The following is a 72,089-nucleotide window of genomic DNA, read 5'->3' as shown; positions in this document are numbered from 1 at the left end:
GAGGGACTGTCTGATGTTGACAGCTACCAGGTTGGGCGCTGTGGCAAGTGTAGGGTAAGATCTGGGTATTTTGGAAGTCGAGGCAGGGGCTGTGGTAGGCAGAGTCGTGGTGAACTGGGATGGGCTGGATACGGAGAAGCCCGAGGCAGTGGGCAGTGCTTTGTGAGATAAGCTGGGTGCAAGGAAGTAGCCGGAGCTTGAGCTCCGGAGGCAAGGGGCGGTGCCACGTGGGAGTGGGACGGCAGAGGACTGAGTTCCCTTTGCTTAGTCCCCTCCCTATATGCAACGTCATCCCCAGACTCCTCTTGTGACCTTCCTGACTTCCTGGGTCCCTTTGTGCAGCACTGACCCAGACCCCTCCTCCCAGTGTCTGAGTCTGACTTCCTAGGTCATGTACTCTTGTCTATGCGCCAATCCCAGATGCCTCCTCCCTGTATCCGGTCCTAGCCTCCTACGTCACTCCCTCCCCCTTGGTGTGCTAAACTCAGACAGCCCCTTCCGGTATCTGACCCTACAATCATTGGCTAGTAAGCGGGCTGGGGAGGAGGGGCTAAGTAGGTGCTTAGGAACGAGCGTGGTCAGAACACACGTGCTCTCTCCTGGCTCCTGCCCTGTTGCTCTGGCCTTGCTGCTTGGGCTTGCTATGATGGCTTGCTATGATGGCCTCTGAATAAAGCTCTGGTGTTGGCACCTCCTGATGGCTAGTCTCTGTGTGGTTATCCGGCAGAGTACCGAAGACTCGAGTGTGAGTATGACTCTGGTAGTGTGCTCCTTATAGGAGGAGTGGGTACCGGCGTACGGCCGGCAGAAGGTCGGCATGCGGCCAGTATAGTAACCCATTGAAGTTTGACATGCAAAAACACCAACAAGTTGCAATCAATGTTTTGGATGCAAAGGCATTAATAGAGGGTATACATGATTCATAAAAACTTCTGCCAACGTTCCTAAAGGCCAAATAAGATTCTTCCCTATCATTCAACCAATTAACCAATCATCAACAACCATTTTATTATTTATCTATCCATCTATCCATTCACTTATTTCTTTATTCATTTTTTACTTATTTGTCTATTTGTTTATTAATTGATTGATTTACTGTGTGCCAAGCACTGTACTACATGCTGGGGATGCAACTGCAAAAGATGAGATAGTCTCTGACCTCGAGTAACTTACGTTCTACTGAATATAATGGATGTAACATGTGTGCATGTATATGTGTATATGTATCTACACACATATATGTATGTGTGTATATACACACACTTATATGCATACATCTGTGTATATACATGTTACATGGATGTATTTGTAATGTAAATACAAAATAATTGAAAAGTAATGGGAAGCATTTAAAACATGGAGGAATCAAGAAAGACCTTTGGAAGCAGGTGGCGTGTGAGCAGAGACTCAAATATGGAAGTTGTGGTTTCAAGAGGAGGGAAAACATCTTGGACATGGGGGACAGATCGTACAAAGCATGGAGGTGAGAGATAAAATGTTATTTACAAAGAACAACAAATAGAGGGAGAGTAATGTATACCCATCTTAGAAAGGTAGGTTGGAAACAGATTGTTAAGGCCTTTACAAGCCAAAAAGAAAAATTTGTATTTTATCTTAGAGGTGATAGGAAGCCATTGAAATTATTTAAACAGATGGGAGAAGGTTTGCTGATGTAGTTACAACTATACTTTAGGAATAGTCATTTGGCAGATGTGTAGGGCATAGACTGCAGAGGGGCAAGAGCGGGTGAGGCAAAGCACTACGGAATACTGGAAAGAGGCCTGGTTTTATTCAGATGACAGAAGTTTGAATCCAACTTCTGATATTTACTACGCGACCTTGGGCAAGTCACACAACCTCTCTGGGTCTTAATTGTTCCATTTGTATGTGGTATCTCTGGGCTACATCCCCAAATTGTACTTACACTGAAAAGTTGGGTCCCCCAGAGGGTAGCTACTATTCTCAGGGCTCCAAGGAAGTTCTCTGTGGGCAGAGAGATATTAGAATGACAGGTTAGAAGTAGGTGGCTACTTCTAATTCTCATGAGCGAGTTCATCAGCACCTACAAGTATGATTCTCATTAAAAGTTTATTTAATTAATTCCTAGCAAAGGCATTTACTGAATAAATAGTAAAAAACAGTATGTATACCCCCCATAAGCCTTAGCCTCGGGGTACATACTCCTATAAATCTACATTTCATCCATAGGAAGATTTGGCTCATATTTCATGCACGATAGAAATATGATGCACTGTAGGATACCTGTGTGACAAAGGCAACTCAAAATTGCTAGTAATACAGGGCCTAGAAGTTGTTTTTCTTTGTTGAGTTCTCAGTCAGCTCCTGTTAGGTGCAGAATCTTTGCTTGGCAAGTGATTTAGCTAGGTTCCCAGGCACTGATTATCTTCATAATCTGTTTCTTTAGGATATCGTCTAAATGCAGCTTGAGCCTTCAGTTGAAAAAGTCTTGAAAAGTACGTTAATCAGTCTTTGAAAGGTGGCTAGGATGTTACAGAATGCAAAAAGGCATGGTAGCATGTTTCTATTGGCTAAAGCCAACCTACAATATGATTTTCCATCTGTCTTCCTCTTGTATACCTTTCAGATTGTTTTTCTATCCTTCTCCAGATCCAACCCCTCCAATAGATTTAACTTTGAGAATATCACAGATTGATCCAATTAGTAGTCTAGGAGGTCTGACATTGAAGACCCTGTCATTGTGGTACAGGTCCCACACAGTGATCAGAGCTCCTACCTAGGTACTTTTCTAGATGGCTAAATTTTCTGAAAGACTGAACTTTGGATAAATAGGATGAGATAGGATGTCATTTTAGCATGTTAATGATGATGGAGGGTGAGGAGGAGGATTAGGAGGAGGAAGAGGAGAAAGAGGTGAAGGAAGAAGGAGGAGGAGAAGAGGGAGGAGAAGAAGGAGAAAAAGGAGAAGAAAATGATGATCATAATGGTGATGATAACCTCTAGATGAAACTAAGGACTACACAGTGGTGCTAATATCTAACCTTCTCCATAAAAATAAAACTTGGACCTGCTCATCAATGTCACATCTGTTTCTTTGAACATCACCTACAGGTCATACTAAGTAGCAAGTCACGATGCTTAATTATAAGGTTCTGGAATGCAGCCAACCTGTCCACATTTAAATGGTTCTTTTTACAGTGTAGCTCCACTGGGTTGGACATGTGCACACAGATGATAGAAGGAAGCAGGATGCCTGAGCAGCTGCTGCCTCGTGAGTTGAAATAAGGGTAATCACAAGATGGATAGAGAGATATTAGAATGACACATTGAATTATGACTCCATGTAATGTGACATAGCTGTGAAGTGTAAGGAAGTGACGGCTACTGATCAGTCTGAATCTGGTATGCATTATGAAGCAGTGACTGGTTCATTTGGGGAAAAAGCTTTGAGGGAACTGGGAGGAGAATGGACAGGAATTCAAACAGAGAGGAGAAAGGCAAATAGCAATGGGACCTGTATTCAGCAATCATCACAGTTTGCAGCTGCAAACCAAAGGTCCTTCTTTAGTGTGCACATTGCAGGAAGAACAACTGGCTTCACCATTTACCCTTGCTATTTCGCCCACATGTGGATAATGATAACATCAGCGGAAATGCCTTTTCTATTGCCAGAGGCTCATAAGGCTGCCATCCATAGTAAGCAGATCATGTGAAAGTCCTTACATCACAATGATTGGATCATTTCATAAGATTATCAGTATGGTACAGGTGAAAAGAGGAATCTATGATCCCTGGGCCACCCAGACCCCATTTGGGCTGGAAGAACCTCTAGTGGGGATGTTCTTCCTTATGGACTTCCTATAAACCACTCTCAACCAAGGATGCCAGATCCCATAGAGTAGCTCTGTGGGGAGATTTCCATGGCTTTTCATACCATGTAGAAGAGCTGGAATTCACAGACTGTAAGCCTTCCAATGAGATGAAGGACTACTAGTCTCTTACCATTTGCATCGTCGGGTATTCCAGGCCTTACCATCTGCCTTGCTGCTATGCTCTTCAGATCCATGGGCATTGGTACGTGACCTATTGATTTATTCTAAGAACCCCTGGGCTTTGCCATCTACCCTCTCCCCAGCAAACCCTTGGGACTTCTTGGCTTTTCCATCTGTCCTTGCAGCTGAACTTTTTAATATATGTTATTTCCCCCAGAAAGAGTTGTGAGCTCCTTGAGAGCAGGAGATGTCTCATCCCCCGCATTTGTATCCCCATCACTTAACATAGTGCTTGCACATAGTAACCACTTAATAAATGTTTTCATTCATTCATCAATTCATAGAATATATCTGAGAGTTACACAATTTGTGTTCTAGCAATGTTAATGAAATCCCTTCACATCGCTGAGTCTCAGTTTCCTCACATGTAAAAGGAGGGTATTACTCCAAGATCCCTCACAGTCTAAAATCATCAAACTCAAAGGACAACTACATTCTATACACATTCTTGTATGGTGACATGCAATAGTGTGGTTGCCCAATGAACATGTTAAGTCATGGTTACAGTGTCAAATATTTATTGTGCCATATTATTTACATAGTATTAATGCATTTTTAAAATCTTATCAGAAACATCTAGGCTTGTTTTTTAAAAAAATGACAGTAACCAACTATTCTCCTCTCTTCATCCCATTTCTTCTTTGCCTTTGGTAAATTACAGTTATGAGATTTAAATTGAACACTTTGGGATCCTAGAGTCTCGAATAATTTATGTGTTAAGCTGTGGAATTCTCCACTGTAGGTTTTTCTAATTCTTCTAGAGTAGAATAGCAAGTCATTTCTGGGAATAGCTTGGGTTTAGTTTATCTGGCTTGTAGGCAGGGGAAGGGATAAGATGATCCTATGAGTTCCTTTTAGCCCTAGGGTTCTACTATTATTTTCCATTCGTTCACACACTCATTCAATAACAATGTATTAAGTGTTTACTATGTGCAAAGTACTGTACACAGATACTGAGAAAGATGTAAAGAAAAGACATGGGTGCTGCCCTCATGGAATTTATGATCTTCCCTCACTGCCAGCTGTCCTCTTGGCACGTGAGGATCTTGTTTGGCAGATCCTCCATCCTCCATCCTCCTAATCATCTCGAGATTAATCTTCATCAGCCAAACATGAGACTGAATCCACAAGCCTACATGGAATTTCAGCTTACTACTTTTGAATCAAAGTCTGAGTTACATGGTAACCACATTCCTGAAATGCACCATGCACCTTGAAACTGTGTTAACAGGATGCATTGTCTATGGAGAATGGAAGGGAAAAGAGCAGTATAATGTCCATGTTTTACTTAGTCTTTGGTTTTTAGAGTTGAGAACAAACTTAGAATTGCCTATCCTTGATGACAGCAACAGATTAATCTAAGGTTGCCTTTAGGCAGATTAGGAAGGCCAGTATGCCTCTGGGTTGGTGTGTTCTAAAATGCTTCCAATATTGCAGAGTTAACTGTACTGACAATAGAGAGAACCAGAAGGAATCTTACTGTGGTGAGTGGTACAGTTCTGGGGAATGTAGTTACCTTGGAGACTTTCTCTGTGAGTCTGAACTTGTATTCCCCTCTGTTACATTTATCCCTGGGAGAGAGGCTTATGCTTTGGGCTGTACTCTAAACTGCTTGAAGTCTTAGGTACCAGAGTACACCAAAGGACTGTGTAGAGATGATAAGGTCAATGATAGCTGTGGCCTTGACAACAGCTCTTGAGTCCTTTCCTATTCATTCCTGCTTTCATATGTTAGAAGTCACAGGGCCTTGGCAGTCAGTGGTTCACGAGACTTGGACACCAGCCACGAAAAAGCTTGTTTAAGAAATATACCAGGCCATTCTCCAGTAGCACTGCTGATTAAATAAGCTTTTTTTTGAAGCCCATGTGGGCAGAAACTCTAAAGGCAACGTTGTGTGCTCTGCCTGTGTTACTCCCCACCCTTGTACCTGTTATTCTGTGTGAATGCTCATCTTTCTCTCAATTACCACTCTAACTATAACTGGGTCTCAGCCAAAGAGTCGTATTTAAGATAATGTTTGTTTATACATCTACCCATAGAAATCATTGAATTTAAAAAAAAATTTGTAGACTCACTCAAGGGTCTACAAAGAGAAATGCTTATGAACTACAAGGATAATAATAAATTCCTGGTCACATTGGATTTTAGGAATTAAGAAATGAATAAAGCAGGTGATATTTTTATTTGTTTGAATCTGGGCCTCAGTTTCTTCATCTGTAAAATGATCTCTAAGGCCACTTCCAACTCTAAATCTATGATCTTATGATAATTGACAAATATTTACCTGGTACCTACTAAGAACCAAACACTGTAGGAATATAAATATGAATTGAATTTAATTCCTGTCCAGGAAGAACTCAAAATAGAGTTGTAATAGAGACAAGACACCAAATTTTATGACTGTCATGGACGTCAACCCCAATCTCAGCCTGTTGAAATCTCTTCCTTCTTTCAAGACCAAAATCATGTCCATTTGTTTATGAAGCTTTTCTTGACACTCCATTGCCCCAACATTATCCCTTTCCCCATCCCCATCAGGTAAAATCAGCTTCTTTGCCTCAAATTTCTCTGATCCTTTTCATAGTGCTTATCTCACTGTCCCTTTGCTATGGTTATTTGCTTGTATCTTTCCTGCATGTTTGCTTGTAAGCTCTGAGAGCAAGGTTTTTGGAGGCTATGCTTTTTGCCACTCCTCAACTGCTTAACAAAGAACTTTGCACACAACAGTTGCTTACAAACTTCTTAGTCTGACATTTAAAACCCTCTCAAATCTCTTCTGAACCAACTTTTCTAATCTTATTTTGCATTGTTTATACATGCTGCTGCAGCCAAATCAGACCATTGGCTGGCTGTACTCTTGAATCTACCCATAGTCTTACATTTCTTTGCACATAAACAAACCACTCTCCATGCATAGAATCAACTCTCTTTTTATCTTTACCATTTAGAGTCTCTTCTTTCAAAGTTTAAAGTTCTTTCCTCTATGAAACCTTCTCTGAGCAATTTGTCTAGATCTTTGGATTATGCTTGTCTCTTTACATATTTGTATCTAATAGAATATAAGTTCCTTGAACATAGGGATTGTAACTATTTCTGTTTTGTATACAAGCATGCATATGACAAATATCCTTCACATGTTTGCTGAAATGAACTGAATTAATAAATATTTGTTGAATATATTATATTTATCTTTGTTTATGCTCTGTCACTACAGCAGAATGTAAGCTCCTTGAGGATAGGGATTTTTTTTTCCTTTTTGACTTTGTATCATTAGTACCTAGCATAGTACCTCACACATAGTAGGTGCTTAATACATGTTTCTGGAAATGGCGTGGAATGAATAAATGAGAGAGGGATGTGCAAATTAGATTAAAGAAGACAGTGACCTACCTGAATGGAGCAGATAACCCTTAGTTTAGTGAAAAGAACACTGTATTTGGAGTCAGAGAATTTGGGCTCCAATTATAATTGTGTCTACTTTACTACCAGTAAACTTTTAACCTCTCTAGGCCACAAAATGCAAAGGTTGGGCTAGGTGATATTTAAGGATCTTTTTAGCTCTGAATCTATGATCCTGTAGGTAATAGGCTATTAGGCTGGGGTCTGGTTGTACAGGACCTTGAATACCAGGCCAAGGAGATTGACCTCTTTTCTGTAGAAAATGGGGAGCCATTGAAGGTTTCTGAGTAGGAAACAATCTAATTTCTACTACATGCCTACCCATTTTATATTTAGACTACATTAACCTATCCCCAAGGGTCAGAAGTTCTGAAGAAGATATGTAAAATAGTAGTGTTTCATTTTCTTTATTATAATATGAAAAAGGAAAGTTCAAGATGAAATTTTCATCTGTAAGTATTACATTATTAACAATTAATATGAACATTACTTAGTAAATTCTGTAAAGGGCTTTGAAGATGAGAAGTGCTATACCAAGAGATAGGATTATTATGATGATTGTTATTGATGATAATAATATTAACTTGCTATCACCCAATGGGGATGTGGTAGTTGTAGACCATTTTTTTCCTGTGAAAAGCAACAAAGAGTTCTTTTCTCACTATTGAAGATGCATATCCCTACTTTAAGACTGCACATTAAGAAATTACTCCCATGATTCCCAACCTTTTTAGAATTTGTTTAATTTTGCAACACTTCCTTTTTTTAAACATTCTACTGTTTGTTTAATTTTGTATCACATCCTCTTCCTTCTGAAAGAGAAGAGACCTGAATGGATATATTGAAAGAAATTATTTTTGATGCATCTGTAGTACTATGAGCCTAACCAGTCGTCAATAAATACAGGGTGTTCCAAAAGTCTTAGTACAGGTTTAAGCTTTCCAATTGGCCTGCTTTATTATGTGTGAAACCTTCAACCTCTCTGGGCCTGTTTTCTTAAGTACAAATGTGAGAGTTGGATGAGGTGAGCTTTAAGGGCCTTTTTTAGCTCCAAATTCATGATCCTGTGGGTGAAGGGGGCATTAGATTGGGGCCTGATTGTGGAGGATCTTAAATACCAGACCAAGAAGATTAAATTGTATTCTGTAGATTAATTGGGAATCACTGAAACTTAAAACTACATTGAGATTTTTGGAATACCCTGTATTTGTTGAATTAAAGACTCTTGAGGTTGATCTCTTGTTTGTTCTGTAGAGAGAGATCCACACTAACATCCTGTTTATCCTGAGAAAATGCAGGCAGAAGAAAGGTTTTACTGATAGGTAAGCTGGGTAGTACAGTGGACAGGGCAGTAGACTTAGAGTCAGGAAGACCTGAGTTTGAATTCTGCATTATATACTTACTCACTGTGTGACCCTGGGTAGGTCATTTGATCTCTCTCAGCCTCAGTTTCCCTGTTTGTAAAATGATCATAATAATAGCACCTACCTTGTAGGGTTGTTGTGAGGATCAAATGAGGTAACATATATAAAGCGCTTTGCAAGCCTTAAAGTGCTATATAAATGCCATTGCCACGTGACTAGCTCATCTCCTTTTTTGGTCATGTATTCCTCTGAAGATCCTGCTTCCCAGGCATAATTCTTAGCTCATAATGTGATAAAGTCTGCTTATCCCCACCATGGACCTCTCCATTTTCCCTTTGAGTGAGCCTTAACTTCATTTCATCAGAAAATATGGTAGTCCAGGACTCTCTGCCATATGAAATCACTAGACATGAAAAGATGGGCTTTTGAAAAGATGGAGAAAGCTCTTTATGGTAAAAAATGAGAAATGGATACAGGGATGGATTTTGAGATTGATTACAACAGTTTTTATAGAAGTTTTACCGAAAATTCCAGAATGAGGATACCAAGAGTCCAGAAGCAGATTCAATCAACAAATGCTTAATCTTCTCACCAAGTGGCATAATCTTTCACCATCCTTCTCTGTGAGAATTTAAAAATGAGTTTTGATTCTAAACCAATGCCACCCTTGACTTTTGTATCTTTTCACTTGACAAGAAGACAGAATTAGAGTTTTTCATTTATTTTCTTCCTTCCAAGGTCATCTCATCAAGCTTTCTTTAATCTTTTTATTTTTAATTTCCCAGTTTCTCTCTGTTTTATAAAACAGAGCAGGTGAAAAATGGAAAAGATATTTAAAGATTTTTATAACAAACTCAATTGACCATTAAGACAGTGGAGCTGCCATGTTTGAACTCTAATGCTACAGTCTTAGATGCTCTGTCTGAGGAAGTGTAGGAGGATCCCATTTAATAGCATTATAGAGTCCATTCATGTCATGACCACATTAATCCTACTAATGACTTAGAACACTACATAACTTAAATATTAACCAGTCCCAAAAACTGAGCAAGGAAAGGTACAAGAAATCCTTTTCCAACATAGTTTCAAACTATCTTTCTAGCTTTATGATACAGCCTGTCCTCCCTTTCATACACTCTATGTTCTGGCCCAACTTGACTACCAACTGTTTTAGAATTTGCCTTGCTACTTCCCCCGCCCCTGGGAATTTTTGGAAGTTGTTCCTTCTTCTTGCATTCTCTCCTTTCCACCTCTTCACCTCCACCACCTTCTCTTCCTTCAATGCTTAGCTCAGGAATCATCTCCACCATGAAGCTTTCCCTGATTAACCCAGTTGAAAGCGCTCAAAATTTCTTAGAGCCCTTTGAGTGTAACTCATCTTTGCCCTTTATGACACCTTATCTTGTATTATACTGAACTACGTATTTATCTATCTTCCTAATAGACTATCAGCTCCTTGAGGTTAGGAGTCATGAATTTTTTCATCTTTATATCCCTAATAGGGACTTTTGCACATAGTTGACACATAATTTTAGAATTAAATTTGACTACACAAGCCAAAGTAACAGGACTTGAAATATGAACATGGCAAGGGACATCAAGGAACCCTCCCCCCAATCTGTTGATTAGGACATTTTGAACTAGGCATGCCTGCTTTGGCCCTACATGGAGGGGCACATGCTCTGGCTTCTTGCTTAAGAGTATATGCAACCAGTGGATCCTGTTTGTTCCTCACAAGACCCTATGATTGAGGGTAGTTCCAAAGAGTAGTGGTGTCAGATATGTCCCAATAAAAAGGCAAACTTGAAAGAGGCCAGCAGCTATCTCTCCTCTCTCCTTAAAACCCACAGAATGGAAAGCTCTTTCTGGCTCCGTTGCCAACCCTTTTTGGCATAGTTCTCCAGTAATGGAGTCTTGTGAGTAATAACCAGGAGCATCTGGTCAGATATATCCTTTAGCAAAGGGACAGAGCACATGTCCCTTCTCACGTAGCCAAAACACACATGCCCAGTTTCATGGGAGGTGTTACAATCTAACTGATCAGGGATTCTCCTAAATATCCCTGTTCCACAAGGAATCACATTTTACTGTAAACATCAACAGGTCCCATCTTCCACCTCTAGTGACTAAAATGCAAAGAGAGGCTGCTTGTGTTAGTCCAAGCTCTGGTGACTGTTAGCGAGTGTCTCTGTGATAGGAGACCAGGCAACCAAACCAAAGAAAGAAGGCTAGAAATGAAAGTGTCTGCAAAGATCCCATAGAAGGTGGAAGAGAATCTCCTCCTGTCCAGCACATATTGGTTCTGTGGAGCCAGCAGGGAGGATGTATAGCAAAAGGAGCAGTGTTCAAGGCCAGCAAAATATGAGATTAGAGACTGGGGCCTCGTTAAAGAGTCACCTCTAGGTAAGTGATGTTTTGCCAGAAGATGGAGCTTTTGTTTCTCCTTAAATTCATATGTGTTAGTTGGGAGTCTCTGGGCTTCTTGAAATTCCTATTATAAATTCCTGATAGCCTGGTAATCATTTTCAAGCACCACAGCAATAATTTCCACTAATATTAAGTTATGTGTGACTTATTTTATTGTTCTAATACAGTCTAAGTTCAGCAAAGATGGGGCCTTCCTCAGCCAGGGAACAGATATGTGTGAAATGCTTCATAGTTAGGAGGCAGTATGGATGGTGCAAAGAAGAGAATGCTTCTTGAGGGTCAGAAAAACCTAGATTCATCACCTGGCTTTGTCATTCTGTGACCTTGGGCTAGTCACAGTTTCTCTGAGCCTCAGCTCTGTATCTGTAAAAGGAGGAAATAAATAGATGGTCTCTGAGGTCCACTTTGGTTCTCTGGTTATGCAGCCTCCAAAACTAGCCTTTACTAGTTTTTTCTTTACTAAAACCTAGAGGAGAATGATACTGAACCTGTCTTGGAAACTGGATAAATTGTATCCTTTTGGTTGGAATGTTAGACCTGGGCAATCAAGAATTCACAGATGCTTTGTATTTCCATTTCAGAAATGGAAATATTCTCAGGTAAGAATAAATTCAGCTTGAAATAGTAGAGAACTGCTCTTGAAGTCAGAGACCTATGTTCAAATCTGAACTCTGACAGTTTTGAAACTTTTGAGACCCTAGATCGATTGCCTGATCTCCCTAGAGCTCTGTTTCCTCAATTGAAAATAAGGTTAAACCGTTTATACTACCTACTTTCAGGGGTGTTATAGGGAAAACTTTGCTAAACCACAAAGTGCTATATAGATGAGAATTTTCATTTTTCTTTTTTAGCTTGAATACACATATGATACATATGCATATGTATAGACATGTATTATACATATGTATATATTTCTATGTTAAGCCATACGTGTATATGTACATATGTATATCTGGTCTCAGGGCAGCCATACTTTACTCCCCTCCCCACTCAGCTTCTGTCTCTCAAGATCTTAAGGACAGGAATTGTTTTTTCTTTTTGCTTGTACGTATTCCTAGCACTTAACCCAATACCTGGCACGTAATAAAGGCTTAACAATCTCTTGTTACTATATGTCCATCTATCCATCCATCCATCCATCCATCCATCCATCCATCCATCCATCTACCTGCCTATCTACCTACATCTACCTATTTATCTACATCTATTTATTTGCCTACCCCCCCATAAGAGAGCTATATAGGTTTGCCTGCACAAGATATTCAAAATGAGGAAAACTATCTAAATCTAAAATGGACAGAGAATATGATTAATGCCTCCCCGAATGCTTTGCTTCTTAACAACCAGGTCTGCAGCAGTGGAAACCTTGAACTGCTTCAGGGTCAAGTGTAGAAAGGATTCTGGTGCTCTCCCTGGGCACCAGAGGCCCCAGTGATCAAGAACAATGACCGAATACTGTTGTGGGCTGTCTAATTCCCCATTCATCCAGCACACTGCAGGACTGTAGTCTCTAAACAGCTTCGCTTTATGTCGTTGTGAATGGAGAACACGAAAATGTTAAGGTGAGGGCGCCACCTTGTGCCCAACTAGGAACCATCCTTGTGGTAGCCGGTCCTGCAACATGCAAGAAATAGGGCAAGGCAGCGAATCCATCCAAACGCCTCACTAAGGCAGGCAGGCAGGGAGGCAGGCAGGGGAGGATGCGCGCTGCAAGCATTTTGGACTTGCGATGCTTCTTAGTGCCAGGGAACGTAATCCTTGCCAGATGGTTCTTTCTCCGTGCTCAAAAGGCAGCCGGGCTAGTCACTAAACCAAGGGAGGTGACGCAGGTCACTAAGTTTGTGATGTACTTGGTGGCTGGTCCTCATTTTTCTCTGCGTCCTGGCAGCAGGAGACGGGCAGCTTGTTTTAACTTCGAGGGGGCTCCTGGAAAGCCCCCTCGCTGGGTGTATTTCTGTAGGCGTGGGCTCTCTGGGAATATTATTACCTCATGGAGTCACGAATTTAATGGTATTTCTTCCACTCCATTCAGCACAGCACTAAGTTGCAGCGAGCCCGGCTTCAGCACATTACAAACTCACATTGTTCCCCCTGGCACCGTGGCTTTATGGTCCCATGTGAGACAGCCCTAGCTAGACTGAATGCACTTGTGCAGCAGTCACGCACACACACACACACACACACACACACGCACACACACTCACAGTGCACACATGCTTCATATGTGCACACACATACACATACGCTTTCAGGTCAGAGCTTTCTTTGCCTGTCCTCCCTTTGTCTCCAGCTCACTGGTTCTCTCTGATTTTCTTGGTTTCCCTGAGTCTCTTTCTTTGTCTCTCTACCTCTCCCCTTGTTTTTCTGTCTGTCTCTGTTTCGGCTTTCTCCGTTTCTATTTCTCTGCTGCTCTCTCTTTGTCTTCCTGTCTCTCTGTTTCTCTCTCTCCTGGTTTATCTGACTCTCTCTCTCTCTCTGTCTCTCTCTCTCTCTCTCTCTCTCTCTCTGTCTCTCTCTCTCCTCTCTCTCTCTCTGTCTCTCTCTCTGTCTGTCTCTCTGTCTGTCTCTCTCTCTGTCCCTGTCTCTCTCTTCCCTTCTTTCAGTCTCTGCCTCTTTGCCTATCCCTCTCTGCTTCTCTGTCTCTGTCTTCTCTCAGGTTCTCTGCCTTTCTCTGTTTGTCTCTTTGTCTCCCTGCTCCATCCTTGCCTTTGTCTCTATAATTTCCACTTTTCCTTCACTTCCCTGTCTGAACGGGAAGACTGTATTTATGCATAGCTGTGACTGAAGGCATGGATTGATAGCCTCTCTGTTCTTTCTTCTCTTTCCCTTTGAGATAGTTCATCACAATTAAACATGGAACACTGGTCTGGAATATGGGCCAGCACTACAAATTATTCTGGCTAAAATGGCTTTTTTTGTGGGGGGGGGGGTAATAGGGTGAGGGAGTGAGGCGTTATTAGCACTTGACTCAACCCAGAGTTTTAACCTGATGCCATTAGGAGTTGGTATTAATCTTCGTGGGAGAAAGTCCCCTTTGGATTAAATTAATGCTGGCATTCCCATGAATATAGAAAGCGACTACCCATTGTAGAAGAACCCATTAGAAATTCTAATGACACATCACTTTCTCTACAATTAGGAGATTCTCCTTTTGTTTGCAATTGTATATCTTTGGGCCTGGGGCAGCCAAAACCCAGGAGGAAGAGGGCAGAAGAAAACAAGATGTGCCTCATAAGCAAGTTTGTTTGGGTATTCCTGCTTGTTAGTGTTGCTGCCTTGATCTACCTGGACCTTGTCGCATTGACCTTTTAGACTTGTCCATTTCCGTAACTTCTGCCAAAGTCCCTGGACTCTTGACTCTTTATGTGTTCTGACCCTGAATATCTGCTGGATCCTAAAAGCCTCAATCCCTGGATTTCTGGCTCTTGCTATGCTCAATGACCCCTGCCCTACTTCTCCCTAGCTCCAACCCCAGTATTACTGTCTGACTTACTCTTCTCCAGAGACAGGTTGGGTTCCGTTTAGAGCACTTGCGTTTGAGTTAGTGATAGAATAAGTTTCCTGGGAGGAAGGTTCACTGCTTTCAGTCAAGTTTACAAGGACCTTAAACCAGCTCTGAGTCCTCACCCAGTTGCAAGGATCCTGTGAAGATGAGGTTCTCAACTTCCCCAGGAAGCTATGTCATTCTCCTGTGGGCCTTGGGTTTTAACTGAGGCAGCATTTGATAAACCACATGCCTGGGACTACTGACTAGGTGCAAGTGCTGGAATTGACTTTTGGGATCCCTTGGACTGGAGATTTTTTGGAAATGGAGACCCCAAGGCTGTTCCCTAGGAAGAAGTCCAAGTCTTTCTTGGAATCTGAGATTTTCTGCTCTAAGTAGATAGGTCCCAGAAATGTAAAAAGTTCCTAATTCCTACTTAGGGCAGCTAGATGGCACAGTGGATAGAGTGCTAGGCCTAGAGTCAGGAAGACTCATCTTCCTGAGTTCAAATCTAGCCTCAGACCTTACTTCTTGTGTGACCCTGGGCAAGTCACTTAACCTTGTTTGCCTCAGTTTCCTCATCTGTAAAATGAGCTGGAGAAGGAAATGGCAAACCACTCCAGTATCTTTGCCAAGAAAACCCCAAATGGGGTCACAAAGAGTCAGACGTGACTGAAAAAATGAATGAACAACAATTTCTACTTAATGTCTGTTATCAGTAATTTTTTTTATCCATTGTCTCTACTTGTACCTCCCCCCTTCCCATTCTGAAATAGAATTATGGGTATTCCTATCCTGACTTTTAAGGCCTTTAAGGAAGAAAGATGTGAATAAGAGAAAAATAAGAAACAAACTGAGTCCTTCCAATTTATCACTTGCAGCCTTGTCCTTCATCTGATCATCTAGTTTAGAAGATTTAATCATGAGAAGTTTCTTTATCATTTTTTGGCTGCTGTTTTCTCTGCATAGTGTTGCGTTCTCTAAAAATCACAGACTCACAGATCTAGGGCAAGAAGTCATCTAATTTAACCCCTTCATTTTAAAATGGGGGAAACTGAGAGTCAAAGAAATTAAATGACTGGCCCATGGTCACTCGGGTTGTATGTGGCAGATCCAGGATTAGAACCCTGGATCTATGGTTCTTTCCATTGTACCAGGTATTCCAATTTAATTGATTGAACTTAGTAAGCTTTAGCAACACTAAGTGGTAATATGTTCCTTCTATGCATGGCCTACCATGACCTTTCATTCTCCACATTCCCCACAGGACTACCCAGGACATGAGATATCGCTGAAGCCATACCCCTACCCATACCCTCACGAATGGAAGGAAGTTTAGTGTGTTAGTCTTGGAACTGGAAAAGCTGGATTTGTGACCTTGCTCTGTCACTTACGGTCTATGTGATGTTGGAAAGTCATTTTTGCCTTCCTGGGCCTCATCTTCCTTCTCTGTAAAATAAGAGATTTTGATAAGAGAATATGCAGATTGAGTATTCTCATCCATATACGCATATGGACCCCTTCCACCCTAGTACTGCCCTTAACTTCCTTAGTCACAGGTAAGAATTAGGATTGGAATGGACCAAAATTATTAAGAGTGGTAGAATGGGGACCATTAATGGAACAAGGGTTGGAGGTGGTGTCTTGAACATAGAGACAACTTATCAGTCTCTGAGCAATGGATATGTACTATAAAATATAATGATGATAATGAAGATGATGATAATGGTGAAATGGGCATAGTTTCTGGGGTAGAGGGAGTCAATCCCTTTGACTAATAAACACTAAATTGCTTGTGATAGCATATAAGTTCAGGGACCTGACTTCTTGTAGAACAGGTATTCCCTGAGAACAGAGATTATTTCATTTTTGTATTTGTATCCTCAGCAACTGGCATACTATCTTACACATAGAAGGCATTTAATAAATGCTGTTCAAATGTATAAATGATCTTTCTAGAACAGACTCAATTTCATAAAAAGAAAGTATATATAGTTTGAAAATAAAAGATATCTTTCCTCAGACCATATGTCCTGGTCTGGGGTCCAGAAAACATGGTTACTATGGGTTTGAGCAAGATGACTTGTCTTAATTTGATTTGGCCCAGGATCCTGGGTATATTCTAGCCCCAGTCACAGAAAAGGCCTTAGAAGTGGGTAGAATAGGTTACTGTCTACATTGTGTGAATTCAAGGAAGGGAGTGGGTCATCTAGATCCCCCAAATGCATCTTCCACTAGCTAGCTGTTACCTGAAAATCCACTATTAGAAATAGATTCCTTTGGTTTACTTACAATCTTTGCCCCATTATGGAAATTAAGATGCATTTGGAGGGATAACTGATTATGCCTTTTATGCCTTGACATCTCCTATACCTTATCCATTAAAGTGAAGGAACCTGTCAGACCTTTCCTGAGAGAAAATTTTGATAATGAGGTGGGAGAGGGGAGAATGTGAAGATAATTGGCAGCTAAGGATGGCTACATAGATCCTTTTGTTAGAATTGCATGAAAGGCAGTGTGGCTGGATTGAAAGAAGGAATAGGGAATGACTATGTGCAATAACCCTAAATATTGGAGTGGACTGGATAAATCCATTTCTATATATCTGAGAGGCATACCCCACTTGCTTCCCCAGGTACCTGAGAAATATACCCTACTGGCCACCACAGGTGACTGAGAGAGGTACTCCACTGGGAGGTCCAGGACATAATGGCTAGGAAGAAATAAAAACGATTTCAAAAAGATTAGAGAAGCAATATGTACATAATACATAGCCTGAGACTCTAAATGGGAAGATGACCTGAGAAGGATGATAGCATCTCAAGAATGAAATCCTAATAACACAATCATCAATTATCCCAATGAATAAGAAAAAAAAAGGTGAGACATCCCTCCCACATTGAAACCAATGTTGTTGCACAGGAAATTGATAAGGTCATTTCTCTTCCCTCTTTCCCCATCAGGTGAAGAATGGGGAAAGGGGAGTCCTAGAGGGTCAAAGATAAACCTTGCCCAATTCATAGGTTTTCAAAGGGCTTGCTCAGCTGTATTAATGCCTTGCTGTGTCACCTTGAACAAATCTTGTAAACTTGCAGTGCTTCTGTCTTCCCATTTGCAAAGCAGGAATAATAAAACCTTACCTCCCTTGTGGGAATAATGTTAGACTTAATGAGGCAATAAGAATTGTAGAATGATGGAATCTTAAGGGGTGGAAGAGACCTTCGAGGTCATCTTAGTCTAACCTTGCCACCTGAATAGGAATACCTTCGGCCATGTTTTTGGTAAGTGCTCCTAGAGCTTCTTGGTTGAATACCTCAAATGATGAGGAACCCATCATCTCATAAAACCATACATTCAATTTTTTATTCCACTTTAATTGTTATGAGTTGGCATTTGCCTCTCATCCAATGGTTCTTGTTCTTAGTTTAATTTATTCTCAAAGAATAAATTAAATTCCTTTTTCATATGTTTATCTTTGAACATGTTAAAATAGCAATTATGTCTCCCCAAAGTCTTTTCTTGTCCAGGCTAAATATCCCTGATTGTTCTGACCATACTATATTTCAAATTCCCTCACCATCTTGGTTGTTCTTCTCAGGCCACATTCCACAGCTTTCCAAAGTCTCATTAAAAAAAAAAAAAGACATGACACCCAGAACTGAATACTCTAGTTGGGGTCTGATACGCTTTTGTCTTAGATATAGTACTTCTATTAATATAGCCCAATCCATCAATCAATCAATCAGCAAGGATTTTCAAAAAACCTGCCTTGCTCCAGGCACTATAGAAGCCTGGAGACATAGGAATCTGTATGTAGACATACAAATGCGAAAACCACACAGTACCAGTCCTCACAGAGCTCACATGCTGTAGAGAGATCACATTAACTTTTTGGAAAGTCATAGTATATTGTTGACTTCCACTGGCCTGGCAGCGTCAAGTAAAACTTTGAAATCTTTTTTTTTTTTTCCACATGAGCTCCTATTAAACTGTGTCTAGCAATCCAGAGCTTGTACATTTGATATTTTTGAACCCAGTTTCATGACTTTATATTTTTTCCTCTCAAATTCCATTTGAATTTCATTCACTCCATTTCTCTAGTACTTTTGGATCCTAATTCTATCATCCAGTGTATGAGCTATGCACCCCAGCTTTGAGTCATCTACCAATTATATGTTATTGTTCAGATGACTGATTAAAATATTAAACAGAATAATACTTTCCATTTCTTTCAGACTTACCATAAGGCTGCCCTATTACCATGGACACTTCCAAGGAGGTTACAGACTTCTCAGTAAAAGAACACTGGGCCCTGGAGCTAGAGGATCTGGATTCAAATTCTGATTTTGACACATACTGACCTGTGTGACCATGGACAGGTCAGTTAACCTGTGCCTCTCTGTACCTCAGGTTCTTCATCTATATATTGAGGAGGTCAGACTAGATGACTTTTGAGGTCCTTTCTGGCTCAAGATCCTATAATATTTCTAAATGGGTAGCCAGCTCTTCTGATGCTTAAAAATTTTTTATTCTGAGCTTAGCAGTCATCAATATGAATATTTCAGTATACAAAGAACAAAAAAGGATTATATATGAAACAGTAGGTAGCTTTTTTTAAAAAAAGCAAATGTTACATTTAAATGTATATTAAATATTGAGCCCCTTCTGAACTTAATGAGTATTTTTAATGTTTTCTTTTCTTCTTTTGTTCCTTCATTCCTTCCTTCATTCTTTCCTTTTCTATTTCCTTCTTTCCTTCCTCCCTTTCTTCTGATACTCTAAGAACCCTCAAACAGAGCTGACTAGCTGGGGCAGTTTTCTGTAATTATACCCTTCTCAAGAAGATGACTCTTGACAGGAGGATGATCCCAGGCCCTGCCTTGATTTGTCAGAAGGCATGACCTTTGAGGGAGTTGTTCAGATAGTAGAGCTAAGGTGAAGGTGAAATGACTATTTAGTAGTCCTGCAAACTACTTCATGCTTTGATGTTTTAAATATCAACCTTCCAGGACAGTATGATAGAAGTTATAGTGGGTTATTATATCATAAGTAGTAGATGACATTAAGCCTTTGCAGTTGAGCAATTAGGATTCTTATATGTTTAAAGCTTTTCTTTTGTATGGAAGAAATAAATAGCTGTCCTATACCTGCTCTACATTCTATTTTGAATATTTTTCTACTCTCTTCTTGGGAGAGCCTAGACATGAGCCATACTTAAGCTTTAAGTGATTTTCTCTGGAGTTATAGAATGGGGAGTAGAATCAGAGACAAAAAGAAGGATCCTAACCCCCTTCTTCAAAACTGAACCTGGTACCTAGTGGAGCCCAGAGCTCTGGAATCCTCAGTGGAAAAGGGCACCCCAGTCTACTTGGGCTAGCAGAATTGTTAAACATCCATGTGTTTGTGTGTGTGTGTGGGGGGTGGATAGTAAAGGGTAGAAGAATTGGTAGAAAATAGACTGGTAGAACTGTTGAAAACAAGAATATCCCTCAGTGGGTTTATTACTGGGTCAGAAGAATAGCTAGCTGCCACGAGTCAGAGGTTATTCTGTTACTCAAACAGTGGCTGCGGGTGTGTTTCCTGATAAGAGGGTTGTTATGCCAACTTTGAAGTGGCCAGAGGATGCCAGCAGCGAGATCTACTTTTTCTTCTGGACTGAGGCTTACCCAGAGCACCAGGGCAGCGCATGAGGAGAGAGGGGGAAGCTCTTTGTTGGGGGCTGGGAAATTGTGTTGCTATTGTTGGCCTCAGCTCAGAGGAGAGGAAAAAAAGTCAATGTCTCTAAAGGATTTTCTGATCCTTCAGAACACAGGTGCTAGAGAAGTAAGTATCAGGGAAATTATTTTGCCTGTGTTTCTACTTTTCTTTTTCTTTTTGTTTTTCTCTTTATTTCCTTTCCCCTTTACTTTCTGTGTTGCCCCATGAATAAATGTTGGATGGTGTATTACCACGGGAAAGGGAAAGAGGCATTTTGGTCTTTGGGGGACCACAAACCTGTGACTGGGGTAGAGAACAGGGCCACACAGACACACATACCAATGTGACTGAGCCAGGGAGACTATGCTAAGGCCTTATAAAAGTTTGTATTCCCCTACTGGCATCTGTTCCTGTGGCCTGGAAAATAGTAACACCAGAAATGCTGTTAAAACACATACTACCTGCCATCTGGGAGATGAACACAACTTCTATCATTCCCAAACCTGGCGGCAGACTGGTGGGTTGTTTGTATGACACGGAATAATAAAGGCAGGGAGACAAAAGGGGGGGGAGCAGGAAGTGTGGCCATTGTGAGAAGGTATAATTGGCGTGTGTGCGGAGTATAAAGGGCTCCCGATCCCATAAGAGGTAGGAAGAAGTTTGCCCTGGGTTCAACAGAAATGAATCTCAATCTTAATCTACCCTTTTGACAGTAAACAGCTGATTTACTCTATGTCTGTGGAGTAACAGTGACACCCTGTGGCCAATTCAGTTGATCTGAAGGGTTCCTTTGCCGATAGGTAACAGCAGCTGTTTTGGTTTCTGCGAGCAGCAAATATACACGGGCTACCCTTTTGGATAATCAAAAATGGGAAAAGGAGGTTGAAGAATGAGGCTTCTTCATTACTCTCCTTTTGTACGGAGCATTAGGATTATGGATCTAGAGATGGAAAGGACCTCAGAGGACAGCTAGTGTGGTCCCTTCACTTTATCCATGGATCTGAGGTCTGGAGAGATGAAGAGACTGGCTCAAAATCATAGAGGTAGTTAAATCTCTGAGGACGCGTTCAAATGCAAACCTGCTTTCTTTTTTCACTGTACTATGCTGCAAGGGGGCAGACTGAAGTGTAGGTGGTAATATATTTAGAGGTAGATGTGTCTTCATTTTATATGCCATACGTTGGGTGTCTGATAAATATATAACAATGATAACAAAATGAAAACTTGACAAATGAGAGTCATCTCTAACCTTAGGGAAAAAAAAAAAGATTTGTTACTAAAAAACCCACCCTGTGCACATAATACCACTGGTATTTACTAAATGTCTATTGAAATTGAATTAAATTGAATTCAAGCCTTGCTTAAGCACACTCAGTTTTCTTGGTATTTAATACTAAAATTTTTTAGATGAAATGACTATGTTTTGACCTCAGAAAGAGGGACAATTCACAGGTAGTGGGGAAGAAAGCAACTCTATCCTTGATTCTATTTTAAAATTCATACTAACATAAAGAAGTAGATGTGAAATTCTTTTCTTTATTAATCAGAAACTTGGGTCAATTTTGTTAAATCCTCCAAAGTATTCAGTTCTAAAATCCTTGGGGTATATCCTTATAGAGAATTAAATTGGGTTATTAAAATGCACACATACACACACACACACACACAGAGTTCTAGGACTAGCTCTTCAGGGATAGTAGGGGTGAGTGAAGCAATTACCCCAGGTCCTATCTTTGGTGGTAGTAGTGGGGTCACAGAAGCTCAGAGTTAGAATAGCCCTCTGAGGTCACCTAGTCCAACTTATTTTTGAAGCATGAATCCCCTTGATCACATCCCTGAAAATAAATAGTCATTTATTAGGAGCAGTAAACTCACTGCTCTCCGAGGCAGGCTAGTCTATTTTTGGGTAGCTATAATTGTTAGGATGTTTTCCTTTACATTGAGTCAAAAATCTGCTTCTCTGAAACTTCTTTCCATTGGCCCTATGGGGCCAAACAAAACAAGACTAATCCTTCTTTCACAATAACTCTTCAAATATTTGAAGACAACAATCATGTCTTCCCTGAGGTTGTCTCTTTTCCAGGTTAAATATCCCCTATTCTTTCAAGTGATCCTCCAATGGCCCATTTTCAAATCCCCTCTCCATCTTATTCACCCTTCTGTGAATATATTTTGGCTTATTAAAAATGTGGCATATTGAACCTAACACAATAGTCCTTTTACCTAGAGTAGGTGACAGTGAAATGACACCAGATCTCCCCTCCCCCAACCCCATCACCCTGCAAAATGTGCTCTTGCATGTCCCTAGTGTCCTTTCTATATTATATACTGAGCTCTCAAACATGCCCAAAGGTTGATGGGGCAGAGTCTCAGACAATTATCATCTCTAAGACACAGCCTAGGCTGTCTCAAAAAGGTCTTATTATCACAGACTTGCTTGTATTGGAAGGCTGAGCCCTTAGCCACTAGGGAGATGCCAAGCATAGGCCAGCACACAGATGTTCAGGGGAAGAGAAAACACAGACAAAATGTACAGCAATCCTGGTCCCCTTCCCATGGGTTAGCATGACTAGGAGAGACCCACAGAAATGTGCCCACATTAGGGAAGCAGGACAGTCTTCTGGTTAATCCAAATAATGCAGTCACAGCCTTTCTGCACCCCAGAGACCTACCTGGGACTACTTTACTCTTGGCAAAAAAGCAAATCTGCTTTCCAATTTCAGGACAATAGTTAATACATGAAATACTGACAGCAGGCACTGCTCTTTCTCTTCCTTAACTCTCCTTGCTACATTCTTGTGAGTTGGTCACTGCAGAGAGCTTGGACGGTCACTGTGGATACATGAACAATGAACTGAGCTCATAATTGAATAGACTGGGGTGCCTTTAGGAAGCTCAGCATCACTTTAGATGGTCCCAAATTTCACTCTGAAACAAAGACCCAAGTTTTTTTTTTTAATATAACTGTTTTTCTGGTGGTTCTGTGTGCCTGTAAGTTGTAGAAATCTACAATCTGAGAAGAATTTAAAGTTATAGGTCATTTAAAGGACAAGTTTACTGCCTCATGATACCAATGAAGAGTCACAAAGGCGAAGTTGATATCATAAAGGATATCATATGAGAGATATATGGCAGAAAAGGATGTGGGCAGTTCATGTGATAACTGATGAAAGGCCCATGTGGCCCGTTGGTGACCATGCAATGTCAAGAGATCTACTGGAAAACTCCCGGTACACAGGGTAGTCCCCTATGGAGGACTTACTGGAACATATGGACAAATGTTACTCAGGATGAAAAAGCATGGATAGGTTGTGATGATGGATTGTGGTCATGTTTAGAGAGAGCAAATACAACAATGAGATTGTAGATCCACTGAAGTATTGAAGCATGCACACTTGCTGGCATTTCCATAAGTAAATGGAGGTCAGCCCTGCTACTTTTCTTAGTCATGGTGTTGAACAAACTAGTTACTGTCTTCTCTTCCACTAGTCCTGTCTGTGACAATGTGAAGAAAGAAGTAGGAGACAGTGTGTAATATCTGTGGTCTATTTCTAAAGGAGTATCTGTGTATAGGAGGGTACCTGAACCCCTACCTTTCCTAACTAGGCTTAAGAGAATCATTGCTATCACCAGAAGGAAAGGACACATGTAATAATGTCTTGTCAAAGAGGAGGACTGAGAGAGACACACACACAGAGAGAGAGAGAGAGAGAGAGAGAGAGAGAGAGAGAGAGAGCACTTTCTTTAATTATGGACTCCCCAGAAACTGTAAACCCAAGAAGAAAGGTAGAAAGATAAAGAATGAATGACAATCCCTGATGGTTTTCTAAGCTTCTTATATATTAAGGTGTTACAACAAAGACATCTGTAGCTGTGGCTATGTGGCAGGTTTGGGGAGGGAGGGAAAGAGGGACTTCAGATATAATTTTTTTTTCATTGACCCATTCTTGCTGAAGCTCAGCATAAACACTCTTTGCCACATGAGAGTCAGATGTGAGGGCTGCCCAGAGGTGATCTACACTACATGCAATTGGAAAGGAAGGAACAGGGGTTAGGTAGCCAAGAAAATGCCAATAAAGAAAGAAAATGTTGAAGATTAGCAGCAAAGAAGGCTTTCAACATGCAGTATTCTCTTAGGCCGTTTTAAAGTTCTCCAAAATCTTGATAACTTAATTCCTGTGTCAATAAAGGTTTCACCTACTTTTAGGCCCATGGAAGAGAAAGGACAAGGCAAAAGTTTTTTCCCCACAGGGCAAAATCTATGAATTTCATTCTTCAGGTTGACTGAACTGAGCAGAAACAAAAGAAAGAACTGGCCTGAAGCTGCTCAAATCTCAACTTCACCTTGAAGAACTGATTAAATGTGGGAAAAATGTGAATAATTTCTCTGTCTCCCCACCAGAGCTCACTGCAGGCTTACTACCTATTCCCTAAGCTCAATTTCCTTTCCATTCTTTCTCTCTCCTTGGCTCTGTAAGAGATGCACACAATGTTAGTTGCTACATCTTGATGCTTGAATAACTTCCATTTGGCATGGCTTGGTTAGTTTGAGTCTTTACAGGGATGGCATTAGCTTTCCCACTTTCTTTCTCTAGCAATGGCCAGAACTCTCCCTCCACATCACTGGTTTTCGCTCCAATGTTGTTCTCCATTTCCAGCTTCCAGGAGAGGTATTACATAAGGTTAGGAGAAACTACGGATAGGGTAGTTTCCATATGGCCCAACTGAAAGAACCAGTCCATTAGCAGATATCTGATGATGGGTCCATAACCCTACTCAAATGTGGAAAAATATTAAGGCCATTCAAAATTTAAAGGTTATTTTTATTGTTACTCCAACACACAAGGCAATTATTAGTGAAATGCACTTTTGATAAAAACACAAAGACCAAAACAATGAGTGGGATTTGAAGGCATTGTGAAACAGTTTTCAAAAGAAGAATTGCAACCAATCTAGGAAAGACTGTTCTAATCACTAAGAATAAGAGAAAGGGGAATCAAAACTACTCTGAGGTTTCGCCTCACATCCAACCAATTGACAAAGCTGAAAAAAGTTTGGAATAGTTGATGTTGGAACAGTTGTGGAAAGATGATTCTGCTCATAAGCTATTAGTGGAGCTGTGAAATGGGACAACCATTCTGGAAGGTGATTTAGAATTACGTTAAGATTATGTTAAGTGTTCATACCCCATGGCCAAGAAATCACACTGCTAGGTACATGTCCCAGTCAGAGCAAAGACAGAGAAAAGATATCATATGCTCCCTAATTAATCATAGTAGCATTTTTTGAAGTAGCAAAGAGCTACAAACAGATCTCCATTGATCGGGGATTGGATAAACAAGTTGCAGTGTAAGAATAGAATGGAATATTACGGTACAGCAAGAAAAGATGAATATGAAGATTTCAGAGAAACATTGGAAGACATATCAACTGACACACTGAAAAAGAATAGGAACACAATATACATAACTATAAAAATATAAATGGAAGGAACAATGAAACCAAAATTGAATGTCATATTATTATGATCAATCTGGCTCCCTAAGAAGAGAAGAGAAAATGTATTTTCCTCTCTTCTTTTATTGGCAGATTTGGTTTACATATTAGTTAGTTTAGTTTAAATGAACTGCATTCTTCCTATCTCTTTACCTTAAATGACAAGCCATGGTTCATTGAGGAGGGGAAGAAGTAGAGATATATATGAAAAGAAAATTAAGGTGATGCAAAAACAAAAGATATGAATAGAAATTAAAAATGAAGCTATTTGTGACATATTACAAGCTTTGAAAACTTAGTTTTCATGACTCATAAAAATACAAAAAGAATTTCTTTATATTGCTTATTTCTAAGTAGAGTCAACCAACCATTCAGAGTTTTGTTTTAAATAAAATTTTATTTCTGTTTTTTGTCATTGTATTACAGTCATACTTATGGAAAAATAAAACCTCTCCCACCACATTCCAGAGTACATCTTCTTCCCTTGTAACAAAGATGAACAACTAAACAAAAACCATATAGAGTGACCAAATCTGACAACATGGACAGCCTTTTGCCTTTGTACTTATTCCTATGCCTCCTGCAGGGAGGTGGGACCTACGATTTATTATCTATTTTCTGGGACAATCATTGGATTTTCAATTACTCAAAGCTCAACTTCCTTTTAAGGATCTTTTCATTTACACTATTGCAGTCATTGTATATAATACTCTTCTGGTTCTGCTTATTTTACTTTGTATCAATTCAACATATCTTTACATTTTTTTTCTTGAATTCCTGGTGTTTGTAATTTCTTAGTGTACAATAATATCTCATTACCTTCCTATACCACACTTATTTTAGCCATTAACAAACTGATGGACACCCATTTTATTTCTGTTTTTGTTTTTTTTTTTCTTTTGCATCCCCATGGTTTTGAATGATCCTAATTTTTTTGTTTACTTTACTTTTGTTTTTACCTTTGGCAGAGTGAATCTAAAGCCAGGCAAGTCTCTTCACATGAGCCATAAAGCACCAGTAAAGTCTATTTGGGACCCAAGTATTTACCACATATTTAAATAAAAAGCAAAGTAAAACACTGTGAAACATTTTTAAAGCACAATAAGCCCAGGTTCATACATTAACATTCCTACTTTAAGTTTCTGTGTGGTCCAGATGATTGAAAGATGCCAAATGTAGTCAGGTTTTGCCCACACAGAAACCTCCAGGGATGATGCCAGTACATTCAAGCTGGCATTTCTCTTCCTGCAGTCCCATTTTCACTTCCCTTCCCTCTTTTCCTTTCACATCTCAACCAATTTTATCCTAGCTATAATCATAGCACGTATACACACCCCAATTTAATAACAGGGATAAATGGGGGTTGATGGTATACAGGACTTGAACTTCATCAGTTCTCACTCATTCAGTCTGATATCTATCACCACAAGGAATGGCTTGACAACCTCATAAGTACGATTCCCACAATAATAGCTGACATTTAAATAGTGCTTTAAAGAGCCCTTTCACATACATCAGTTCAATTATCAATAGACATTTATTAAGCACCTACTATGTGCTAGGCACTATGCTAAGTGCTGGGGAAAGAAAAAGTGGCGAAAGACAGTCAGTCCCAGTCGTCAAAGAACTCACAGTCACAACGACCCCATGAAGTGCTTTAAGTATTATTACCCCCATTTTACAGATGACAAAGCAATCTGATAGAGGTTCAGTGTCTTATTTAGAGATGCCTAGCTGGGAGTATTATGAGACAGGATTTGAAGCCAAGTTCTCTCCTCCCCAAATCCAGAGTCATCCCTCTTCACAATAGATATCACAATTACCTTGTCCTACCTTCACTGGAATTTCTGCCTGGTGCTTCCCTTATGAACGTCCTCTGCACATGTTTATTGAACACAAAAGTCTGTTTTGCCTTGTAGGCATTAGGGTTGTTACCTGTAGCCCCCATCAAAGCCAATATGTGGTTAGTTATCTCATGTACATTTGCCTTTTCCCAATTAGATTATAAATTCCTGGAGGGCAGAACCATGTATTATTCTTTTTTATACTTCCTACAGAACCTATCACAAAACCTAACTCCAATAAAAGACATTTATTTGAATGAAGGTAGGGGTCTCCTAGTTCTCCCTTCTACCTAAAAATAACAATAAATAATAGCTCATAAATGTATAGCACTTTTACTGTTATAAAACAATTTACATACATTATCTCATTTAATCTTCACAATAACGCTGTGAATGAATGAATAAAAAAAGCATTTACTAAGTGATTACTATGGGCAGAGCACAGTGAGTTTGGTAGTCCAAAGCATTATTACATTAATTTTATAGATGATGAAACTGAGGCTCAGAGAAGCTAGGTTGCTGGTCTAAGGTCACATTGATAGATTGTCACTGATTGTAGCAGAACCTGAACTTAAACCCAATTCTTTTAACACTGAGTCCAGTATCTTTCTACTCCAACTCATAGAAGAGGCAACATGGTAAGAATACTAACTTTGAAGTTTGTTGTTGAGTCGTTTCAGTCGTGTCTGACTCTTCATGACTCCATGATTTACCGTTTCTTTCTCTAACTCATTTTACAGATGAGGAAACTGAGGGAAACAGTGAAGTCTCCGGGGTTACATAGCTAGTAAATGTCTGGCGCCAGATTTGAACTCATGAAGATGAGTCTTGCTGGTTCCAAGACCAGTGTGCTTTACCTGCTACACCACCTAGCTACCCCTGAAATGTGAGGATGTCTATCAAACCCTACCTCGGATGTTTACTAAGTATGTGATTTTAGGCAAGACACAACTACCCTAGACTTCAGTTTGGTCCTCTGTAAAATAAGGTTGAATTAGATGCTCTTTGAGACCCCTTTCAGCTTTATATTGATGTTCTATGATCCTTAGAATCCCTAGAGTAATGATTCTATGGACCAACTTTTCACTTGTACCAAATAGGTGAGACTATAAATCTGTCAATAGAAGATGGATGTCTGAACAGTGGATATTTGCTATAAAGGTGGATCTGATTGGAACCTTTTAATTTTGGAGTGTCTGGTTGAGAACTGGCTGTCAGCCTTATACATTGTGCGTCTACAATTCTCTGCCTCTTTAGAAAGTGTTCTTTCCCCAAGATTGAACATGATACCAAATCTTACTTCTCCTTTCTTAATCTTGTGCTTCCTTCACTGCTCAGGTGAAGGGCAGAAAGACATAGCTTTTAAAGCTCAATTCTAGATCTCAGTCTGGATCTCAGACTTGCAAAACCAACAGAATACCATATTTACTTTCCGCTACTAAGATGAAGGAGTAAGAAGAATTTAGGAGACTGAAGCCACAGATCCCTTCTGCCCCAAACAATAATAACTAAAATGAGTGAATGAATGGATGAATAATAACACATGCACACACAAACCCAAACCAAAAAAAAAAATACTCTACAAATCACCAGGTTTTCTATGTTTTCATCAGACTATTTACACCAGTATACTAATGAAGCAAGTGATAAGTGCCAGGTTAAATTCCCACTACTTTTAGCACAATTTGAAGTGCTTGAAAAGAGGTGTGTCTGTCAAATGCTAATGACTTAAAATTATTTCTACTTTAGAACTGAGAGGAAGGGGGCAAAATGGACCTGTCTGCCTCTTTAAAAAAAAAAAAACCAAACCATTAGCATCTTTTGCCTTTCTTTGTATCTTTACTGTAGCATAGTGTCTGGCACGTAGTAGGTGCTTAATAAATATTGTTGATTGATTGACTGGCAGGCAGTCAAGCCTTGAATTACTTAAAATTTGAGTCTCTCTCTTCATAGAACTGATGAGAGTGGTGGAAGAGGAAAGTAGTTTACAGAAAGGTTGTATCTCCCTGTCTCCATGAGCTGGGTCCATAGAAGTGGGAAAAGAGGTTTTGTTTCCAGGATCTTCTTATTAAAGTCTTATTATAGTTCCTTTGAAAGAAATACGAGGTATTTTTCAGGCATTATCAACTTGCCTCAGCACAGTAAAGAGGAAACAGCTTTAGATGGTCTCCATGATGACTATTAGGGTACCCTAGAATGCCTTTCTTCTTGTACAGCAGGGTTTGGGGGTGGGGAGGGAGAATACTGGGGAACCTGCATTACTTTACTCACTGAAGTGAAACCTGAAACAATAGCTGATTGGCTGCTGGAAGTCTATTGTCTATAATTTGCTGGTGTTTTTCTTTTATTATTTTAAAGTGCTACTGATGCCTTGTGTATGTGTGTGTGTATACCCCTCTGCTCTCCATGAACCTTCCTACATAACAAAGCAAAACTGCCAAACAGAAATGATTAATAAAAATGACCATGCTGTCATGTGACAGCATATGTGCCTTTCAGCAGTTATAGGCCCCCACCTCTTACCAAATGAAAGGAAGGAGGTTTTATCAGCTGCCTTTCCTGGCCAAGATTAGTCATTGAAATTAATTTGAGTTCAGCTACCTTTAGTGTTTTTAAAATTTGTGTTATTAGAGTTATTGTGCATAGTGTTCTCCTAGATCTGTTTTCTTTATTTTGTACAAGTTCAAACAAGTTTTCTCATATTTTCAGATTTCCTTGTATTTTTGTTTGTTCATTTTTTTTACACTGTAATAATATCCTATTACATTCAAATACTACAATTTATCCAGCCATTTCCCAAATACTGGGCACCTGCTTTATTTCCATTTATTTTCTATTACAAAAAGTGACATTACAATCATTTTTTTACACACACATATATGTTACACACATGCATAAGCATTTATAACAAATAGTTGTATAACTGGGTCAGGGGATGTGAACAAGTTAGTCACTGGCTTTTTTAGAATTCCAAATTGTTTTCCCAAAGAGTTAGATCAGTTCATAGCTCTATTGATAGTGTATTACTGTGCTTTTCTTCCAACAGCCCTTCTGACAATGAATATTTCCATCTTTTTTTTTTTTTTTGGCAATTGGGGTTAAGTGACTTGCCCAGGGTCACACAGCTATTAAGTGCCATGTGTTTGGTTTGAGGCCGGATTTGAACTCAGGTCCTCCTGATTTCAGGGCTGGTGCTTTAGCCACCTAGCTGCCCCAACATTTCCATCTTTTAACTACTTTGCCAATTTGCTGAGTGTGAGGTAGAGTCAGAGTTGTTCCATATGGCATTTCTCTCATTATTGAAAATTTTTAAAAAGTCATTGCTTATCATTTGCATTTCTTTACCTGAAAACTGCTATTTCTCAAAGGAAATAGGAACCCAGAATTTGTCACTTTTTTTAAAACTGCTATTAAAACATCTTGAGTAAGGCTTCCAGTCTGGAGATGATCCTTTAAGCAGGATTTATGAGAAAGCAAGCAAGGATGCATTGTGATTGGTACCACTGGAGACAGGGCCCAGATCAGTGAGATCACAGATAATGATGACATGATAATAGTTATCATTTATATAGAGCCCACTATGTGCCAGGTGCTATACTAAGTGCTTTACACATATTATGTCATTTAATCCCCACAACAATCCTGGGAGATAAGTGCTATTCTTATCTCTATTTTACAGCTGAGGAAACCTGAGGCCAACAAAAGTTAAATGACTTGCCCACATCACTTAACTAGTAAGTATCTGAGGCTAGATTTAAATTCAGGTCTTCTTGACTCTAGATTTGGTGCTCTATCCATCTGGACATGGGGGCTAAGAGATGGTGAAAAGTGCAGGGTGACTCCTAGGTTTCAAGCCTAAAGGTTTGGGACAGGATTTGAGAATTATCAATAAAAAGATGGTAATAGAGCACCAGCCTAGAGTCAGGAAGACCTGAGTTTAGACCTTGCTGTCTCAAATCAAATCTATTGAAATACTGAATTACAAGTGCATAGGAGCCTCACTTAAAACTGCTTCATGTCCCAAGTGCAGACTGTGTTAGGGAGAATTGATCTGGCTTGGAAAAATACCTGTTGGATTCCACCTAGGTATATCCAGAAGTTTCCTCTTATAGGATTAATCAATCAATCAATCAACATTTATTAAGCATCTACTATATGCTAAGCACTGTACTAAATGCCAGGGATACAAAAAGAGGCAAAAGACAGTTCCCACCCTCAGGGAGCTTACAATGTAATGGAGGAGACAACACACACACACAGAGACATATATATATAGATAGATAGATAGATAGATAGACAGATAGATAGATAGATAGATGTAGATATAAATGATATACATATATATATATAGATATATATATGATAAATAGGGTAATAATTAATAGAGGCAAGGCACTAGAATTAAGAGGGGTTGGAGAAGTCTTCTTGTAAAGGGAAGGATTTTAGTTGGGACATAAAAGAAGCCAGGGAGATCAGTAGCCAGAGCAGAGGAGGGAAAACATTTCCAGGCATGGAGGAAAGCCAGAGAAAATACCTAGAAGTCAAGAAATAGAGTGTCTTATTCATGGAAAAACTAGGAACCCAGGTGTCAGGGAGTAAGATGTAAGAAGACTGGAAAGGTGGGAGAAGGCAAAATTATGAAGGACTTTACGTGCCAAACAGAACGTTTTATATTTGACCCTGGAGGCAATAAAAAACCATTGGAGTTTATTGATTTAGTGGGGTGGTAAGGGTGTGGCTGTATTGGACTGTACTTTAGGAAAATCACTTTGGTGGCTGAATGGAGGTTGGACTGGAGTGGGGAAAAACTTGAAGCAAGCAGATTCACTAGCAGCCTATTGTAATAATCAATGCATGAGATAGCAAAGGCCTGAACTAGAGTGGAGGCAATATCAGAGGAAAGAAGGGAATATATTCAAGAGATTTTGTAATAGTAAAATTGACAGACCTTGGCAAATAGATTGGATATGGGGGCTAAGAGATGGTGAAAAGTCCAGGGTGACTCCTAGGTTTCAAGCCTAAAGTTTTGGGACAGGATTTGAGAATCATCAACAAAGAGATGGTAATTAAATCTATAGGCACTGATGAGATCACCAAGTGAAATAGTATAGAGGCAGAAGAGAAGAAGGCCCAGGACAGAATCCTGAGGGATACCTACTCCAGCAGAGGAGACAGAGAAGGAGTGGTCAGATAGGTAGGAGAAAAACCAGGAGAGAGTGGTATCCTGAAAACCTAGAGAAAAGAGAGAATCGGGGAGGAGAGAGTAATCAACAGTGTCAAAAGCTGCAGAGCAGTCAAGGAGAATGTGTATTGAGAAAAAGTCATTGGATTTGGCAACTAAGAGAGCATTGAAAACTTAAGAGAGAACAATTTTGATGGGATGATAAGGTGAGAAACTGGATTGTAAAAAGTTAAGAAGGAAGTGAGATATATATACATATGTATACACACACACATATATATGAAGGAAATTACACACACACACACACACACACACACACATATATATATATATGTTTGACTAGTGTTTTCTCCAACCTTTTCTTCCTCTACCACCTCTACTCAGTAACATCTCCTTCTTTGAGGTTCACTCCATGCAAATAGATCATGTAATCCATATCCTGGCTGCTGGTACTCATTAGTCCCCAAGCTATTTTTCCTCCTTTCTCAGGGAGTTCAATTTAAGGTTCACAGTCTTTCTTTCTGCTCTAACCTCTGACCTTATATTTGGGGACTTCAATTTACACGCTGATGGTCTTTTGAATACCTGTCTTCCCAGTATATCATCTTTGATTATTATGATGCACACTGTCAGTTTGTCTTAACTACATCTGGGGTGGTCATACTCTTATTTTCAACACACGCACAAGAATTCTGTCTCCAGAATCCATAATTGTGAATTTCTTCTCTCTCACTATATCCTCCTATTGTTCCAGCCATCCTGATCTCACTTTCCTCCCTTTAAAATCTGAATCCTTTAGTTAACTAATTCAGATTTACATTGTCCTTAAAACCTGAATCCTTTGCCCCATTGTCCTCTCACCTTCAGTGGCATCCTAGACTCCAATCTGGGATTTCTATACACATTCACTTTCTTTAATCCTGCTGCTAAAGCTGCTTGAGTTAGTCACATAACCTCAGTAAGTGGGTCTTACAAATTTGTTATTTAATTTCAATTGGACCCTAATTGCTGCATGACAATCCTTTTAGTTTTTGCTGACCAACTTTATCAACTTTATAAGCCCCATAATACCTGTTCTGAATTGTCTCTTCTATTGTTAAGCCACTTATACCACTCCTCTAGCCTTCTCTCTTAGCAGAGGATATCACCTTAGACTTCACTAAAAAAAAAAAATTGAAGTCAACTGTCTCCCATAGTTCCATGCTTAAAATTAACTTAACATCAACACTCATTCTTTCTTGTTTTTTTCTTTTGGTTTCAGAGGATGAATTGGAGTCCTCTTTGCCAATTCTAGCTTTTCTTGTAGTCTGGATTTCATCCCCTCTCTTTTCTTCCAGAAAGGTCTTTTCTCAATCCTCATCCTTTCCCCCCCTATAGTATCTGACACTATTGACCACCTTTTTTTTAGGATATTCTCTCATCCCTGAATTTTCATGATGCTACTTTGATATGGTTCCCTTTCTATTTCTATCTCTCTTGCTAATCCATCAATTTTCTTTGCAAGATCACAATCTGTAGCCTACTCCCTATGTGTGAGGGTGCCCCAAGGGTCTGTCCTGGCCCTCTCCCCTACTCTCTCTACACTCTATCTTGGTAATCTCAGCTCTTATTGGTTCATCATCTTCATACAGATAACTCCCACATCTATGTATCTAGCCCTCATCTTTCTCCTGAGTTCCAGAACCAGATGGACATCTCAATTTGTGTATTTCTTAGACATCTCAAACTCAACATATCCAAAATAGAACACACTATTCCCAACCCCCAAATCTCCTCTTCCTTTTTTTTCCATACTTCTTTATTTCTGTTGAGGGTACTACCATTCTTCTAGTTACTCAGGTTCTAAGCGTAGGGGTCATCCTCTCCACTTTATACTCACTCCTCCTTCTAGAGGTGGGGAACAAATCTCTATTTGTTCTGTAAAGTTTGGATTTAGTCAAAGGGCCGCACTTGAGGACCTAAAGGGTCACATGTGGCCTTGAGGCTGCAGGTTCCCCATCCTTGCGTTAAGTCCATATCTAATCAATTTCCAAGTCTTGATAATGCTATCTCCTCAACACCTCTTGTGTCAATCTCACATACACACTACTACCTCCTCAGTTCAGGACCTTGTCATCTCTCAAATGGAATATTGTAATTGCCTTGCAAATGGAATATTGTAATTACCTGGTAATTAGTCTCTCTGCCTTCAGCTTCTTCCCTCTTCAATCTGCCCCTCCACATAGATACCAAATTCAAATCTGACCATGTGGTTCCTCTGCTCAAGTCCATGGCTACCCATTGACTGACTCAAGGATAAAATGAAAACTCTTCTCTTAGGCAAAGTCCTTCATGGTATAGCTCTAGGGATCCTTTCAGGGTGATGTTATTCCCATCTCAAATATACTTCATCACACCTAAACTGATTTGCTTGCTGTTCCTCATAGACAGCACCCCATCCTTCCCCTCAGTGGCTTTCACAGGTTGTCCTCCATGCCTGAATGTTCTTTTTCCTCTCCTTTACCTCTTGGAACTTTCAGTTCCCTTCAAGACTCAGCTCAGAAACTATCTTTTTCAAGAGATTTTTTTTTTCTGATTTGTGGTTGTTAATTCCAACCACAAATAATCTTGTATTTTTTATTCATGTCTTTCATTTACTTATCTGTGGGCATGTATCCTTCCAGTAGAATGTAACCTCTTTGAGGGCAGGAACTTCCTCAATTTTATATCTGCATCCATAGCACCTAGCACATTGCTTGACATATAGTAGGCACTTAATTAATGCTTGTTGATTGACCAATTGCTTTTCAAAGTTTATTGTTTTTTTTTCTTGGCTCTTCCACATTTAATCTTGATTCATCTTAGCCCTTCTTTTCCTCTCATTCTCTACTTCTGCACTGCAGTTTCACTCCCTTCTGCTTTCATACATGTTGGCAGCAGGATGCTTCTGAGGAAAGCATAAACACACCCCAATGTAATGCTCTTAATGGGAAAGACTGGGGGTGAGCTCTGGAGGGGGAGGGGGACCCCAGCTGGTGATCAGCCCATGCCCTGGAGCATGAGTGTTGATAGCCCTTTTAATTTTCTCCCAGCTAGCATCCCCACAGATGCCATTTTAATTTATACATTATAAACCTTTCATCTTTAGTCCTTCCAACTGTACTCCTTGCTTATAAAAGCATGCCTAAGAACAGCATCTACCTTGAAACAGGAAAATGGTATTCAGTCCTCATTGCAGCCTTAATAGTCAGAACTGATTATCTGCAAATACACCCTGACATCTGCCACTCAGACATGGGTGCCAGTTCCAACCTGTCCCCACTGCCCGCTAGTACTCCACGTCAGAGAGCCCTGCAGGGTAGAATGTCTCAGTTTTTGCAAAAGTTTCCACATCTATAAAGATGTCTGCCTAGACCCTGCAGCACTTAGAGCCTCTGTCTCAGTCTATTAGCCATTTTCTTCCCCATGGTTGAGAGGAGGTGGCAATGCTAACCATATTCATCAGGTTTTCCTTTTTAATGTCAAGTCTCCCTTCCTTGGTGCTAAAAGGAGCATTGGAAATGTATTAGGAGAGGATGTGGAAGGCGGAGGTTCTGCTAAGGTTAGAGAAATCCTGACTGAGTTGTGGCAAGAAAACAGCTTGTTAAACACCAGCTGAGGCAGAAGGTTTCGTCTCATTGGAACTCTACTTATTCTATGCTTGAACAGCTCTTGAAACAGCAGGAACCTGGGCATGTCTATGTATACAAAAGACAGGCATGGTAGATGTTAAACTGGCATTCATTTATTGGAATCCATTTTGGGTACTTTTCTTATTTCTCTCCTGGGAAGTCATTGTTGGTGGCATCTTTGAGTTAGATACAGTTATATTTCAGACACTTACTCCTTCTTGCTTAGAGCAAAGATAAGCCAAATTTGAAAATAAAGAAGATGTTCCTGTTGCATCACTAACGAAAAGCATTATTTTTCTTTTTGCACAAAAAGGAAGATTTTTTTTTTTTACTGAGAAAAATACCACGTGTGCTTGATCCACATTTCAAAGGGTAGATGGAAACCACAGGATGCATGCATCAGGCACTGGAAGGGGATTGCTGTAAACAAATTAAAACAGGCCATGTCTGCCTCCTCTACATTTTGTTCCTCTTCTTGTGCAAGCTATTGATTGATATACCTCAGGGAAGAGATTCTTCTGACTCAGACACTAAGCAAGTTCCTAAAGAAAATATCAGCTTTAAAAAGGGAATAGAGGAAATAGCAGTAGCAGCAGAAATCGCTAATCTTTCATTTATAAGAGCTACTGAACATCTGGATAGCACGAGGCTCCTTTAACCCCTTGAATGCAGGAACAAATGAGTACCAAGGGGCAGCCCATGTTAATGTGGTGCCGTTAATTTGAATACAATGGAAAGCCCCAAGACGAACCTGCCATATTTAGGGCTTTGCTTTATACCTGGAGCCATAGGCCCTTAGAGAGTTGGGTTCAGGAGGCAGGCTGAGGATTTAGGAACTCAAGGACTGTGCCACTTTAAAGAGGTAGTCTTACTAATGTGTGCACTGGCGGAAAAGAAAAATCAAGCCTCCCCAGGAAAATGATAAAAAACACACGAAGGCAGTGGAGCATTTCCTGGAACCAAGACTGCTGTCTCTGTCCCAGCCTTTGTGGAGTTTTAAAGAAAATGTCGAGGTCTTATGAAAGAATGATAAGAATGACACTTCCTGGAATGATTCATGTGACGGCCAGTTCATGGAAGAGCATTGACAGGGTACAGAATGAGGCTTAGCTTTCGGGACAAATTGAAAGTTGTCACAATTTTAGGGCTGGATAGGAAATAAGCATTTATTAGGCACCTGCTATATGCCAGCCACTGTGCTAAAATCTTTACAAATAGTCTCATTTGATCCTCGCAACAACCTTGGGAGATAGGTCCTAATAAATCCTCATTTTACAGATGAGGAAACTGAACCTGACAGAGGTTAAGTGACTTGCCTGAGGGTCATAAGGCTAGTAAGGCTTGGAGGTCATATTTGAACTCAGGTCTCCCTGACTCCAGGTCCAGAGCTCTATCCACTATGGATACCTAGCTGCCTCTATTTTACAGTACTGGTTTGAGGGATGCTCTCTAATGATTCTTCATTTATTTTTTAAAGACCATTTTTTAAAAAAAGGCTGTCTTTAAGGTGGGGGGAGGTGATCATCCCTGCTCTCTTCTTCTTATCTTTGCAGTCTCTTGAGGCGAACTAAAGATGCTGGGGGAAAACTATGAGAAAGATGCCTGTAACTCAAGGTCAATGAAAGACGTAAAAATGTTGATGCAACAGTGGCATCTCTTTTGTTCTTTGAATTTAAAATATTTAAACTTAGCTATGTAGGGCAGACATTTTCCAACATATCCTTTGACACATCCCTTTTGTCTATAAACAATTGAAAGCTTATTTTATACTAAAACAATGGTAAGTACTCCTCTTTTGGTCCCTATTATGTCTTGAACGCTCTCTGTTACAACCCTGATTCTGGTCGAATAGAGGGATAAGTCTATGATTAATAGAATCATAGAATTGGAGCTGAAAGGGATCTTAGAGTCCATTGAGTTCAATCTCCTCATTTTACAGATGAAGAAACTGAGGCACAGAGAGTTAAATTACTTACTTGGATCACATAACTCCTAAGTACCTAAGAATGGAATCTGAACCGAGATCTTCCTGACTCTAAGTCCACTGCCCCGTTCATTATCCCAGGCTGCCTCCTAATTTTTTTATTTAGACATCATTTATATATGACAAATACAATGTTGTTAAAACTGTCTTAAATTTGAAGGAAAAAAAATGAGAAGAGAGAGAAAAACTTGTAAAGAAATGTCAAAAGGCATGTTAGGTATCCTTGGGGGAAAAAAAAGTAATCCTTAAATCATGCACCAGTTAATTCCTTCCCAAATCTTTTATTTGTACTGTTAGTCTTGAGACCATACTAGACTACTAAATTGTCCCACAGAGCAGAGAATTATGTCTACGTGCACTTGGGGAAATCTTGATTTCTGTAAAAAATAAATATATATTCTATAATTATTGATGTCTATAAAATAGGGGTGGTTAATTGCACAGGACTTGAAAAGTTCTATTGACTCTAGGAACCTATGGAAAGTAGGGGTGAGTGTGTGTGTGGGCGGGTTTGACGGGTGGGGAATTGGGGGATGTGTGGAGGGCAGGAGAGAATTCTTGCCCTGAGTTGTGGGAGATCTCAGTAGTAGCTTGGCTAAAAAGAACCTTAGCAGGTGAAAGGGATACAGTGGAAACCCCTGGGAAACTTAACAACAAACAAACAAACAAACCAACTCTGAGTTACTCTCTCAAGTAAGATCAACAGTAAAAAGCCCAAAGCTCCTTTCCCACAGGTGAGGAGTTTGAATATCAATTAGCCTCAAATTCCCCAAAAGTCTTTCCTCTCTACATTAGCATGAATCCACACCAATCTCCAGATTCTGGTTCCTTGTCCCCTGTCCCATTGCCTGAATCTGCTAGATACAGATAAAAACCTTATAAAAACCCACTAGACTTTATTGGTTTGGTGCCTCATTCCCTCTACGACCTTCAGGGGGTTGCGCATTCCACCTGGGGCCCTAGTGGGGTGCCCAGTACTTGGTAGGGACCTGTTTCCTTCCTTCTCTCCAACTATCTTCTATTTTGTGAATTCCTCCCTTCAATAAAGTTAGCTTGCTTTATCCTTTGTTGTGAGATCCATGTTTCCTTGTCCAGGGCTGTTGGTATCCTAAATCTCACTGAGTCTGTGTTAAGACAATAGAGAAACACCAAATAGTTGGCATTTTAAAATTTTTATTTATTTATTTTTAGTTTTCAACATTCACTTCTATAAGATTTTAAGTTCCAAATTTCCTCCCCATCCCTCCCCTCTCCCCACCCCAAGATGGAATGCAATTTGATATAGGCTCTACATATACATTCATACTAAACCTATTTTCACATTAATCATGATGTAAAAAAGAATTAGAACCAATGGGAGGAATCAAGAGAAAGAATAAACAGAGAGAGAGGGAGGGAGAGAGAGAGAGAGAGAGAGAGAGAAAGAGAGAGAGAGAGAGAGAGAGCAAATAATATGCTTCAATCTGCATTCAGACTCCATAGTTCTTTTTCTGTATGTGGATAGCATTTTCCATCATTAGTCTTTTGGAGTTGTCTTAGATCCTTGCATTGCTAAGAAGAGATAAGTCTATCAAAGTTAGTCATCACATAATGTGGCTGTTACTGTGTACAATGTTCTCCTGGTTCTGCTCATTTCTCTCAGCATCAGTTCATGTAAGTCTTTCCATGTTTAAGAACAGGCTTATTGCAGCAATCTTACAGCACTTCTTATAGTATTCTATTCCATTCATATATCACAACTTGCTCAGCCCAAATAGCTGGCATTTAAGTGAACAACATTTTTATGGTTTACTGAGTGCTTTACATGCATTATGTCATGTGATCCCCATAACATAACTCTGGTATATTTGCCCCATTTTACAGATAAGAAAGCTGTGTCTCAGAGAAGTGAGGTGACTGACCCATGGTCACACAAATCATAAATAGCAGTAATGGGGCTCAAACAAAAGGTTTCTGACTCCATCGTTCTTTCCATAATGCCACAATATCACTGGGGTGCAGGGGGCAAACCATTTTTGTGAGGCAATACGATGATGGATCCTGGTAACAACCCTTCAACGGTGGTGCTTGGTAATCAATGATGTCAGTAGGACAGAATGAATTTGAACAGTCACTGGCAAACTGATCCTTAAAAACATTGACAGTTGCTGCTAAAATGTTGGGTGCTGTCCAGCAACTTACAGGCAGTGAAATGTATTATTCACTTAAAGGAAATTTTAAAAGGCATCCTGTGGCAGTCCCACCTTCAAACTTTAAAACTTAAGTTTTGAATGATCCATATCGCTTCAGCCAAATCTCAAAACATGCATCAGGACAAGCAGACTACTGCCTAACCTGTAAAAGTAAAAATTAATTAGGACTTCATTTTAGCTATTTCCCCCTCTTCTTAATTAAAAAAAATGCAAATACATGACCACCTGGTAGCTAATTTATTTTTTCATTTGTGTTATTCTAATATTCTTACCTTCTTCAATTTTGGCCAATGTTTCTGTCTGCCCCATCCGATCTGATGATGTGGGTGTTCTCAACATCACTTACATAACTTCAGTTCTTCCATTTTTATCTTATCTTGAATTCTTTGACTCTCCAGGGTCCTTGCTTACTCACTGCCCTTCTGAGAGGCAAACCAACCTGTCCGGTGGGCATGAGTGGTCATGATTTAAATAATTCCAAGTACTCAGTTCTCCACAGGGAGTGCAATTTTCTGCCTCGTAGCATCCCTAGCCATCTGGGCTGGGAAACAGAGACTGCCATGGCATGAGGATAACCTTGGATGGGTCTTTCACAACTTCTCCTTAAGGAGCCTCCATGCCCAGTGCCACAGAATGGGATATCAGGAGCATGGCAGCCCTGACACAGAAACTTAATGTCTTTTATCTCCTAGTCCTTTAACATTCTGATTTTTCATCCTCTATACAAGTGTTCCCTTGCAGAAAAACAAGGCCTGGTCAGAATGAGATCACTTACAATGATTTCCATTTCAAAATGTTTATATTACTCTGTACTTTGCTGGATTTGTATTCTCATTGGTCCAGCTATTTCCTTCACAGGTGCAGCTCATGACCCCCACTATTTTCTCATTCTGAACCAATTATATTTGCAGACAGCCTAAGAACTGTAGCTTCTTAGCACCTTATTCCTTTTTCTTGGCCATTCTTCTGCTGTTGCTGAGGAAGTGCAAAAGGACACACAAAATTGAAGGCAATTTAAAAATATTTTTATTTATTTCATGGGTCCTCATAGGCAAAACAAACAAATAAAAAAACCAACTTTAACTTTAATCATATAGTAGCCAATCTTTCAGAACTGGCTTATCTCTCTAGGTGTGACCTTATATAGTAGACACAGTATGTCACCAGGTCTTGAAACCTTTCAAGTGTGGTAGTAGGTTGCAGAGCTTATATCCTATTGGCATAGTGACCCAGGGTCATTTCCATGCCTTGACAAGACACCATAGAAGGGATGTTGTGGAGATTATTTTCCTCACTGAAGAAAAAATAAGTGAAGAGGACCTAACTCAGTGCCAATATGAGTTGTAAAACTTGGATCTAACTTCAATGGGCAAAGGATTCCCATATTGTAGAAAGGGTTGGATTTGCCTTGTGTGGGGGAAGGTCTGTGAGTTGTCTTGCTCAACAGGGAACTCCACAGTTGTCCCCCAGTCTTCTCATAAATCCTCTTTTCCACCTTTATTAGTGAATTTCTCTTTCCATTTTCCATCCTGAAGCAATTAAATGCAGCAAGGATATTCCAATAAAGATAACAAGGCATTGTTCAAAATCCTTTTCTTAGAGCTCTTCAATTGCTTTAGATATGTTTGCAGGGAATTTGGGATCCTTATGGTTGTAAAAATTAGTAGTCAATAATAAGTACATAGACATGTTAGTGAGGGGAAATAGGAACCAGGGAAAGATGACAAGCAAATTAGCAAGAGAAAATGGAAATTTCCTTGCACTTCACCATCATTATGTGTTTATTGACAGTAATTTTCCCCAAAACTCTCTTTTATTAATGCAAAGAATTGGGATTTCATTGATTAGGGAACTCCCTCCAAAGGAGATAGCTTACAATTGTTTAAGACTTAGTCCATAGACCCTAAGGAGTTTCAGGGGCTGAGCAACTTTGCCAGGATCACCCAGCTCAGCAGTGTCAGAACTAGGATTTGCTTTCTCTTGATTTCAAGCCCACAATGCTTTCCACTATGACAAGCTGCTCCTACTAATCATTGGTAATCTTCAATCTTCTTCTCTTCCCTTTGAAAAAACAACCCACAGCTCCTAGAATTTTGTTTTTCATTATTGTTCTTTCTTTTCTTAAAAAGTTGGTATCAGTGGTCCCTGAAATAATATTATTAATAATAATGATGATGATGATGATGATGATGATGATGGTGATGATGGTGATGATGATAATAGCCAACATTTATAGAGCACTTACTATGTGCCAGGCACTGTGCTAAGTGCTTTACAATTATCTCATTTGATCCTCACAGCAACCTTAGTCAGTCAATAAATACCTGAAGCCACATTTGAACTCTGTCTCAGTGCTCTACTCACTTCAGTACCTAGCTGCCCCTTGCTGAAAGTGGGCTAAGAGGAGTAGGTCCTCCCCTGACACAACCAATCAGAGCCTTTCCCAGGCCAAGGGCAGTCACCCATAGTGTTTGATCTCCCTGAGTCTATGTAAGAGCTCTAGTGCTTCCTGTAGCTTAAAGGATGCTTCTTCATCTGCTCCAAATGGAGTCAACTCACTAATAAGAGTAACTTGGATGAATGGCAGAGAAATACTTGGTGCACCAATCAAGTAGCCCCAAAGTCAAAGCTGTCTAAGACCTATGCTGATCTTCCTGTGTGTCTGGGCCTTAGAGTAATCTGAATGCCTGTTATGTGGAATTTTCCCATTACAAAACCACTCTCCTCTCTTTCCTTTACAAGTCAATTTCTTTTCTCTTTGGCAATGAAAGTTTCCAAATAGCATTGGCCAAAGATTTTGTTTCTGAGATTTGAATTCAGTGAAAACATGTTAATCAACTATCAAAGACTTGTGAGCTTGTCAGTATGGGAACTTCCTTCACCAATGAAGATAACAGCTTGTCAATTTATTGTCTTAGAACAATAAATTTTTTTAATGGAACTGTTTTCTTTTTTTCCCCTTAATAGTATTTTATTTTCTACCAATTATGTGTAAAGATAGTTTTCAACATTCATTTAAAAAAAAAATTCAGTTCCAAATTTTTCTACCTCTCTCCCCTTCCTCCACCCCCTCCCCAAGACAGCAAGCAATCTGATATAGATTATTGATGTACAACCATGTTAAATGTATTTCCATGTAAGTCATGTTTGAAGAAAAAATCAGAACAAAAGGGGAAAACCATGAGAAAGAAAAAAATGAGAAGAGTATGCTTTGATCTGCATTCAGACTTCATAGTTCTTTCTCTGAATGGAGTTAGCATTTTCCATCTTTTAGAATTGTCTTGGATGGTGGTACTGCTGAGAAGAGTTTGTCCCCAAAGTCTGTCATAGTTTACTATCATACAATGTTGCTGTTGCTGTGTACAGCGTTCTCCTGGTTCTGCTCACTTCATTCAGCATCAGTTCATATAAGTCTTTCCAGGTTTTTCTGAAATCTGCCTGGAGCAGGGGTTCTTAACCTGGAGTCTGTGAACTTGAATGGGAAAAAAATGCATATTTGTTTCAATATATTTGGTTTCCTTTATAATCCTATATATTTTATGTTATACATTTAAAAACATTCTAAGAAGTGGTACATAACTTGCCAAAGGGATCCTTATGACACCTAAAAAAATGTTAAGACTCTGCCTTAGAAAGTTATCTGAAGCTCAGAGAGGTTAGAAGATTTGCCCATGGTCATAGAGCAAGTAAATGCCAGAGGTGGAATTTGAATCCAGGTCTTCCTGACTCCTAATCCAGCACTCTAGCCTCTTTTCCATGATGCTGACACTCACCCAAAACAACCCACTTATTGGATACAGATCCTAGAAAACTGCTTGAGTTATGTTGTCTGTTTTCTTACTGGGAGAAAAGTATAGACAGTAGAATTATATTAGCCAGAACTAATACAAATTTAGAAGCACAGGAGGTCATGATAATGCTTAATGATCTTGACTTCCCATATATCCCAACTCAGAAGCCAAGACTGGAGAATCACTTTATTATTCTTTTTTTAAAAAATTTATTTTATTTTTAATTTATGGCATAAAACAAGCATTTCCATAACATAGAACAATAAAAAAGATGATTGCACATGAGACTGCAAATCTACTATGCACAACTTGCTATTCCTTTCAAATATACAACAAAATTATCATGTAAATTTCTTTTTTTGCCTTTTTCTCTTTCCTAACTCTCCCCCACCCCACCCTCTCCTTTACTACTCTTGATCACTGAAGAGTAGAGAATCTGTCAGAGACCTGAGGGAGTTATAGTGAATACAGAAGGATATAGCTATGGAGGTGCGATAAGTATATGACTCATTAGCCTACTCCAGGAGATAAGGTGATGGTAAAATTATCCTGAGTAAAAATTATGCAGACTCACTTTAGTCCCTGTATGTTTCTGGGTTATGTCTCTGTGATAGGAAGAAGTTGTTCAGTATCACTGGGTCTAAGAGACATCATAGTATAATAGAGAGAACAGTAGATGTGGGGCCAGAGGAACTGAGTTCAAATATCAGCTCTGCCACATGCCTTCTGTGTGATGTTGGGTGAATTGCTTGATCTCTCTGGGCCTCAGATTCCATAAAAAGATGGGGTGAGATTAGATGACCCCTAAAGGTCCTTCTGAGTGCATGGGATCTTCCTTCTCAGGTGCTTGTAGAGACATCCAACATAGGCATCAATATCACCACCCTGAAAAAGTCCTATTGCCATGCTAGAATTGTTTTCTTGGCCCGTGAGCCGTGTGCTATAATGAACTCCTAACTAACTCTGTTCAGTAATCAAAGTCTTTGGTTCCTTGAGGCTCAGTGGCCCTTTTCCCGACAATTTTTCCTCTGGCAACCAGACGGTGTTTATCAACTCTGGAAAACTTATCTGCTTAATGAGCAGCAGGCATTAAGAAAGCTGGCTGGAAAGCTCCCTTCCTGGGGTTGGGTAAGGATTAAACAACCCTGCTACATATTCTGTTAAATCTGAATTATGAGTAGTTTTTCTCGAAATGATTTAGTCATAGGTTACAGGACTTCAAGCTAATGCCAAAATCCTTTCCTTTGTCATCAGATCTTATGACCATTAGAGAGAAACAGAGTCAAATGAGGTGGGACCAGCAGCTCTGTGATGGCTTACTGGGTCATTCTAAGCCATTTTTCCAGATAGTCACCTGTATCATAGGTCCCTCTGTCTTAGCTTTCTCTGTGATTCAGGACGATGGCAAAATGGGCTCAAAGGCAGAAAATCCTTTAACTTCAAAGAAGAAAAAAATTCCCGCTAACTTATGATGCTTTCAGAAGCAGAAATCAACTCACAGAAAGGAATCCTGAAGCATCCCTGAAGTCTTTATTCTGGGCTCTTGACTCTGCCCCATTCAACTAAGTTTCAAAATAATTTGATTAAGGATCACCCGAAGAGCAATAGAGAGCCATGTGGTGGGTGAGAGGAGGATGCAAGACATTGCAAACAAGGCATCACAAGGAGAAGCACAGGGAAGGGTTTCATTGAAGCAATGTACGAACAAAAAAGAAGTGAAAGCAAGGGACAACCTTTGGACAGACCATGTGCTCCATTGGTGCCTTTGTAATGTCAGGAGAAATTGAGGCAGGCCCAACGTTGGATGGAACCTGGGTGGCAAATCTATGGGAAGTCATGGATAACAGTTACATAGGACAGACAGGCAGGAGTAGGTTGCAATCTGTATTGGAGGAGGGAATACCAACATTGATGAGATCACAGATCCATTGGGAGTGCTTGAGTTTGTGTCATACTGACAACCCAATAAACATAGCCAGTAAATAGGAAATCCCTAGCAGTTCTGCTCCCTGGGAGGCAAAGAGTATTTTTCAATGAGAAAAAGTGAACAAACTCACCACCAAATAAGTGGTCAGAGCAGCCGTTATGGGAACCTCTAACATACCTGCACACCCACTCGCTTTTCTGACTCATGTGCAGACTGTAAGTAGCTTGAGTCTTATTTTTCACTTGCATGGTAGTGTTCTCAGAATCTCTCTATTTAGTTGCTTTATTTTGAACTTTAAGCCTCAGGGCACCCTTAAGGGCTGAATCTTCTGATCTGTTGATAGAGTCATGTGCCTGCATTCAGCAAATAGTAAATAGTAATGACATACCAATGAAGCTAAAGGAGAGAAATCATTTTCATCTCTCACCACCCAGATAAAGGGCTAAAGGTCAGCAACCAATTCAGTGGAAAACCAAGAACCTGAGTGAAAGAAAAATCTTAGGCAAGAGGGATTATGTCTGGCTCTGAATCCGTGGCAAAATGGTAATTTTCACATCAGCTTTAGGAGACATTCAATTTTTAGTGCAATTAAGTGTTGGAAAACTCTTCCAAGGGTTCAGTCCCCATAACCTGCAACTAACCCCTTGGTACTAGAGTTCCTTTTTTTAAAAAAAATTTAATTTATTTATTTTGTTACATTTTAAGTTCCTGTCTTTCTCCTTCCCTCCCCAATACACACTAGAGATGGCCATCATTTAACACAGATATATAATATATGCATATGTTATATATATTGTGTGTATATATGTAAATATATGTATATGTGTATTATATATATGTGTGTATATATGTATACACACACATATCTATATCTATATATAGATATATATAGATTATATATATGAAACCATACTATGTATACTTCCATTTATCAGTTCTTTCTCTGGAAGTGGATAGCATTTTCCTTCATAGATGCTTTATAGTTGATTTGAGTATTTATAATACTCAGAATAACTTGGTTGTTCACAGTCATTCTTTGAACAATATTGCTGTCACTGTATACAATGTTCTGTTGCTTCTGCTCATTTCACTCTTCATTATTTCATGCAAGTCTTTCCATGTTTGTCTAAAATCAACCAATTCATCGTTCCTTACAGCACGTCAGTACTCCATCACAATCATATACCACAACTTATTTAGCCATTCCCCAATTGATGGACATCCCCTTGATTTCCAGGGACTTGAGTTCTTAATGAAGACTCTGACCTGTGTGGCAAAGACTAAATAAGTTGATTAAAGTCATCTCTAATTAAGGGAAAGTGTGAATAGAAGATATTTTTAGTCAAGGTCCAATTCCAAGCCAAAAGTGATAAGTACAGAGCCAATAGTTTTCCAGTGAGGCTCCATTGCCTTGCCCAATAGTAGCCTCATTTTACTGGAATGGTGATTACAAAGTATCTGTCCTAAATCAGGTTTGGGTATCACAGATGAGTTGGTCTGGGACCTGATACTCTAATAATCTCCAGTCATCCAAAGAATGGTGTTTGAGCAAACACATTGGACTGGAAACAGTCACTAAGTAAAGACAGGTGCAGGGAATGGCTTTCAAAATACTCAAGGCTATAAGCTAACACTCTTGGGATTAAAAAACAACATCAACCCTCTCTTTTACCATCTCAAATTTCTTGATCCATTATCAGTTATTAGGAACTTGGGGCCCTTCAGGATCTGGGGTATGACTTAGTGGTCTCTTGAACATGGAGTCACTTGCCTTGCTGTCCAAAGAGAGAGGTATCTCTAACAATCCCAGCTGACATTTATTCAGTGCCTTTCACTCTGAGATCCCAGAGAGCTCTGCAAACTGATTTATGGGCTGTATACTGAGTAGAAGTGAATGATAATGACCACAGTGATGATGATGATGATGGATCTCTGAGGCTCTGGTATTTGATATGGCATGTTGTTTCTGGTGAGCTTCCAATTTCCTGAGCTTCCCAGTGATTAGAAGCATAAAGGCAAGAGAGTACTCTGTCCATTTTATCCTGCATTTCTCAGCGGGGATGGCTTTGATTAGGGCTTTGGGAGGCCTTAATTCTCGGCACCCCTCACACAAATTTTAGTAATCACTAGACATCAGACATTTTGAAATGTTACATTGGGACACAGCTCAATCTATTCCATTACTGCACAAGGAGACTCATTCCTCAATTCCTCACCTACCTTTTGAAACATTTCAACCACCTGAGACTGCTTTGGGTTCTTCTACTTTCAGGGGAAAAGAGGAGACAGAAAGACAGAGAAAGAGAAAGACAGAGAGAGAGAGACAGAAGAGAGACACACAGAGAGACAGAGACACAGAGAGAAAAGAGACAGAGACACACACCGAGATACAGAGACAGAGAGAGAGACAGAGAGAGACAAAGAGAGACAGAGAGACAGAGATAGAGAGAGAAGAGAGAGGCAGAGATGGAGAAAAGAGACAGACATACACAGAGAAAGAGAGAGAGAGAGAGAGAGAGGGAGAGAGAAGCCAGCTGGATAAAATCTGTTTAGGAGAGCTAAAGGAGAGTGTGTAGGACCTTAAATGAAGAGAGTATTTTCCTTTCAACTTCACTGCTGATTTGTTTAATGGTTATGCACGAAGTTATTTAACCTTTGTTAATTTTATTTTTCCTCATTTAGAATGGAGTCTTTGAAAAGGCCTGGGGCCATGAGAGATTAAATGATTTCCAGAGAGATTGTCAGCCAGTATGTGTCAGAAATAGGACTTGAATTCAGGTCTTTCTGACTCTGAGGCCAGATCTGTCCCTTGCTCTACATTGACTCAGTGTTCCTCTAGACTGTTTCTTCATGCTCTAAGTTGCAGAGGATACCCAGTGTTATTGGTAGAGCTTCTTTCTTCTGGTTTTGTTGTTTTTTTCTCATAAGAAGTGCCCTATAGCAATGAAATCACATGCCTAATTTTTAAAAATGGAGTCAAAATTCTCTTCACGAGTGTTGTGAGCGTTCATTTAACAATAGAAGTAAGTCTTCTAGAAACTAAGACATAAGTCTAATACACTTAGAAGAATCTACTTTGATCAAAGACATAAATATTAATAGATATAATTGTCCTGACTATGGCTATTGCTGGGTAATTTATTGCCTCTTGTGAATGCTGATGATGCTAACCTCTAGAGGCATGAATCAATGTGAACTGGGTGGTTGGAAGGATTCACAAACTCAAAGACTCAGCAATTACCTTCTCCTTCTCTGGCCACTGGTGAGTTTTTGAGGGTAGGCCTTGTGCCTAAGGAAGAATACGAATATAATTTTCACAAAAGGCAATAACTGCAAAATAAAGAGGGGTCAACTTACATATCCCATTTAAAGCTTCCTATTCTTACTTCTTGCCCCAGGAACTCACTACTTTTAGCAGCCACATAAGTTTTTATAATGGTCAGATTAATTGGTCCTGATGGAGAATTAAGATTTTTCCCTCTCTGATTCTTTTTAAAACCCAGAATCTTTCAATGACATATATAACCATTTTGGTAGTGTCTTTTGAAAAGCTTACCCCTTACCATTCTAGAACTTCAATTAATTGTTTGTACAAATCATTGCTATTCAATGACATGCTGCCTTTAATTATTATTTAACTCCTTCATATGTGCCAAACTTTCCCTAACAGGATATGAATTCCTAAGTGGTAGAGACAATTTCTTATACTTTTTTCATACTGCATACTGTCTAGCACAGTCCTAGGCACATAGGAGATGCTACTAAATCAAAACCAAACAATGCTTGTCTATTCTTATCATAAGAAAGCAAGAAGGCTGACCTGTGATGAATTGCCTGTGCATGTTATAGTTGAGAAAAGGTATATAAACTTTTTGCAGCCTTTGATCTTTGCTACCTTGGGTGTGTGAATGATAAAGGAGGAAAGGGGGAGAAAATAGGAATTTTACACATTCTTGTGTCTCAGGATTAAATTTGTGGCATCTCCTTATATGATAATAGCTACTATTTCTGTTGTGATTCATTTTTTGCCTATCTCATTTGATCCTCACAACAATTCTGTGAACTAGGTAGTACAAGTGTTGGTGTTACAACTATGATCATTAATTTTATTATTATCTTCATTATATGGATAAGGCAACTGAGGCTCAAAGACTTGCCCAAGGTCTCCTAGGCAAATATTAGCCAAAACAATCTAGGGTTTGAGTTCAGGGCTCCTGACTCCAAATCTAGTGTTCTGTCCACAATGCCATAGCTTTGTCTATATCACAGAATCATAACATCTTAGGAGAACTGTCAGGGACCTCAGAAGTCATTCAATTCAACCTCCTTCTGAAGCAAAATACAATATCCATGGCAAATGATCATCTTGTTTTCATTTGGAGACCTACAGCGACAGAGCTGTTTTAAAATGAAATAATCTTCCTCCAGACATACTCCTTTCCCTTTTAACATGCTGTCCAGACCTCACCTTTGTCCTTTTCAAATCTTATATCATATTTAATGGGAACCATTCCATGTTTTTTTGGAAACTACATCTCCCAAGATTCTGTACAGATATCTGGTAAGGGATAACATTACTTAGGAAGCTGTATGGCAGTTAAAAATGAAAAGTGTGATGATGGTTTAAAGAGAAAGAAGAAGAGGAGGAGGAGGAGGAGGAAGAAGGAGGAGGAGGAGGAGAGAGAGAAGGAGAAGGAGGAGAAGGAAAGGAAGAAGAAGAAGGAGGAGGAGGAAGAGAAGGAGGAGAAGAAGGAAAGGAAGAAGGAGGAGGAGGAGGAGGAGTAGGAGAAGGAGAAAAAGGAGATGGAGAAGAATGAGGAGGAAGAAGAAGAAGAGGAAATTGTTACAGTGTCATGGGCTTCCTTATATCTATCTCACTAATGTTTGCAGACATTGAGACTTTACCCTTCCTTTTTGTTGACGTCAACTTTTGGGCACTGATACAGAAAGATTATTGTAGACATTGAAGTTTTTTCCTTTTCTGTCAATGTTGGACTTTGGACTCCATCTGACAGCCCTTTGAGATCTTGCCCCTTCTGTGGTGGCTGCAGAAATCTACAGACTCCCAGTGAGCAAGCCCAGTGAGATGACAATGACCCAGATGTAGAGATGCAGCATCTTTCTCTGTTCACCCAACGGGAAAGTTATTAACCTGCCATTTCCTACTTCCTTAGGCTGGACGCTAGGGTGATAGCATTGGAATAGGGCCAAGGCCAGTCTGGGTTTCCAACTTCCCATTCTCTTGATTTAGGGAAATGGTTTACTTGGAGCAATGGATATTAAGAATATCAGCTATTTAATGTATTTTCTGAAGTATTAAGCAAATCTCTCCCTTTTGTACTACTGTGATGTATGTCATGTGATTAACATTGATGTCTGCGGTAAGATTCAGAGAAGGCAAAATGGGAGCTCAGAACAGTAATTTGGGTGAATCCAAATGGATTTTAATAGTGTTTTAGTAGATTGTACACTTACATGTGTACAAGCCTTGTCCCCCTAATATTCTGTAAGTTCCTTGAGGACAGAGAATATTTAATTTAAGTTATTGTCTTTTAATTCTCAGTACCTCAAATAGTACATTAGTCAGGGAGTTAGTCAATAAATATTCATTAGGCACCTCAGAAAGAGGGGGGAAGGGAATAAGCATTTATATAGTGCTTATTATGTGCCAGGCACTGCACTAAGCACTTTACAAATATTATCTCATTTGATCATCACAACAGCCCTGGGAGATAGACACTGTTATTTCCATTTTACAGTTCGGAAAACTAAGACCAACAGAGGTAAATGACTTGCCAAGGGTCACACAGCTAAGTAAATATCTGAGGCCATATTTGAACTCAAATCTTCCTGATTCTGAGCCCATCATTCTATCCATACAGCTTCCTTGAACTACCTACTATGTGCCAGGTACTGTGTTGAGTGTTGGGGATACAAAGAAAGGCAAAAGACAATCCCTGCTATCAAGGAATTCCCAGTCTAATAGGGGAAGACAATACATAACATGAAGCTGAAAAGGGTGAGGGGGGAGGGATGATGGCATCCAGAGGGGTACAGCCTGGTGGGAAATGAAAAGAGAGCTAACTTATGTGACCTCCTTAGAGAATCTAGGAAGAGCTCTCCACCCCTTCACTACTCTGATCAGAGGGAGGAAAGGACCCCAGTGGTAAGGAGTACCACCAGGGAGTGATAAGATATGTGTTCCAGGGTTGATGTGATCTTGCAGGATGCTGAGGTTCCTGGGGGGTATGATAAAGTCCAAATGAGTGTAGCTGGGTGAGAATATTACATATAAAAGGATACCTAATAACTATTTGTTGAATTGAATTGAATAATATTAAAACTGAATTGAAAGGGGGAGGGGATGGTGATTGTATGGGGAAAGTTAAAGTGTCCTTGACAGTGATTCAAGTCAGCTTTGTCTATGTGAGGACATGTGAACTGCTGTACCAGGTCAAGTATGAGGTCTATCTTGACCAGTATTATGTTGCCAACAGTGGCTCTGTGGGAGGATATGGATATCAACTGTATGGCTTAGATAATCCTTTTTTCTTAGTAGTTATTTGTTCTCCTTCTAATGTTGATTTCTGTTTCTTGCTTGTACCACCTCTTTGGGGCAATATAGGAAGTAATGGACTACCTAAGTTTGTTACCTATGTTTTAGCTTAGCTCTTCCTTTTATTTGTATTAAACTTTCCTTTATCCAATATCAAAAGATTACTTTTTGTCCTAGTATCTGTGTGTTTGGTGAGTTTGTCTGTATTTACTTTATCCATACTTCTCATAAATTTATAGATTTGGATAATGTCCTCCTTCAACCATTTCTTTTTTAAATAGTTAAATTTTTTCCAGTAACACGTTTTAGTAAATTAATCTGTCTCTCCCACTACTACAACCCTCAATTTAGCTCAACAACCAACCAAACAAATCCCTCAATTCATATCTACATAATAAGTCCAAACAAATTCCCATGTTAGCATATGTTCTTTTCTGGATTTTAAGTTCATCACCTCTCTGTCTGGAGGTGAGTGGCATGTTTTATCCTCATTCTTTTGTACTCATATCAACTTTTTTTTTTAATTGTTTTAATTCTGAACTTAATATTAACAACGATTAAAATGAGCATTCCATATAGAAAGTAAAACAGAAAAAGGATTGTACATGAAACTGAGAAGCTCCATTATCTTTCAGCCTGGCCCCTGCAGCATCAGAGAGTGACCCATCACCACCAACTATTGACCAGGTGCCATTCTAAAGGTAGACGTGCCAGCCTTGGTAAAGTAGCAAGGCACCCTGAGGGAAAGGAAAAAGTCGGTGTGTATCAAGCAAGTCAGAACATCTCTACCATCATTCCCCTGATGATCCTGTTGGTGACAGCCCAGGATCCTCAGCCCAAGAGACAAGGGAATAGCACCCCTCCTTACTGCCTTCTTCCCTCCATTCCACTACTGGCCCTGCTCCCAGGCCAGCCCCTGTCATCAACATCCAGATAATCAACACTTGTGGAGATACACCCTGGCAACTGCTTCCTAAGGTGGGCAGTACTTATCTTTTCAGCAGCCTGACTGATGACCTATAAAAGAAAATTCTTCCCACCAACTTCCTTGGTACTGTCAAATAGTCCATCAGAAATAGATATGGCTTAATCGATGGAAATAAAACTACAGAAGATACATTATCATCTATTTCACTACTGTAACCTAAGAGACATAGGGCCTTTCCATGTGATTCTTTATATTCTGTCTCCCTGTCTCAGCCTCTGGAGAGAAGAGGAGAGGTGGGTAGCACAGTGAACAGAGTGTGGGGCCTGGAGTCAAAAAATACCTGAGTTCAAATCTGGCCTCAGATGCTTACTAGCTGTGTGACCCTGGGCACAGGGTCTGCCTCAGTTTCCCCAACTGTAAAATTAGAGTCATATAGGTTATTATAATGATCAAATGGGATAATATTTGAAAAAACAAGACACCTAAGAAGTGCCTGGTACATAGTAGGATATATATATATATTTATACACACTATATATATATACACATATATATGCATATATGTGTATATATGTATTTATTAATTTCCTCCATTTCCTCCAAGTTCTTGCCTTCTCACCTGAACTGTTTGAGACTCTGAAAGGATTGTGCCTTTAATAATACTATTGATTTTGAAAAAATCTCTAAATTTTTCACTTAATAATTAATTAACTCCCACATGATCATACCCTCCTTATCCCAATGATTCTGAACACTTGAAGGTTATTATTCAAACCTCTTTCCCCATCTCTGACTATCTGATTCCTCATTGCCATCCCTCTCAACTCAAAGTCCCAAACAAATATTACCAACCCCTTCTACTGTGCTCTCTGGAATGCCTATTCCATAGACAACAAACTTGCTTTCATCTTAAATCTTTTCTTTTTCCTACTTCTTTCATCTTCTCAGCCTCACTGAGACCTGATTCCCTCATGGTGACATAGCATCTCTTGTCACCCTTTCCATCAATGGCTGCACTTTCATTCATTCCCCTTTACTCACTGGTCAAGGTAGAGGAATTGGAATACTCCTTGCTCCCCATTGTCACTTCCAGGTTCCACCCCTACCATGATCACTCTGAGTTCCATATGATCTATATCTACCACCCAATCAAAATCCTGGAACCTGTTTTCTATAGACCTCCAGGACCCTATCTTTCTTTCTTCAATGAGTTCAGTTCTTGGTTCACAATCTTTCTTTCCTCTCCAATTCCTGCCCTCATACTATAGAACTTCAACATATTCCCTCAAATTCCTTAACTTTTCAGTTTCTCAACCTACTCTTTTTCCATGACCTACATCTTCTCCCCACCTCAGCCACATACAATTATGGTCATACTCTTGACCTTACCGCCACCTTCAAATGCACCACCTCAATGTTCATGAACTCTGAAATTCCCTTATCACAATCTATTGACTTTCCACTTCTTGCTCTGCCTTCCAATACTGAATCCTGCTCTTTATCCACACCTTGACCCCTCATTTCTTTCCTAGGCCATCACCCCATACACTAGCCATGTTCTCCTCCTTTCCCTATCTTGACCCCTTGGTAAAACAGCTTGACTCTCTACTGTCTTCTCTTGAGTCTCTTGATCCCTTATCTTATTGCCAATTGTACCCTGTCAAGCCTTAGCCTTGGATCACTCCCACTGTATACTTACTTCACTCCTATGTACATATTTCTGAATGAAAGCAGAAAAAAATCATGCAATCCTTCTGATTATGTCCACTATACATTTATGTTACATAACATCAGCTGGGCCTTCAAAGCTTCTAGGCAATCTTTCCCAATCAATTTACTCTCTCACTTTCTATAGGCAGCTTTTCCAAACTTTTTCATCCCTCCTCACAACTCCCATGGCTCTTCCTCCTCCCATGCTCTCTGCTGAGAAACTTGCACCATATTTTCCTGAAAAAGGAAAATGAAAAATTTTCATTTTTACTTCCATCTTCAATTCCATTTCCTGAAAAAGGAAAAAAAATTCCTGAAAAAGAAAAATGAGGTCATTTGCTAAGAGTGCCTTCTTTTACCCTCCTTATCTTCTCATATCACTTGGAGGCCTTCTGCCCCTATCTTCTTCACGCAAAGAGATTCTTAACTCTCTACTATTTGGCTTTCCACCTCATCAACTGAAACTGCTCTCTCCAAGGTTACCAATGGTCTCTTAATTTTCAAATCAAATGACTTTTTCTCAATCTTCATCCTTTTTCATTATTTTTCTATACTACTTCACTTGGCTCATCAGCTCCCATGGACCTAATTATTATCCCTATTCTTTAGATTTGATTCTCAAAACTTATCCAACCCTAACCTCTCTGCTGACCTCCAGTTTCATATCACCAACTGCTTATTTTTTATTATTGAAACTGTTTTTGTTTTTTTTTCTTGATATATATTTTATTCACCCCCTCAACTTTTAAACAATTTTAAACATTTTTTTTAAAGTTTTGAGTTCCAAATTCTATCCCTCCCTTTCTCCCTCCTTCCCTCCTTCCCCTCCCTCTGAGATGGTAAGCAATCAGTTATAGGCTATACATGTGCAATCATTAAAACATTTCCATATTAGTCATTTTGTACAAGAAGACTCAAATAAAAGAAAAAGAGAAAGAAAGAAAGAAAGAAAGAAAGAAAGAAAGAAAGAAAGAAAGAAAGAAAGAAAGAAAGAGAAAGAAAGGAAAGTGAAAAAATAGCATACTTCAGTCCCTAGTCAAACAATATCAGTTCTTTCTCTGGAGGTGGATAGACTTACATGAACTGATGCAAAGTGAAGTGAGCAGAACCAGGAGAACATCGTACACAGTAATAGCAATACTGTATGATGAACTGTGAATGACTTAGTTATTCTCAGCAATACAATGATCCAAGATAATCCCAAAGGACTAATGATGAAACATACCATTCGCCAAATGCTTATTAGACATTTCAAACTGAATGTTTTGTAGACCTCTTAAACACAACATGTCCAAAACTGAACTCATTATCTTTCCCCCCAAATCTTCCTCCATTTCAAACTTCTCTATTACTATTGAAGGCTCCACTATCCTTTAGGTCCCCCAGCCTCCTAATCTAGTTGTCTTTTTAACTCCTCACTATCTCTTAACTCCACCCCCCTCCAATTTTTTGCTAAGACCTATCAATTTCACCTTTGCAACATCTCCAATAAGCCCTTTCCTCTAATATTACCATGTCCTTGGTGTAGGTCCTTATACCCTCAAGCCTGGACCATTGCAATAGCCTGCTGGCAGGTCTGTCTGTGTCCAGTCTTTCCTCACTCCAATCCATTATCCATTTATCAGTCGAAATTATTTTGCAGTCATTTCATTCAGCAGTTGAAGTAATTTTATGAGTGTTCAGGTCCAACCCTGCCATGCCCCCTTCTCAATAAACTCCCAGTCAGTAAAGTCCCAGTTAAAATCTCATATTCTATTATAGGAAGCTTTTCTTAATCTCTCTTAATTCTGATGCCTTCCCTCTGTCAATTATTTCCTATGTATACTGTAAATTGCTTGTTTGTGCGTAGTGGTTTGCATAGTTGTTCCCACCATGAAAGGATCAGAATTTTTAAGTCTCCCAAAGTTGTTTTTCTTTACAATGGAATCATTTATTTTTCAGACTAAGAAATCCTATCCATTTCAGTCTGTCTTCCCACAGCAGTCTCAGTTTCTCCTTCCTACCCCTTATTCCTCTAATTAATATACATTTCCTATTGCATTGCTTTCCTATTAGCCTAGCCTTATTTCTCCCATCCTTTCTGCAGACCCACGCCCAAACCTCTGATATTTTCAAGAGGTTAAAAAATTAACAATAGCAACACACGTAATTAAGAGGAAGATGTTCCTGGGTTGTCTATTATCCAAAATTATAAACTCTGAGTGGATTAGAGCTGGAAGAGACCTTAATTACCATCTAATCTAGTCTCTTCATTTTACAGATGAAGAAACTGAGGCCCAAACTCACAAAGGTAATGAGCAACAGAGTCAGAATTTGAACCTACATCCTGATTCCAAACCCACCTGAAGTTTTGTATTGTGTCATTTAAAAAGGTTTGAGAGACATAATTTCTGGGTAATTTAGTCATTTTATCAATAATGTCTGCATTTTAATAAAAGAATGGTCATTTGGCTGTCTGTCTCTTAGACCAAACACAATCATGGCAGCAGGCTCAGGGCTTATTATGTCCTTTTGGAAGAGGCGTGTTCCCCAGAGTGGCAATCCACTCTGATTGGTTAACAATTAAAGCGAGACCGATTATTACAATGAGGGGCTGGACCTCAACTTTGATTACATCATTTACTTCTTAATTAACCCCAGCCTTGGGCAATCTGTTCAAAGAATTTATCCCCATCCAAACCTTAGTAGTGTCTGAACAAGAAAGTTAGTCCAATCTCGTTATCAGCAATGTCTTTTGAGAGACTGAACTTTTAAAATCAGGACTTTAGAAAAAAGGGGAAATTCTGGATTTCCCCAAATCATTGGTTGTGAACGATCATTTCTCTCAGTATAGAATCACAGACAGCCTGCAAGATAGGGAACACAGACAAAGAGAGAGCCAGATCCTTCCAACTGTCCCTGGAAGTGTGAGGTACTCAAGTAATGTCTAAAGTAGTGGTGTAAAATCAAAGAGAAATCCATGGCTAAAGATCCATGCAGGCCTGTCTATTGACTTAGATTTAAAATGTGATGTTTTAAATATAATGTTTTAAAATGTAATGTAAGTTTTAAAATCTATATTTTATTGCATTTGTATTTATTTTAACATTTCCCAATTACATTTTTAATCTGTTTCTAGCCTCTGCTGGCCACATGCATCCTTGCTGGCTATCTTTTTGACAATTTAGGCAATCTGAGAGTTTATGGCCTAAAAGAGTGACTCTATTTCCTAAAGCACATAAATCACTAACAGGCAGGGATTTAGGAGGCAAGTTCAATAAACGTTTGTTGCCCAACCGAATATTTCCTTCTATTTACCAGTGGACTGGAATTTGCCAAACTCTTCCAATCTTGAGTGACTCAACTCATGGAAAGCACAGTAAACTTCATTGTAGAGTCAATGCTCCATGGAATTAATCAAACTGGGTTTGTCTACTGTAATCAGTTCAATAGCTGCTTTTTTTTTTTGCTCATAGACACCTCCCTAGCTTCATTAAATCTAAAAGTTTCACCTTTTGTTCGTACACACTCCCTTAATCAATAGTGGCAATTGCAACTGTCTCCTGGATGATACTGTCAAACCAGGGCCCCAGTAACCTACGGTTATGAAATACCTAACAGTCCCTTTTGCTACGATGTCCTCATGACATTCCAATCTACATTACTGAATTCTCCCTTCCTTAAACTCACTCTGACATTTCTTGTTCCTTAATTCTTTTTCTTCTTTAACTTTTTTGTGGCATAGTAACAATAGTTTGATACAGTGCACCATCTGTGATTCCATCAGTGTAGAGCTCTCTTTGAGGGATTGCAATGTTTCCAATCAATTTATCAATTAACAAACATTTATTAAGCATCTACTATGCACCAGGCACTAAGCTAGCCTTTGTCTTCAAAGAATTCATGTTCTGTTGGGGAGATAAAACATATTGGTTGTTGTCCTTTCTTGAAGTGGACCAAAACAACATCACTGCGTTGGGGTCAAGGTAGAGTATGCCCGACTGTGGCTGATCGATATAACATGTACAAGGTAAGTAAATAACAAGATATAATAAAAATAGAGTAACTTTTGAGGCAGAAGGCAACTGGAAGAATCAGAAAAGGCCTCTTGAAAGAGGTGGCACTTTACCTAAATCATGAAGGTAACTAGAGTTTCTAAGAGGTGGAGTTAAGGAAGAACATTTTGGGCATGAGGAACAAGCAGTCTATACAAAAGCTCAGAGATAGAAGATGAAATATTGTTTATGGTTAGCAACAAATAGGCTAGTTTGGTTAGAATAGGGAAGGGTTCTTAACCTTTTTTTGTATCTTGAGACCCTTTGGTGACATCTATGGACATTTTCTCAGAATAATGATTTTTTTGGGTGGGCGACCTATATTCATAACTAAAGGAAATTCTAAATTTCAGTAAGTGGACAGTGAAAATAATGATGCATTTTTCATCCATTCAAATTCATCGATTCCTTGAAATCTATCCAAGGATCCCTAGGGAATCTCTGGACCTCAGGGTAAGAACCCTTGGATTAGAGTGTTCAGTACATGAGTTGGAATAATGTCTAATTGGCATGAGAAGATAAGCTGTAAACCAGCTTTGACGGGCTTTAATCAACATGTACATGAGTTGGAATAATGTCTAATTGGCATGGGAAGATAAACTGTAACCAGCTTTTGAAAGACTTTAAATGATATATAGAGGAGTTTGTATAATTCTAGAAACAATAGGGAGCCCCTAAATCTTCTTGAAAGGGGTTGTGTCATGGTCAGACTTGGCTTTAAGAATAGCAATTTAGGAAGAGGATGTTTTAGAGAAGCAGGGAGGCCAGTTAGGAAGCTATAGCAATATTCTAGGTGAGGGGTGAGGGATTGGACTCAGCTGGTTGTGGTATAAGTGGAGAGAAGGGGATGGATACATAATGTCAGTTCTGTTGCTGTGAATAAGAAACTTATAATCTAGTGGTGGCATTTTTGGTGATGAGCCTCTTCTCACTTAACCAGTCTGATTCTTGGATAACAGACACACAGCTTGACATCAGGTCTGGACCCAAAGCTTTTCCAGATTGGTAACTTCTATCAGAGTCTGAGTTCCATCAGTATAGCCTTAACAACTAGGGTACAGTTGTAGGACTTTTTAGGGGAAAGTGTCAACAGCCCACTGAAGAAAAGGTAGAATCAGATGTGGTCTCAAGGAAAGCCAAATACTCTCAAATCTATTACATTCACTGGCTGCATTTTCTTAGGGAGGCAGCTCCTGGTGTGGCTCTGTGTTGCTCCTTAGCAACCTACACTGCCACCTGACAGGCAAAAAATTAGCGACATCTGGACCCACTTGAAATTCCAGTATCAGTAGGGCTCTGGGGCTTTCTTTGAACCCTACCCTTGCTCATTGTAAGAACTAAGTAGATTTGCCACCCCAGCAAACCAGTCAATTTATTCATTTTCCACCCTGTAAAATATTTTCGAACTGCACCACCCAGATAAGTACGAGAAAAATTGCCAGGTTATTTTCCTCACATAAAATTAGCCAATTTGCCTGAGTCTGTGATTGTAAAGGATGCAAAGCACCCCATTCAAGTGATTAACCTCTTAGTTATTAAAAGCAACAATTCCATGTGTATAAATAATATAATAAAAGGAACATTCATATCAAAGTAATGTAGCCCGCCTAGTCATCCTCCATGCTTACCCTTAATTGGTAAATAATTCATCAGACTCTAAAATGAATTGTGCTCCCACCCACATTCCTTCACCCAATTATCATGAAATAGGAAAGCAGACTGCTTTCTCCTTTTAAAAAGGACAAGCTAATGCAATTGTTCAGTATCTTCCAATGGCCTTGCATTAGGAGTTAGAACTTGGCTGGTGTTTATTGCTTGCCAAGTGAATGGTGGGATTCTTCTTACCATTTGATGGAACTGAGTTTCTCTTTCCTGTTTTATTCATCTTGCTTGAAAGCTCCTGCATTTTTTCTGTCCCATACAGTGCCCACAACTATTGTCTGTTGTGAGTGTGACTTCAGCAAAAAAGAAGTTATGAAAAGCTGCCCACTGGCTGCAGGTGCTGATATAATTTTAGCATCCAATGAGTTGAGTGACTTCATTTTTACAGTGCTGATGAACCACAATTTCTGGACATGGAAATGTCCTTTTATGCTGTAAATTATGTAAGATTATTGCCTAAAATTTCTTGGGGGAGCTATATTTCCCCCCCCTTGGACTTCTTCATGTGTGGAGAAAACCCTACCCTAGATATAAATTAATATACTCATGGGCTGATGACCTTTGGTTTTTTGCTTTTTACCTTTAAATTGAGCTAGAATAATGCCCAACATAGTGTAATTTGCCTTTGAACAACTTTAATATGTATGTCACTGCAATTCCCAGGGATGTTCTTGCTAATAAATCCCATTAAAAAACCCATTTTTTTAAAACAAAAGATCATCTTGGTTCCCCTCATGAGTTCTGTTTGGAATTTTATCTTTATCCCCACTCATTGGGTTGACTTTGTTGTAGCTACATCACAAGGGTTGTATGAGGAACTTACAATAGCAGTGTTTATACCTGTGGTTTCTTTATTTTTCCTCCAATGCATTAGAGTTTTATGGAAAGAGATAAAACAGTTATGGCCTCTTTTACCACAGATTTTTGAATTGCCTGTTCAGCTTGAAGTTTACGACTGCTGAAAAATCATTTTAATTTGCAGATTGTACAAGTACTGTTTTGTAGTCCCTGATACTGTAGTCTAACAACATAGGGAGAGATGGAAATATTGGCACTCATACTTAGGACTGACTGATTTAGTGGGTGGCATTTTACCCTGTAAACCAAGATAGAAGCTCTTACCTGAGTGGGATGATACAAGGTTTTGAATGACATCCACACTTATTCTTTTACTCCTGTCCTTTGATTCTCTGGTATGGTGTGATGTGGTATGGTGTGGCATGGTATGGTGTGCGTGTATGGATGAGTATGAAATGACTGTCCAATTATTGAAGAAGAGGAGAGACAATATATTGCAATTACAGTAGGTTCATACACTCTTGTGTGTGTGTGTCTTTCACTTCCAGAGGTGATGGTGATGGGGCACCTATATATAGGCCGATGACTCATCATTCTTGTGTGAAGAAAACTCTAATTATGGATATGAATTAATATGCTTATGAGATAATGACCCTTTTTAACCTTTAGATTGAGGTAGAATAATAGCCCAAATAGTGTCATTTGCCTTTGAGCTATTAGATGAGGAATGAAGGAGAATATAGTATTAAAGAAAGGGATAATTATTCCAACCGCCCCAAAGTAACAAAAAGAAGAGGTAGCCAATAACAGCTGATCCTGGGGTATTTTCTTGTGGGCTCGATTTAGACAATGAGTGGGAATTTTGGGTGGAGCTATAAAAGCTTACAAGTTCAGAATGAGAAAAAAAGTTTGTTCTGGGTTGGGAGACCATGGGAGGATCCAGGGCTAAACAGGTCTGGGTTAGGGAAGATGAGTCTGGGCCACAGGTCCCAGTGATTACTTAGGATACAAGAGGAAGAGATATTTTATCAAGAGGGCCAAGCTATTCAATCAAACCTAGCTAGTAGAATTTGTTAGCTCTCATAATTTCCCAGTCCTGGAAACCCCTGGAGATAAGGGAGCATAGGATAATTCATGATGCAAACATTTGGTGTAAACATGTAAACATGGCCACTTTGGTGAGGTCTGCTGAGGAAGTGAGCCAAAAGCATTCACCAAACTCAACTTAAATAACATTGAATATTAACCCCCCAAGCTAAACTGACGTTTCTTTTATTGTCCCTCCATTCCCTGCAGTACAAAAAATGAAGATGTGGTTCCTATGAAGGATGACAGGGCCACACAGGAATAGCAGTTAAGGAAATTCTTGCTACTGAGTGAAAGAAGAGGATAGATGTCAGTGGGTAACAGTCCCATTGAGTGATGTCCGTTGCTCTTAATCTTTGGCAGCACGTAGCAGGCTGACTTTGTATGTGCAAATGGTAGTCATACTCCAGTTGAAGGCCCAAAGCTACTCAAGTCTCAAACTGAAGTAGAGTTTTAGGCAAAGAACCAATGTAGTACTAATAGACTACCCTGCCATCCATGGAAGAAGATGGTGAAATGAGGGTATTTTCTAAATTGCTTAATAAGGAATGAAGAATGTGGGCTGGAGTCTAGGAACCTCAACTCTAATTGAGCCACACAACCAAGAGGCTGGAGAGGTGGGGGAGGATGCCTCATCCCCAGCTTTATTAACCTTAGCATATGTGTGTCCTGAGGAGCTGGGGCCATACCAGTCAAAGCATTTTTTCATTGGCTCAAACCTTTCAATTCATTTAGCCTGAACCAGATCCAATTGCCTCATGGAGTCAAATTCCTTTATAAAAAAGAAGTTTCTGATTAGAAGCCACTACCTACTATATGATTATAAAGACTAAGCTTTTCAATAAAGAAGGTTGATCTGAGACACCTGAACAAACTGATGAGGTTACAGGGAGGTGAGGCTTTGTTTACATTTCTCTATGAAGTATGTGAGTATTCCCATTAAGAAATCCTTGAGAAGATTGAGTACGTTTCCTGGCTCTTGGTATTAATTGGCACATTCATACCTCCAGTCTGTCAGGGAGAGGAGGATCATTCATTACCATCCCTGAGATGAAGGAAGAGCAAAGCACTGAACCATGACAAAGAGGAGCAGTGACCTGGACTTTGTCTTCTGCTGTTGTTTTGAGTTATTCATTGGGTTCATGTCAGATGGGAAGGAGATGCCTTTATGGCAGCCACAAATTCATTTCCTTGAGATGGAGAGATGACTCCAAGCCTTTAGCATGGCATCATAATGCTGGAAGCCTCTAGAAGATCTTGACTTAGAAATTACTCTTTTTGGAATTTGCCTTATTGGAGTTTGCCTTTTCTAGAAACCTCGTTTATTTAGTTTCTGAGACGTTCCCAAATCACAGGGTAGGAGGAGCAATGAACAGCTTTCTGGGAACAAGGTGGGACTAACCCGAGAGAGAGAAGAATTAAGTGGATTTTTTTAATGGGCTGTTGTGAATCCTTTATGCTGTTTTTCATTTTCATTGTGGTGAAATAAAGGCTGTTCTACACCCAATATACCCGATGTATACCGGGGCTCCTTTACCCACATCTATGGAGACCCAGATATAAGCTATATTCTGAAGTTCTATAGGTGATTCTGTGAGTAAGGAAGATGAGCTATAGAGACATGATTTTGGGGCTACCACCAACTTTGAACCAAGTCCTTATAAACCTAGACCTCAGAGTTATAGGTCACAGGCTATGTCTATGAATAAGGAGCAACAAAGAAGATGACCAGCGTGTATTGCTCATGTACCTCTTATCTTTGTTCAGTTTGCTTCAACACTGAAGACTCCCTCTCCATTCCACCTTGCTCCGTACTCATCAAGTCTTGACATTCCATTCCTCCTAATCCCTCTCTCCCATTTACCCCAACTCAGTGCTTCTGACTGTCATCCTATTTCAATACCACAAAAAATCCTTTTATATCCCTTGGGTTTAATAACTTTTGGAAAGGATTCCTTTGTGATCATGGTCCACCGTCTCCATCCCCTCAGCCTTCTCCCTAAATATCAACCATCTGACATGTTCAGTGCTCTATTCTGCATTACTCATATCCCTAGAAAGTTGTTTCAGGACTAGATTGCCTTGGTGCCGGTCTCTGTCAAAAGTGTCCCATCATACTCTCCATTTGGCACCTGAAAAATTGGCAATGAAATTACTTGAGATCCCATCTTCCAAATTAGTTCCCTCTCTAGTTTCTAGTGCTCACACCTAAATGGTCCAACCCCAATATGATGATGGATGAATCCAGGAAATATGGTGCCATTCCTTTGCTACCTTCCAAGTCCAGGGATGGCCAAGGGATCTCAAATGTAAATAAATTCTGTTGCATTCTGAATTCATGATATCCTAACATGTTTTTCAATTTGATTGTCAATAGTGAATACATTAAAAAAATCCACCACAAAAATATTATTAAATTATTTACCACTTCTGTGTAGAACTATCTTCCTCATTCCACTCTGATAATTTTTATCACTGGAATGATAGAATTGCTCTAATTAGAATCACATCAAAACCAATTGCCATTCTGTTAGAATTTACAATCTACAAAATTCCTCTTTTACTTAATTGCATCTATAAATAATTCTAATTAGTAAAACTAAAAATGCATATGTATAACATAAAAATATATGTATAGATATATACATCCACACAGAAAGGGTTAGTAATGCATTAAGGCAGTGTTTAATTTTTTTTTTATTTCCTTTGTGGGAAAAAAAAAACTAACATAAACAAACATATACTGATGGATTAACTTATCAAATTTCTGTAGGTTTTCCACCACAATTTTAATTTGGGGAATAAAACAATGTCCCTCTTAACTAGGTGTAAGAAGAGTCAGTTGAAAGTTTGTAATTCACAAAGTATTTTCTGAGGAACCATAGTCAGAGGACTAGTTTTTCCCAATTCCTCCAGTTTCACTCTAGTCTTAAAAACACAACTTTTTTCCAAATCAAATTAATGACTGCAATACACACCTCAATAAAGGGAGTACACACACATTTAAAGAGTAAGTTCATATGTACATGTGCCCAGATACTTGCCCTTGGGCCACCACTTTAATATTAAACAATAAAACCAACTTTTCCAAATCTGAATTTGTTAATCTCCTAGCATCTATAAAATAAATTTATAAAAATTTTACAAACTACATATATATATTTATAAAAAAATTATTTAAAAAACCTATGCGCTATAGCAAAGCTTTCAACAGACTAGGCAGAATAGAGAATGCAGGGAAGAATATGAGAAAGGATGAATGTCCAGGACACCAGAGACCCGAGATTTTTACATAAGGGATGAAGTATGCCAAGATCCAAAACTCAGGGGAGAGATAGCTTTGAGATGCATTTAAGGAAGATTCTTTCTCATTTGCAATTGGATGGTGAAGGGTTAGGAGGGCATTTTCCCAGATGATAGTCAAGGATCTAGAATCTGTCTAGCACAGCAGCTGATTAGGTACCACAAGGTGGAGGCCATGGGATCTGGACCTTGGACAGTCCTGGTGATAGTCCTTTAAATTACCTCACTGTTTGTCCTAGGTTCATTGCTCTGAGTTTGTCTGTCTCCCCAATGGTGAAACTAGGCATCTAGTGTTTCATTCCACACCTTTCTGAGGAACAGTTCTTAATTTGACTTTTACATAAGGAATCCTTCTCTGCAAGGTGGTGGGGAAAGTGAGAATAAGCATTTATATAATGCCTACTATGTACCAGGCACTGTGCTAAGTGCTTTTTACAAATATTCTTATTTGATCCTCACTATATCCCTAGGAAATAGGTCTTATTATTATTCCCCATTTTATAGCTGAGGAAACTGGAGCAAATAGAAGTTAAGTGACTTGTCCAAGGTCACACAGCTATTAAGTGTCTTATGCCTAATTTGAACTCAGGTATTCCTGACTCCAGCCTTGGCTCTCTATGCAGGGAGCCACCAGATGCCACCCGATGCACCTAAGAGGAAGAGAAAGATATATGGACCTTGAGTACAAAGATGAAACAGGTAGTTTTATGTCCACACAGAAAGGAGAATATTAACCAATAAAATGATTACATGGAATGATTGCAATCAGTACAGAGGTTAGCATTTGTTTCATTAGGATATTTACAACAGGGCTGCTCATTAACAATTTTACATTTCTCCTCCACTAAGGACAGTCCATCAGTGCCAACTGGGTTCTTTCTTTCCCTGTGTTCTTGGTCTCTGTCTCTCTTCTCCCTTCTTGTCTCTCCTTTCTCCTCCTCCTCCTTTTCTTCTTCTTCTTCTTCTTCTTCTTCTTCTTCTTCTTCTTCTTCTTCTTCTTCTTTTCTTCTTCTTCTTCTTCTTCTTCTTCTTCTTCTTCTTCTTCCTCCTTCTCCTCCTCCTCCTCCTCCTCCTCCTCTCTTTCTGCCTCTGTGTTGCTCTGTTTCTCTTTCTGTCTTTACCTTTGTCTCTCTCCTCCAAGTCAGTCTTCCTCTGCTAATGTTTCTGCCACATCAGTTCTGGTAGTCAATATACCACTGCTCTAGTGCCCAGGAAAGGAAAGATAGCAGCTGCCTTTCCAGACCTCATAAGGCCCTGTACCAAAGGATATGAAACACAAACAAGAGTCAGTTCCATTTCAGACACAGACTTGCTGTGAATTCACAACTTGTGGCCAAGTAGGGGGATGGGCATTCCCTCTCCTTTTTTTTCCTTCCTAGCTCAGAGAATCATCTTTACATTTCAGAGCTGGAAGGGAGAAGAGGACCAAGGGATAGGGATTGCCCTTTTAGCATCCTACTGAAGTTCTAGCTCAGCAGCTAATTAGAATGGTAATCATAGCTGAGAGGAAAAAAGTCAGAGAATGCCTGTGCCTGCTCTGAAGTGGGATAGGGGAGGAGGGAGATCCCTTCCTTTGTTCATCCCCAAGGGGGCAACATATAAGGCACATTGAGAAAGACCAAATTTGAGGTGAAGGAAGGAGGAAGGAGGTGGATTGGGTACCTACAGAGTTTAGATTCTCATATAAGGCTAAGATTCTTATTCTCCTAATTGAGGACTGGAAAAGTAGATTCTAGTTACTCTTACTACCTGTATTTTAGTCACTGATAGATTTGTCACTATTTATTATGATCTGTGCTTTTGGAGCTATTAACGATTACAGGTGTAACTCAAGTTCCAAAGCCCATTGGTTTGGCATACTCTCCTCATTGGTGGAGATCAATGCCCTGCACCTGAATGAAGTGTAAGGTGGAGTTGTTGAGAGTGGGAAAAGTGAGGGGCTATAGTTTTTTCAGTCTCTTTGAGTCTCTGACGTCTTTTCAGGTTCTGCAGTTGCTTTAGGTACTTCTGGCATCCAGCTTTGAGAGAGGAGAAGGATGAGTTCACCCCACTTCTGGTTGCTGAGAGGAAGATAAGACTCTGGAAAGAAGGTGACAAGAGAGGAGCTAGCAGTCTTCATCACATCCCTAACCCCAGCTTGCTACACTTTGGGAATGTTGGGGAATTTCCCCTAGGTAAGATCTGGTACTGTCTCTCTTAGTTGAGCTAAGTTACCTTCCTTCCAAAGGGATAGTTCCTTCACTCTCTGTTGTCTGGTATAATTTTCCTATGAATACTTTCTCTAACTTTTGTTTTTCTATCTTGGACTTGGACAAATAGATTTCTTTGCTATCTGCTATGTGAATTCATTGTGGAACAGGTATTTGGTGTGAAGGGAGTCAAACCTTGGACATAAAGTTTGGTTTCTCCTTTCCCCATTAATGAACAGTGATTAAAAATTTAGCTTGAACCTGAAAACCACATCCCCTAGACTAAAAATATGTACTGGAGTAGATAGGTATGATTCTAGCTCAGTACCATGTTTCTCTGAGGAGAGGAGAGTAGCCAAGCCTCTGCCCTCCTACTTCCCCTACTGGTAGGTTAAAGTCTCCTTTGTAGAAGAGTTGGGGGAGAAGAGGCTAAAGATATCTATTCTTCCTCCCTAAGAGGCACATGACACCCTATTGGCTACATGTGGGGGCAGCCTCACTACACAGGTAATTATAGGAGTGAAAAGTTACTTTACTTTAGGAAAAGTCCAAATTAATTTTGCATCCTCACTATTAGATGTTTCAGAGGTACTTTCCAAAGTTGCTATTGTGAAGTATATGGGTCATCATTTTATATACAATCAGGATTACCCATTCCCTTCTTAAGAATTTTCTGTGACCATGGCAGACCTGACTTTTCAGAAACATTTAAAACAAAAATTTGATTACATGGCCAGTAAATTATATTTATTGCTTTAATTATTTAGAGTTTGAAATGGTTGAGCTCTAAGTAGAAGAATATGTTGAGAAGTAGAACTCAAAATTAGAATGCTACTGGGATCTCAATTTAAAGAAGATTCTTATCTGGATTTGGATTAGGAGGGTCATATCAGCATGGGAACTCAATCTGCTATCTCAGTGTAAGGGTGGGGTCCATAGCTTCTTCACTGTCCTCTAAAAAAGTGATTCCTTCTTAGGTATTTATCTGGAACTTCTGGCACATGGTTTCCCAATTATAAGCTAACTGGCATGACCAAATCTCCTCAACCAATCTGTCTACGTTTCATATTTAAGATCACTCCATTTCATCCAATGACTTTCAAGGTATTCTAAATTGGTAAAGGACTTCTTAAATCCAGTCTAAAACTTATGACTGGATCCAATAAAGGTGTTGTCACCTGGTTATCAGGGTATAGCATCTTTGTCAGTTATTTGAAGAAGGATGGAGTGATTGGGTGACCTATTGATTGGCTCAATTGATTCCTACTCTTACTTATGTTGAAATGATACTAAATCTGCAGAAATAAATTGTCCTTTGAGATTAAATACAATACATAATTTGAAACTATAACACTAAAAGACTGATATAGTAAGTATTATTAAGACATACAAAGTTCAATTGTGACTGCATTTTGAAATTTTCCTTCTCTTCAATCCAAGCTAATTTTGGATAAAGATAAATTTACTTCATGTTCAAGGTTGTTTTTCTAAAACATATTTACCCAGACCCATTTTTCAAACATAAGACCGTGATGAGCTGCTATTGGGAAAACAGGTGAAAGGGAAGAAGGTAGGAAGATACATTGTTATGGGGCCTAGCCCCCGAAGGGTCCTAAATTGTAGGGAAAGTGCTGGCTGTGAAAATGGTGGGAAAGGTACCAGCCGTCTGGGTTCCAGGTCAGATGACACAGAGTCAACTAACTCTACAAGACTATTGGCTTGTTGCAGGAGATGGGCTGGTCCTTGCCCACTTACTGTGGCTAACTCCTCCTGGTCTGGGTCACAAAGCACCACATTTTGTGAGTGGAAATATTTTGTTTCTTGTTTTGTTGTGTCCCAGGATATGGTAGTCTTTCATTTTTATTTCATTAGCTTTGGAAAAAAGAAACATTTAAATTCTTTCCTTTAAAAGGTCTCTATTCTTTTAAAATAATGTATTCTTCACTCTTATAGAAACACTTGAGAAATGGTAGCTATTCTTGCTATTTATGGTTATAGGATACAGCCCTATGATAAAAGATATAAGATTCTAGGGAACTGAAGTCTGAAAAAAGAATAATATTATAAGTCTATCTATCAGATTTAGCACATATGTGGAATTTAATGTGGAATTTAAGCTTCTTGAAGGCAGGCCAGAACTATGTCATTAGTTTTATTTTTTTTTAAATTCCTGTACCTAGCATAGTATCTTGCAATTAGTAGGTGATTAACATATACTTATTGGGTGAGTTAACTGAATATGTGTCAGTCTTTGCTATCTTGATATATTGTTGGACCTCTTATATGGTTACTTTATGGTTCACATTTTCACAGTGACCCACCCTGAGAATTAGGACTGGGGGGGGGGGCAGCTAGGTGGATAGAGCACCGGCCCTGAGGTCAGGAGGACCCGTTCAAATACGGCCTCAGACACATAACACTCACTAGCTGTGTGACTCTGGGCAAGTCACTTAACCCCAATTGCCTCACAAAAAAAAAAGGACTTATGACTTGACTACAGTCCTCTCATCTGATATTGTATCATCATAGACAAATATACTGTGGCAGAAACTGGATTGGTATCATAATATTGCATCAAACATCACCTCCTAATGTGATATTCCAACCTGATACTCTTTCAGAAAGTATCAAGTGATTGGAGAAACAAGAAAGCTTTGTAAACTGGACTTTTAAGACTAGGGCAGCTCTAAGACAATGCTGGGCAGGAGGCAGAGTTTATTTCTGCTCACTGGAATACTATTCCTTCTCATCCTTCTTTAGGCATGCCTCTTACTCAACCTTGGCATCCACCCTCCACAATCCTTCATGACTTTGTGCTTCTTCCTGACTGTTTAAGGCTCTACCACTGTAATTCTGCATCTTCTGGAGACATTTTCCTATCCTGATTTTTCCATCAAAATTTAGTTATTCTCTAACTAGTCAGTTTCTTCAAGGCCCTAATTTTTGTTACATTGTTAATAGGTGGTAATGGGTTAAATTGGGTTCTAATGTGCTATCTAGCTAATATGTTATCCCTTCCAACTAGCTCAATTCCATCAGCCAGTTAAAATATACATACATCTAGAAAGGTCTTTAAAAGTCAGAAATTCAGATTGTTAATTGTTGTTATTTTGGTCAGGCAGACCTCATGGGACCCATCACATCCCTCCATAGCAATGGCTAATTACTGAATCTACTCATGGGTCTATCCTTGACTGGGACATAGATTTGCCCTAAGAAAATTAGGTAGAGGGAGTGTAGCTTCTAAAAAAGATACCTAAACTTGGAGTTTAGCTTCACATGAAGGTTGGCTTTGATGACCTCAAAGGTCTTTTTGAATGTAAGGTTCTATGGGCTCTAGCCTTGGCCCTACTAC

Source organism: Vombatus ursinus, unplaced genomic scaffold (genome assembly GCF_900497805.2).
Source record: "Vombatus ursinus unplaced genomic scaffold, bare-nosed wombat genome assembly UNPS02015255.1, whole genome shotgun sequence".
NCBI lineage: Eukaryota > Metazoa > Chordata > Mammalia > Diprotodontia > Vombatidae > Vombatus > Vombatus ursinus.
This window is presented reverse-complemented; position numbering follows the sequence as displayed.